This window comes from Sesamum indicum, linkage group LG8, assembly GCF_026168435.1.
Source record: "Sesamum indicum cultivar Baizhima isolate 11 linkage group LG8, ASM2616843v1, whole genome shotgun sequence".
NCBI classification, from domain to species: Eukaryota; Viridiplantae; Streptophyta; class Magnoliopsida; order Lamiales; family Pedaliaceae; genus Sesamum; species Sesamum indicum.
This window is the reverse complement of record NC_142664.1, coordinates 24,545,948-24,605,280: the sequence shown is the minus strand read 5'-3', so window position 1 is coordinate 24,605,280 and position 59,333 is coordinate 24,545,948. Positions and strand designations below refer to the sequence as shown.

Below are 59,333 nucleotides of genomic sequence, written 5' to 3'. Positions count from 1 at the left end.
TTGTTATGCACATTTTTTGTCGTACCATGCTTTTAGGCCAGGCCTTGTGACATGATGAAGTAGGATGAACTCCTCTTACTTTCTGTTTACTTGGGTGCTTGTTTCATGTTCTCGCCATAATATGCTTGTCTTCTTCCTGCTTGGTAGGGTATTGATACTTTTGTTTGAAAAGGTTTTCCAACTCATATGTTCCTCGTCAAATCACTCCCGTAACTTTATAGAGTCCTTCCCAAGTGGGGGTCTAGTTTCCCACCGGTTTTAAGGTATCCACCCTTCGTAACTAGATCTCCAACTTGGAAATTTAGCATTTTCACTCTTCGATTGTGAGCATTAATTATAGTGCTTTTGTATCTTTGGATACGAATGAAAGCCTTTTTCTCACAATTCTTCAATGAGATTCAGGTTTTCTTTTAACAACTCAGTATTGTTTTCTCCAGAAAAATGTAGGACTTTTATGAGAGGGTACCCCCAATTCTGTAGGGATGATTGCTTCAGTCCCATAAAACAACATAAATGGGCTTTTTCCCATAGTTCCTTGGGGGTTGTTCTGTATGCCCACAAGATACTAGATAATTTCTCTGTCCAATTTCCATCCACTCGTTCCAACCTTATTTTAATTCCTTGTACTAAATTTCGGTTGGTGACCTCCACTTGTCCATTGAACTGGGGATGTGCTATTGATGTGAATCTTTGTTTGATATGCAAACTTTTACACCAATCTTACTCTAAAACTTTGGAATTATCGGGCATTGTTCGAAATTATTTCTCAGGAGAGTCCAAAATGGCATATAATATTTCTCCGTATAAATTTCTTTCTTTTATATATAGAAAAGTGACAATTTCATAATTTTTACATAAAAGGTATTCATCAATCATTTTTTCTACACAGTTGTCCATATCCTATAAAATTATATAAATACAAAAATTTCAAATTAACTTGACGTACCACCAAGAGAATGAAAATTTATTAATTTTATCCAATCAAGTATGAATGTGACAATTTTACTCATGTACAAATTCATTTTAATAATTTTATATTATATTTTAAGAATTTCGACACTGACCAGAAAAATGGTCAGGATAAAGTTCACTTTTTGAGTTATTTAAGCAAATTTTGGTTATTTCTGTTTTGAATATGCAAAAATTTTAAATTATAACGCAAAATTCTCGAAATAATTCTTAGAGGACTAAAATTGTTACATCCTGTATTTAGATCAAAACAAAAATATTTGTTCTCCACTAGAAATGATTAAACACTATCATTGTAATGATGCAATATCATTTTCATGCATAGCAGGAGTTATACGTTAGTATGTAATTAAACATTTGAATCACGTAAATTTTTATTTGAAATTTTACGGTTTTTAACCTTTCAACGCATAAATTCTCTAATGATATTAATTTTTAGATTAAGATCTACTGAGTTGTTGTACTTTAACTGTAATAGATTGATATTGTTAAGATTGAAAAAATTATTTGTTATAAATATTATTCACCACTAATTAATTACAAATATTTCGATTGAGTTCTAATCAATAAAAAGTTTAGGGGAACTTGAATTCTATATGTATAGTTTTTAAATTATTCTTTATTATATGTATAATTATTTGTTGCCATGATTTGTTGATTTTCTCAACAAATTGAGAATATAAAAATAAAGAGTGAAGAAAAAAATGTATACGCATATGTCAGAGTATCACATTTTATACAAAAGACGTATCTGAACGAATAAGAAATTACGCATCAATTTCATTAAGTAATCAAAATATAATCACACAAAATGTCAAACAACTAATCAAACTATGTATTGCAACTGTGCAATGCGTGCGATTTTGTGAGTTTTAGCTCAAAATATGTTCATTAGATCTGGATGTGGTCCGAATCCAAATATATTAACTTACTCGTGTATATGAGATTTTACGAGTGGAATCACAGTAAATCAAATACTATTTATCACAGTGAATCAAAACTGATGCGAAAATTGGAGTTTTGATAACAATTAATCGACAATCGCTATACTTTTTACCAATGATCAAAATATTTTTCAATAATATTTAGCTATATCAAGTATTTTAGTTTCGTTTGCAGAAATAATGGTTAATAGCTATTACACCAGCCGTAATTAATTAATATTCAACATAATTTTTTACTTTTAACCATGATAACTATTGATAATAAAAAATTATATTTCTTCTAAAATGACCGTGGGTTCAAATTCACCAATATTCAGACATTATTCTAATTTAATATAGTAGTTATTGACTAATTATTAAAATTTAATAATCAGTCTATATATCAATGCTATAATTATCAGTAATTGAGATCACAACTGTATAATTGCAATCAATCTATTTAAAAAAAATAAAAAAAAAATAGAAGGATTGCATCATACGAAGAAAATTCATAGAAACATGAGCCCTACGTGCAATTCCTACCTTACTCCCAATCAATACAGCAGTTGGAGGATGTGTGTGCGCAATCAATCACATTACAGTGGAGCAAATAGCTTTCTACCAAATAATTTTCCCATTGGACGAGAAAACCTCGGAGTTGTATTTTTCTCTTCTTTTGACCAAAAAAGATTGAAAAAATAATATAAGAAATTTCAAAGAGGCTCTCAACTTGGACACTTTACTTAGTGAGGCACATACCAACCATCACTGCAAGAAAAATGAATTATTTTTTATATATATTATAATAATTAATTAATATTCGTAATAATTTTTAGTTATAATTAATAATTTGATTTTTAAATGAGGTTAGATGAGAATCTGCCCAACCAATTAATTAATATATAATTAAGTGTCACCAAAATTGAACGTTGGATAAACAAAACTTGATTAATCATACGTCCATGTTATACATCATAATTGTTTTTTCTTTCGTCTGAATGAGATATCGTCCATCAATTATTTTATCTTACCCATTCTTGACCTCTACCTTTATATGTATAAACTATTTTCACTTGACAGTAGCAGCAATTATTTTTTTATTTTTTTTTTCTGAAATATTTTATGTGCTTAAAACAACTATTATCATTTAAACAATGAAACTGCGACAAAAATAATGATTGAGGAGGGGCAGCTTATAATTAATGTCAAATGGCAATTTTTTTACTTCTTTTTTTGTTTATTTTATAGTACGGTAGTTTATTATATTATTCAATATTTTTAAATTAAAAAAATTGATCGGTAACTTAAGAATTCAAATGAAAGAATACGTTTAATTGAAGGAAAAAAATAATAAACCGTAGTAAAAATAGACATATATCTATATTCGTGGAATACGGACCTAATTTTTTTTTTATTGTGAGGCAGTAAGACATCGACAACCTTTTCAAATGCTTTTTATGTTTGGGTCTAAAAATATTTCTTTTAGCAATTTTAGAAGTAAAAATCGATTTCTCGAACACCTCTAAAGTACTTCTTTAGAATCAGAAGTTGAAAAGTATTTTTCAAAAGCTCCCGCAAACACTCCCAAAGTCTTTTCCATCCATCAAAAAGGAGTAACATGTAAAACTATAAATTTAACTCTACTTACCATATTAGAAATTTTTTATAAATACATAAGTCCCTCATTTTATCACAAAAATACATAATTGTTTTTCTTCCACAGCAAGATTCTCTTAGAAAATATGGAATTAGTGACAAAATATCAAATAATAATTTTAAATTTATTATAAAAAATATATTAATTGATAATTATTTTTATCTTGTTATTATGTAATCATTAGAGACAAGAGTCATGTATAAATTTATCATTATAAATAATTAGTGACACATTTTATAGCGACAACTTAGTGACGATAAATAATATGATCGACATCGCTACTGTGACAAATTTATGTAAATTTTTATTGGCATTAACAACTTTTATAAAATAATAGTAATCATTAAAATGATGAAATTCATTATTGTGACAATGTACAAATTCTTGTCACTAAATCACTAGAAAAGTATGTTTTCCTTTTTCATTCTTAATTAGCATGACCAAAATAACTGTACTAAACGCTAATTAATCACAAACAAACAACGTAGTTGTTATTTTTACAGGCGAAGTCAAATTATTTAAGTTGTAAGTAAAGACGATGATTATTTTGATAATTGTCATAATATAATTATTAGTAACAAAAATTGTAGCTGAAATTGATACTACATATAATTAATGAGACCCACGTTGATGACAACTACTCACTACAATGTCGCTAAACATATATTATTAATTTTTATTATTAATTATAGCCAGTGACAATATTTTATTTAAATATTGTCATTGTTAAAATGAAAATTATTGCAGTGACAATAAAATATTTGTCACATGATACATCATATTTAGTGACACTATCAATCTTGATACTTAAAATTTTGTTGCTAATAAATTAGCATTGCACACAGTCCAAAAAAATCAATTAAAAATTCCTCTTATTATTTGAAGTTGTTACGTATTAAAATCATTTGTGGTTGCATAATTATAACGATTCCATTCATTTTACACTTTGTTTATAACCCATGCTTATCACGCAACTTCAAAAAATAAAAATTAAAATTCAGAAATATAATATTTTGTTCACAGCTAATTATTATAACTAAAAATTAGAAAAAATAGGAGATATTAATTAACAATAATTGTACAATGGCTAGCAACTATGACTATTTTAAATAGGTGAAAGGCCCAAATATTACCCACAGTTAAAATTAAAATAATAATAAATATTTTGATTATATATAATTTTAAAAATCATGACAAATATTTTGATTGTAGTTAGGGATCATGGTTAACCATGATAAAAAATTTAAATTTTTGCATTAATTTATTTAACTGTATTTAGATTTATCATAAATTTTAAGTCGCACTCAATCATAGTACAAAAAATAATTATTTTATTTTTCGGGTAGAAAAGATATTTCCTAATATTTAGGCATAGCAGGTGTTTGGGAACACTTCAATAAAGTGTTTTTTTTTTTTTAGATTATATATAGTTTAAATTAAGCTAAATAAAGGTATTCGAAAAATACAATTTTTGCTCCTATTTCTCTAAATTGAGCTAAAATAAGCTAAAGTTGTATGCTGGTGAGGAGGTGCTTATTGCAACTTAAGGCATTTTATAAAAAGTTGATTTTTTTAATGATAATTTTGCCCTTGCTATCTTTTGTATATTTTGAAAATATCTCAACCCAACTAAATTCTCCCTACATATACTCCAGTAATTAGGTAACTTTACAAATAAGTTAATATACACCAATTTTTTTACCAAATACTTGTTGAGGTTTTTCAAAAGTTGTTTTGAAATTCAAAGATTTGAATGAGTTTCATTTCATTACTGATGCAGCTGTTTCAAATTTTTTTTTAATTAGGTTTGATTGCAATTCTGCCGTTAGTGGAGGTTTAATATGTTGTAACCTTCAAAATTGATTTGAAGGTCATTAAGGCCATGAATTTCAGCATTCATTTTTGGAGGAATCAGCCTCTATATAAAGCTGAATTTTCTGCATTTGAAAATACAACAAACAATCCTCAATTTCCCCTCTATTCACTCTCGTGTGCCCTCTTTTTGCTTAGGCATTCATATACTCAAATTTTGGTATTTGAGTCTCTTGTTTCGATAAGTTTCTGAGTGTTGTTCGAGGTGTTCTTCGGTATAGTGCTAAAACCGAACAACTGTAACCATCTTATCCTGGGAGAAATTACGTTGCACCCGGTGCACTGCTGATACGGGGCGTATATTTTCTTCAAGGCAAGCAGCTATTCTGCGATTTGGTTAAGTTAATGACTTTAATTGGATTGAGAATTGTTACGATACAATTCTCGTTGTAAGTTTTCTATTTAAATTTCTTGTCGTAAATAGCGTTTCTGATTGCTTTATATTATCTGTTCCAACGTGGCTTTACTGCTTTTGATTTCTTAAATCCGATTGTACTATTTCAAAACGTCGTTTCGATTACTTGAAACCAAATAATTTTCCAACAATCTTGAAGAAAATATACAGGTTTTGAAAAATCGGATTTTGTCGTTGGAACTATTTTTGGAAAACGCTATTTTGAAAATCTTTTATTTGAAACATCACTTTTAGTTTCCTAAAATACTAAAAGATGGCCGAGCCGATTTCTGTTGCAATTCCGATCACACAAAAGGTCGACTTGACCGGTTTACCGGACAAGTTTTCGGGCCAATTTTTCAAACGCTGGCAACAGCGAATGAAAATTTGGTTGACGATGAAAGGACTTTTGTCAGTGATTCAGGTGATCAGACCTGAACCTACTGATACCGATCCCAAAACTGTTGAGATAGCGCAGTGGACAGAAAGGGATCAAATAGGCAGAGGAGCGATTTTGTCAGCCCTGTCAAATACGCTCTTCGATGTCTATTGTTCTGATTCTTACACTGCTAAGTCTCTGTGGGATGAGTTGGACCGGAAATATAATACTGAAGAGCAAGGGCTCGAAAAGTATTCTGTTTCTAAGTTCATGAGGTATCAAATGGTTGAGGACCGGTCTGTGGCTGAACAGACTCATGAGATTATCAACCTTGAGCATGCTCTGGCTGATGCTGAGATGAAGCTTCCCGAGAAGTTTCTGGTCATGTCTATAGTGGACAAATTTCCCAAATCTTGGGAAAATTTTGGCATGACACTCAAGCATCAAAAAGGGAGATTGTCTCTGGATGATCTTATGATTGCTATCAGCATTGAGGAAGAACATAGAAATCAAACGCACAAGATGCCTGTTGAACATCAACCAAGGGCCAATTTCATAGTGGGGAAACCAAAAGTGAATAAGATTAACACGAACTCGAAAGCCATCACTAAAAGCAAGGCCTCCAAAAATAAGAAACCAAAAGCAAACAAACCATGCTGGAACTGTGGGCAGGTTGGACACTGGGCTAAGCTTTGTCCTAATAAAAAGGCCAAGACTGGGCAGGCAGTTGTCAACATGGTTGTGGGAGGTCCTAGCGGAGCTAGCACCTCAGGAGCAACTGATGGGTATGTATCTATACAACCTGAACTCTTGACTATTTACGAACCATATGATTGGTTGATTGACACTGGAGCGAATGTGCACGTTTGTGCTGATAAATCTCTCTTTGTGTCTTATCAGGCCATCAGTGGAAGGACAGTAAGCATGGGGAACTCCAGTACAGCTGAAGTACTTGGGATAGGAAGCGTGGACTTGAAGTTTCCTTCAGGGCGCATTCTGTCGCTGAAAAGAGTTCATCATGTACCCACTGTCAGAAGAAACATTATTAGTGGTTCTGTAATAGTTAGGGAAGGGTATGAATTGGTTTTCAAGTTTAATAAAGTTGTTATTCAGCAATTTGGTATTTTTGTTGGTAAAGGCTACTTAGATGATGGCTTGTTCAAAGTTCGAGTTGATAATAATAAAATTGATGTTTCTGATTCTATTATATTGAATGTTGAATCTTCTACTCTGTGGCATAGTAGGTTAGGTCATTTAAATTTCAATTCGATCAAACGAATGATGAATTTGAATTTAATTCCTAGTCAAAATATTGAACGAAATCACAAATGCCAAGTTTGTGTAGAAGCTAAACAAGTTAGGAAACCCTATCAGTCAATTGAAAGGGATTCGGAAATACTTGATTTAGTTCACACTGATATTTGTGAGTTCAATGGAGTTTTGACCAGGGACCACAAACGATATTTTATCACTTTTATAGATGATTGCAGTAGATACTGTTATGTGTTTCTCATGAAAAATAAGGATGAAGCCTTAGACAAATTTATTTTGTTTAAAAATGAAGCAGAAACCCAAACTGGTAAGAAACTTAAAAGACTAAGGTCCGATAGAGGAGGAGAATATGAGTCGAGTAAGTTCAATGAATATTGTCAAACATTTGGCATTATTCATGAAGAGACTCCTCCTTATTCCCCTTCGTCTAATGGGATGGCTGAACGAAAGAATAGAACATTCAAAGACATGATTAACAGTCTCCTACTAACCTCTGGGTTACCAAAGTATTTGTGGGGAGAGGCTTTGAATACGGCTTGTCATATTCTGAATAGAGTCCCTCTGAAACACAATACGAGTACTCCTTTCGAGTTGTGGAAAGGTAGGAAACCAAGCCTGAAATACTTTCGAGTGTGGGGGTGCCTAGCAAAAGTGCTAGTCCCAGAACACAAACGAAAGAAATTGGGTCCTAAGACTGTCGATGCTGTGTTCTTGGGCTATGTGGAGACAAGTTATGCCTTAAGATTTCTGGTTATTAAATCAGAAATTCCAGGCATTGAGGTCAACACAATAGTCGAATTTCGTGATGCTGTATTCCTAGAAGATGTATTTCCTTTAAAAACAGGAATACCTTCTAATGTTTCGCTTGATGATTCACTTACCTCCACATCTATTCCTGAACATGTGGAAAAGATGTCAAATGTGGGGGTTGGTCCTAGTAGTTCTAATCAGACTCATGAGGAGTCAGATGAACCTAGACGGAGTAAGAGAGCTAGGATCGTCAAGGATTTTGGAAGTGACTTTGTCACTTACAACATCGAGGATGATCCGATAACTTTCAAAGATGCTATGGCCTCTTCAGAAGCCAAGCAGTGGAAAGAAGCTGTCAAAAGTGAGATGGACTCCATTGTTTCCAATGGAACATGGGTACTAGTCGATCTCCCTCCGGGGTGTACTACTATTGGATGTAAGTGGATTTTTAAAAGGAAACTGAAACCTGATGGGACCATAGATAAGTTTAAAGCCAGATTGGTGGCCAAAGGGTTTAAACAAAAGGAGGGAATAGACTATTTCGATACCTATTCCCCGGTAGCTCGATTGACTACAATCCGGGTGCTTATAGCACTTGCTTCGGTGTATAATCTCCCGATTCACCAGATGGATGTGAAAACAGCCTTCTTGTATGGTGAACTCGAGGAAGAAATTTACATGGATCAGCCTGAGGGGTTTGTAGCTCATGGTAACGAGCATAAAGTCTGTAAACTTGTTAAGTCTCTATATGGACTTAAACAAGCACCCAAACAGTGGCATGAAAAGTTTGATAAAACTATTCTTGCATTTGGCTTCACTGTAAATGAGAATGATAAATGTATATACTGCAAGGTTGAAGGAGATAAAATGATAATTTTATGCCTGTATGTGGATGATATTCTGTTAATAGGATCATGTCTAGATATTATTACCGAAACCAAGTCATTTTTGAAACACAAGTTTGAAATGAAGGATATGGGTGAGGCAAATGTGATTCTTGGTATCAAGTTGACTCGGTCAACTGATGGGATAACCATTTCTCAATCTCATTATGTTGAGAAGATAATTGAGAAATTTGGTTATCAAAACAGTAGAATTGCTAAAACACCATATGATCCTTCTGTAGCTTTATTCAAAAATGAAAGTGGTGTTCCGGTTGCACAGCTAAGGTATTCCCAAATTATTGGGAGCTTACAGTATCTGGCAAATGGCACGAGACCAGATATATCATTTTCTGTCTCTAAGTTGGCTAGATACACTAGTTGTCCTGACAAAACTCATTGGGGTGCTTTGGATAGAGTACTAAGGTACTTAAAGGGCTCGGTATCACTGGCCATACATTATGGCAGATTCCCTGCTGTTCTTGAGGGATATAGTGATGCTAGCTGGATAGCCAAAAACTCCGGGAGTAATGGGTGCTCAGGATATGTTTTTACCTTAGGTGGGGGAGCAGTCTCCTGGAAGTCTGCAAAACAGACTTTGATAACCCGGTCTACGTTTGAAGCCGAGTTATGTGCGTTAGATACGACTGGTACCGAGGCAGAATGGCTATTTGGGTTGTTATCACAACTTCCCATTGTAAGTCAGCCTCTTTCACCGATTGCTGTACATTGTGATAGTCAAACCACAATAGCAAAGGTGAGGAGTCGTAAATACAATCAAAAGACTAAACGACACATCCAAGTTAGACTGAAGTCTATAAGGGCATTAGTGTCAGACAGAGTAATAGGCATTGACTTTGTGGGAACAAAGGACAATGTGGCTGATCCTTTGACGAAAGGATTGAATCTGTCACAAGTTCATAAGTCCAGATTGGGGATGGGACTGAAAACCCATGAGTGACATATCTACGACGGCAACCCAACCTTTTGAGTGGAGATCCCACAAAGAAGGTTCAATGTGGTATCAACAAGTCGTAAGGGTATGTCGGAGCACCAAATAGACTGATACTTTGTATCTGGAGTCTGTCCCCTGAAATTCTGGAAGGTGCTGCTACTGCTAGTATAGTAAGAGTCTAACTCTGAATGGGGTCAAGTCTTATGAGACGAGATGCTAGCAGTGCATCCCTGGAGACGCCCAACTAAATGAATGTCGTTGTTTGGCCGCAACTAAGGAATTGGGTTATTCCTGAAAGCATTCATGAACAGGATCAGGACACATGGCCTAAGTGTCAACCCTAAAGATCAACACAAAGCTGGTGGCTTGTTGTTACTGACATACGTTGTCACACTTACAGGCTTAAATTCAAGGCTTAGTTCCATTTGACCTGGTGATAACTGATGTCAGATAACTTAGACAGTGGTTCAAACCGGAAGGTACCATTGTTGAAAGCAAGTCATGGAAACTTGAGATCAAATCCATGAATTTGTGGGGGATTGTTGAGGTTTTTCAAAAGTTGTTTTGAAATTCAAAGATTTGAATGAGTTTCATTTCATTACTGATGCAGCTGTTTCAAATTTTTTTTTAATTAGGTTTGATTGCAATTCTGCCGTTAGTGGAGGTTTAATATGTTGTAACCTTCAAAATTGATTTGAAGGTCATTAAGGCCATGAATTTCAGCATTCATTTTTGGAGGAATCAGCCTCTATATAAAGCTGAATTTTCTGCATTTGAAAATACAACAAACAATCCTCAATTTCCCCTCTATTCACTCTCGTGTGCCCTCTTTTTGCTTAGGCATTCATATACTCAAATTTTGGTATTTGAGTCTCTTGTTTCGATAAGTTTCTGAGTGTTGTTCGAGGTGTTCTTCGGTATAGTGCTAAAACCGAACAACTGTAACCATCTTATCCTGGGAGAAATTACGTTGCACCCGGTGCACTGCTGATACGGGGCGTATATTTTCTTCAAGGCAAGCAGCTATTCTGCGATTTGGTTAAGTTAATGACTTTAATTGGATTGAGAATTGTTACGATACAATTCTCGTTGTAAGTTTTCTATTTAAATTTCTTGTCGTAAATAGCGTTTCTGATTGCTTTATATTATCTGTTCCAACGTGGCTTTACTGCTTTTGATTTCTTAAATCCGATTGTACTATTTCAAAACGTCGTTTCGATTACTTGAAACCAAATAATTTTCCAACAATACTTTCGCATCATTTTTTCTACTTATAACTATTACTTCCAAACGCTTCTAACGGTAAGAAGAAAATTTATTATTGCTTATGAATTAAAAATTTTGTAAATAATTATTATTAATTATAGTTAAAGAAAATCCAACGCAAAACTTATGTTATCCACCAAAAAAACTACTTTTGCAATGGATCAATATTTTTGTTATAGCTTTTTAACCATGACAAATGCTTCAGACATACTCGCAAAAACGAAAAATTGCAATTTATGTCCTATCACATGCCCTTCCGTTAACAATTTAATGAAAATAGGTAATGAGACCTAAATTGCAACTTTTTTAGACTTGTGAGACTTAATCTGTGTCGTAGTTCAATTGGACCAAAATCGCAAATGAGTAAGTTATGGGATGTAATCAACTCGTTAAATTGACGTTAAAATTAGAAGCGTATTTATAATTTTTTAAACAATCAAAAGATATTTGTGAATTACAAATTTTAAGAAATTTGATTGTATTTTACCATTTTTAATTGGCTAAAACAACTAACACCATATTTAATTTAGAATAAATAACTTTCTTTATGGGTTAAACCAACTAATGCATTGCAAATACTTTAAAAAAAATAATGATATAAAAATATACACACACAAAAAATAATTATTTTGTTGAAATCAAAATTTTATTTAGAGAGGGAAGAATAGAGACGGAGAAATCATTTTGGTATAAATTAGGCGGACATGTATATTACTTGAAAATAACCCAACTTTTAAAATATTAATAAATCCTATAACTAGCATGTGAAATTGGGCCAATTGGACATGAGCCATATAAATATTTTTTATAGAAGGTCACAACTCCATTTCCTATTTCTCATTTGCCAACTCCGGGAAAAATTGCAATTTTACATCTAATAATTTACTCATTTGTAATTTTGGTTCCATTGTTTTACGACTTAGCAAATTTAGTCCCACAAGTCAAAAAAATTACAATTTACATCCCATTATCCATTTCTGTTAAATTGTTAACGGAAGGAGCATTGCACACGCTTCTTCCATTAACAATTGGTAATGAGAGATAAATTGCAAATTTTTTGGACTTATGAAAATAAATTTGCTGAGTCGTAAAATAATGAAATCAAAATTCAAAAAAGAATAAATTATGAGATGTAAATTATAATTTTCTCCTCGTAAAAATCATGATCAACGATCGTTATATAGTCGTGATAAATAATTATTTATTATAAATATTTGTATTTATTATGATAATTAAATATTAAATTATTTCTAGTATAATTTCTTATAGTTTAATAATTTATCCATCCTTTTAAATAAAATATTTAAAAAAGTATAAACTTTTACCAAACACGCGTAGAGGAGTATCTCCAACATGGATGATATATTTTTCTGGACGGCATCTCAATCAACATTTCGTTGCAGCCTGTCCAAGAGGCCCGCTGTCCATACACGTGATCATGTGGAATCATTATCAGCTCATTAACATTTATACGTCACATTATTTTTCTTTTAATTTCAGATTCTTATATTTATATGTATTTTTATTTATTTATTTACACACGCCCTATAGCAATGGCTGCTCCAATTTTAAGCCCCAACTGCAGGAAAAATCTGCCACTCGAGTTGAATTCTTTATATAGTAGTCATGTGATGCATCCGTTTACTAACATAATAATGTCAGATAGTAATAATTAATTTAAGGGTTAATTATATTTAAATATAATATTACAATAAAAATTTGATTATTCTCTACACTATAAATCACTATGATTAAAAATTATAATAAATCAATAATATATCTACTTGGGTAAGACCAAACTGATGTGAAAACTTAAACTTTGACCACGCTTAATCAATGTTTGCTATGATTTTATCTATGACCAAAATATTCGCTACAGTTTTTAGTTGTAACAAATGTTTTTGGCCTCTCTTGCAAAAACAACAGTTAATAGCGGGCAACCGTGGTTAGTTAGTCCTTGTAATGATTTTTTAGCTTTAACCAAGGTAATTAACCATAGTAAAAAAATTATATTTCTTCTAATGTATATATAAATTCAAAAGGATGTAATTGTAGTAAGGTATTGTTCCACAATTATTCTCATTGGATTAAAAGTAGCATTTGATGAATGAAAAAACTAACCATATTGTCAATAATTTATACAGAACGCTGATCAATGAGGCGTAATATTAGAAGTTAATGTATTTTTTTTTTAATATGGTTAATATTTTCCCTCAAAATTCTAATAAAATGTACAGATGTAAATAGAGGGTGCAAATGTAATTTCAAAAGCATCATAGGAGAAAGTACAATTTTATATTTTCAAAGCGGGTCTAAGTGTAATTAACTCACTCTTAATTTAAACAAAAAAATTATGACTCAATAATGTATAATTCTTATTCAGTGAGCCCTCAATCATGAAACTTAAATATTTGTTGAATGATGGACTTGACCGGAGGCTGATTTGTGTATAAATACACCAAGCTCCTTGCTTAATAATTGCCCACAACTTTGCAAAAAAGCACACACACAATTGAGTATAACATGGCTGCTGCGGGCATTGTTTCTAAGTGCTGCACAGGCCGTTTCATGGACATGGAGTCCATGAGATGTTCTTTCTCATCATCATCCCCAACTGCAATTGCAAAACAATCACTTAGTTTCTCGAATCATGTAAGAAACTGATGATGATATTCGTATGTTTCTCGTAATTATAAATGTAGAAATTGTGTAAGGCCTACTGATCTATATATGCTGATCTACATACTGCATTTTATGGCGTAGAAATATCAAGAACTCAGTTCTCTGTCCATGAATGGATGTGGAGGTGACCCTAGAGCTCCTCTTGGCACCATAGAAACACGAACGTTTCCCGTCGCTCCGACGCCCGCGTCAGCTGCCGACCGTCTCAACTCCGCCATCTTTGACTTGAAGGACAATCCTCCTCCGTTCGACTCCGGGATTATCCGTCTTCAGGTATGTGTGTTTTGACTTGATGACGTTGCGATGGTGTTATGTCAACAGGTTCATGAATTCCTAGGAACTAGGCAGTTTGAATCTTCTATTTTAAAATTATGAGTTGCCCGCTGTCTCTAGTGGTTCTTCCGAGCATTTACAAAAGAATAGTAACGTGAGATGAACAGTAAAAGAAAAAAAATTGTGAAAAGAAACAAAGGTAAAGCCAAAGATAGAAGCTATCGAGGAAGTGATTGAGAAAAAATTAATTGTAATTGGTGGTTTAATAAAAATATTAAAATTTCTATTATGTACAAATTTTTTTTTTAAGAGAATGAATGAATTAAAGAAAAATTTGAATTTTCAAAAGTTGGCATGACAAATATTTTATAATAGTATAGATTTTTTATTTTATCACTATAAAAAAATAAATTACTTTTTACTTTATAAATTACGACGGTTTAAAAATTATGGCAATCAATATTATCTACCACAAAATTATAAAATGAAAACTTAAATTTTGACCATTGATAATTAACATTTACTGTGATTTCAACTATGACCAAAATATTTGGCATGATTTTTAGTTGTGGCTAATGTTTTGACATCACTTGCAGAAATAATATCTAGTAGTCATTGCACATTAATAGTTAATTGATACTGTTTTTTTACCTTTTAATTATGACAATTAACCATGAGAAAATATATTATATTTTATACAAACAAGTTATATGCATTTTAAAATTCCTTGCATATGTACATACATATGTATATATATAACACAATTATATACATGACGTAATATAATTAACAAACATCCAAAATATGCATATTTTGGAGAAACGACAAGCCGTAGCAAGGGACAGGAGTTTAGTTTTTTTCTTTCTATTTTATAAATAAAAGAAGCAATAATTATATCTTAATATATCTAATATAACAAAATTAAAATAAGGATGGACTTAAATAATATTGCCAAAATAATGATCATTAGACATAAATTTCATTATTCAGAGTCGCGATAATTAATTGCCGTTCTAATAAAATGTGTATTATATAGTCCGAAACTTTGGAAAAGAATATTTCATAATCTTGTCTCATGAGTAGTTGGAGTGTCGGGCAAGGGGATATAATTAACTAATTATTATATTATTTTAAATTTGAAGACAACAATTATGTTCCTTTGATTAATTGAAATTTCACAGCGAAGAGAACAACCCATTTCGGATGACAACTCACCATTTTAATTTTTTGCCCAGTTGGAGTCGTTATTGCGACTCAAGTTTTGTTTTTGTTTTTTGTCTTTTTATTAATTATTATTTAATAATATGAATGAAATATTATTTAATATTTAATAATTATTTTAAAATTTTAAATTATAATTTTGTAATTATTGTTTAGTAATATATTAAAAAATTATAATAAGTAAGTATTGAATGAATGTTTGATTAATTTTTTAGTAGTTAATACGTATATATTATTGTGGAATTGAAACACGTAGAATAAAATAAAATAGTATTTATAAAAATCTTGAAAATAGATAAAAGTTAATTGGATAGTGTTTGGGAGAAAAAAATATTTATAATATAAGCTTAATTTTCTTTAAAAAAATATATAAACTTAATTAATTAAAAACCATTTTATCACTTTGCTGATTTTCGTTGTTGGAGTTAGCTATGAACGAAGTACATACTAAAGGGAATGGGTATGGGTTTGTAAATTAGGTGCCCATCCAGCAGCACATAGAGGCACTTGACTGGCTAAGTTCCCAGACCCAAAACCTTCTTCCCCGTTGCTATTTCTCCGGCCGCGATTCCAGCTTTGTTCCACGCATTGATCATCCCAACGGCAACGGCAATGGCCACGCTTCTTCTCATCATCAGCAAGATAAACTTATCAGTGTTGCTGGATTGGGTTCTGCAGTCTTCTTTCGCGATCTCAATCCCTTTTCTTTGGACGATTGGCGTTCCATCAGAAGGTAAATGCATGCACCCCCCCAAGCAACTTCTTCTTAGGATATAAATTACTCTCACACATACATATCAAATGCACGTATGTTTCTGATCTTATGTTTATGAGTCCTAACTGTGCTTATGTAATTTTCTTGGAAAGGTTCTTATCTAAAAGGTGTCCGTTGATTCGTGCATACGGTGCAATCCGGTTTGACGCAAGGGCTGATATTGCCCCTGAGTGGAGGGGTTTCGGTTCTTTTTATTTCATGGTTCCTCAGGTGGAGTTCAATGAGTTTGAAGGAAGTTCAATGATCTCTGCAACTGTTGCGTGGGACAATCGCCTGTCGATGACGTATGAAGAAGCAATGGCCGCGCTTGAGGCCACAATGTGGAAGGTCTAACTTTCATTTTCCTCTTCATTGTTTAGGGTTGATTATCAAAACTTCATCTCTTTGTCTTGCTGTCTCAATCCCTACACATTATGTTTCAGATTTCATCTGATATCCGGGGATCAACTGACAACGCCCATCGTGCAGTTGTACTCCACCAAGCTCATGTTCCCGATCAACCTTCTTGGCATTCATCTATTAAGCAAGCTTTAGACTTGATAAGGCGAAAAAATTCACCACTAGTTAAGGTCGAACATTAAACATGTCAAACTTTTTTAGCATGTACCATAAAGCTTCTTTCTTTCGTCTCACATTTCTCTATTTCACTCTGTTTTGGATGCATGTATTTTTCTTGAAAAACAGGTTGTTCTTGCACGTAGCAGCCGAATGGCAACAGTAGAGATTGATCCTTTAGAATGGCTGGGATGTTTACAGGTGTTCTTTTTGGTTCAGAATTGGCTTTTTACACATCATGTATAAGAATTATATATATACAGAATAAGGTGATTGATTTGTATGCAATGCTTAATCCTTGTAGGCTGAAGGGGATAAAGCTTATCAATTTTGTCTTCAACCTTCTGACTCACCTGCATTCATTGGGAACACTGTGAGTAATATTTACTATCTTATTTGTTCTGAAAGTTAGCCACAATAGTTAGTCATATACAAGGACATATTACATTCAAAATCTGAACATTTCAGAAAGGTTTCAACCTATTCAACCAAAATTTCATTTTTTCTTAGACTTTTACTAAATATTGTGATGCCAAGGTTTAATAATCCTTCTCTTTCATGTACCCATTGATGCTTGAGTAGCCAGAGCGACTATTTTACCGAAACTGGCTCAAGGTTTCCAGCGAGGCTTTGGCTGCAACACGAGCTAGAGGTGCAACGGAGTCTCTAGATCTACAGATAGGAAATGATTTACTTTCCAGGTTAACTGTCGCTCTCTTCTGGACTGAACTAAGTTTTTAACGTTCTTTTGGTGATCATTTGAATGTGTTGAACTTAACTTTAATCCGAGGTATTATTTTCAAATTCTTCTGCAGCCCCAAAGATGACCACGAATTTTCCGTAGTGAGGGAGACTGTTAGAACAAAACTCGAGGCAAGCCAAACTTATATGCTCTGCAGTGCAGATCAACAACATATCTAAGTGAATGATCACTTATTGTTCTATTTCATTTGTGAAATTTAAATAACAAGATTGTTTGTTTGCCGATCATGTATTTAGGCTGTTTGCTCAAGCACATTAGTCGAACCATACAAAGCTCTACGCAAACTTCCACGGGTTCAACATCTCTATTCACAACTGACAGGCACACTGCGGAAAGAAGATGATGAGGTATATATACTTGCTAACTCGAGGCCTAATCATGTACTGCTATCGCATAAGATCGTTATTTAAGATCTTGCATATTCAAAGAAAATTACATTTTCCACATCTAAAATATGAACTTCTGATTATTTGCCTATTTTCAGTTCAAGATTTTGTCTTGTCTTCATCCCACTCCAGCTGTTTGTGGGTATCCTATGGAAGAGGCACGGACATTAATATCAGAAATCGGTATGCATATTGCTAAGTACATTTGCATTCGAAGCAATAGCTTGGTTCTTGTTAAGATATTAATATTAAATCATCCTCCTCTCTAACATTTAAACTTTTATGCAGAAACGTTTGACCGAGGAATGTATGCTGGTCCTGTGGGATGGTTTGGTGGTGCTGAGAGTGAATTTGCTGTGGGAATAAGATCAGCACTGGTTGGTAAGGTAAGTATAGCTGATAAGCCTCTATTTATTGACTATACATCCATGTACGAGGGGCAGATATAGACACATCAACAAAAAAAATAATTATACGATGTAGATACAGCGGATACAACAACAACAAAAATGCATGTATCTAGGGAAATTAAGTGAATTTATTTTTCCTAATTTTTCATAAAATAGTAGAAGAGACATCTTATTATTTCAGCCTGAAAGTGCATGATTATCTTGTTAATAATATTTCAGTACATTATTCTGGAGAACTACATTGATGAAATGAGTACATATTGACGTTTATTATATGTCTACAGGGTGTTGGAGCATTGCTCTATGCTGGAACAGGCATAGTGGAAGGCAGTGATCCGGCACTGGAATGGAAGGAATTGGAGCTAAAGACCTCACAGGTTTCTGTTTGATTGCTTTTACTGTATCTAATAAATCAATGGAAAATTGTAATTTTGGTTTCATAATTACAAAGGATGGTAGTTCTTTGTCTTGCTGGAATCCAATTTGGCCATTACAAGACCTGCAAATTGTTTTTCGAAAAAGAATTAGAACATTAAAGACAAGATATGCTGAAAATTGCAAATATAGCCGGAATGTGGCATGTGAGTCTCCCGTGAGCTCTAAAATTGGGGATTCTAGCCACGCTCTATGAGGTGCACATGCCACTTTCCAGAGTATTTATAATTTTTGGCAGGTCTTTTGTCCTTAATGTATTAATTCTTTTAAATTACAAGGCTAATCGCCAACAGATTCCCACAGGACAAAATCTGCCATTAGTTAAATAAGCAAAACTAAAAAATTTTCCGCAAATTATTACACCATACATGTTTTATCATTCATGATACAGCGGGCATTTTTCTTTTTTCTCGTAAACTGTAAACTGTAAACTGATCCTATACGCCGCCTCTGAACTTTTTCCTTTGTGGCATTCTGTAGTTCACAAAATTGATGAAATTTGAGGCGCCTCGTTTGCCGATGATGGAAAGAATTGAACAGTAAATCAACAGGTGAGTGGCTTTGAGCATCTCAAGGGAAAATAACAATTTTCGCCTCATATCTTAGTGTCATTATACTTTTCAACCCCTTATTAGAATTATCATTAATATTTCATAAATTATAAAAATTAATTTAGTCCCAATTTGTCATATTCCGTTAGTGTTTTGATGGAAAAGAGCACATGGTCCTTAACTCTTTGGTCTTCTGAATAAAGACACGGCGTTCTCTACCAAAATACTAACGGAATCTGATGCATTGATAAGAATCCTGTAATTAACGGGACGTAAAGTATACTTGCCCTATAAAATGGGACGAAAAATACAATTTTCCCAGCATCGATGCCTCCACTATTTTTTATTTATATGGAAATCATTATTTATTTTTTCTTTGTTTACTTATTATTTTCCCTTTGATGCCATAACAATGATGAATTTTGCTTCTAGCATCTGATATATTGGTTGCGTCAAAGGGAAAGATGTTAGTGCTGAATGAATTGAATTTATTTTCTGCAACTTGTTTTTGATGACAGATTATCAAAGTAATATTAAAGAGACGATCATGGTGGCGACGAATTATTGACTTGCAATGAAATTAAATCAGCTGCATCCCTTCTTTCTTTATACGTTGATTATGCTTGAAAAGTTGTACATAAACGCATATGTAGAGAAGACTATCGCAGGAGAAAGGTGTCCTAAGAGCCAATGCTCTGTATAGTCTTCCTTTGTATCAAACACAGTAATTTATGGTATGGCAATAAAGGAGCAAATTTAATGAATATACCAATTATTATTATTATTGTGATTATAATTATTGTATTATATATTCAGCCAGCTTTTTTCTATTTTGCATTTTATGTTGATGTGCAAAGCAATCTATAAATGACGGCAAGTTAAAAATCATGATAAAATCAATACTATTAGCCGTAGTTAAACAAAATCAAAGTATAAACTTAAATTTTTAACACAATTGATCAATATTCACTATGATTTTTAGTCATAGTCGAAACACCCATGTCTCTACACTTGCAGAAGCAACGACTAGCTGTTGTAAAGTCGTAATTGATTTGTATGTCTTGAATTTTTTTATTATATTAATTAATTGTAGTTGAAAATTATATTTTTTTCTAGTGAGCAGTTGAGAATACAGAATCCAGACATATAATCATTATATTAATAAATTTGAGGTTGGAGTACATATCTCTTTGTTCTTGTTGAAATCAGAGTCAGCTCCTTCCTCCACACCAGCTTCTTCTTCTTCTTCTTCTTCTTCGGACTCTGTTTCTGCAACCTGAATGTTCTCGCACTTGTGTATATAATAAAGTCGCACTTTGTATGTTTACGTGTCTTCCTACTGGAGCTTAGTTAGCAGCTGACGTGGCTATTAGTTCGTTAATCTGTCAGATTAGTTAAACAGTTTTCTTCTTCCTCTTGCCGCCTTCTGTATCAGTATTTAACAAGAATTCTGTAACAGTTCATTCTTGATATGCGAAGAATCATTTTTTATTTCTCTCATTTTGCATTGCACCAGCACTTCCTTTCTCTATACAGTTGTGAACATGGATTTTATATCAGAATTTATCAGTTGTCATACCCAACATTCAACTAAGAAACTAAATTGAGGGGAGTACTGTAGGAGCAGAACGAATTTCCCGACTATTTCCACCAATTTCTACTTGGAAAAACTAAGGTATCTCGAACACCAGTTCATATATAGTTCTGCTGCTAACAGGGCTTTCCCGGAATGCAATTTAGGGGGCCTGCAAATTGAGAGAGTTTACTTGCAAACCCGCCTGGTTTCGGGGTTACCATGTCAGGGCCTTTTGCAAACTTGTGATGAGCAACATCTCCTGATTGCACGAAAAATGCTCCATTGTTCATAACATCTCCCTCTGATTTCCATACCCAATTCTTCCATACGCTCTCCGTTGCATAATCTCTCTTGGTCACCTACAACACCACGAAGTAGACAACTAATTAATGAAAATACAATTCTTGAATGGAAACAGGCTCGATATCTAGATCACACACACAAATGATGCATATATATATACCTCTTTGGCAAATGGATTGTCGGGAGCAACGAAGCGGTTGCCCTGGCTAAGTATGGTCGGTTGCTGGCTTCCGCCGATGGCATACATCTGCCAACGAGTGTAGTCGTTGTTGACAATGTGCACGAAACCCCATCTCACCCGGGGCATCCTTTGGATTAGACCCTTGCCAAAGTGATTGAAAGCTACTGTTATTTGCATTATGTGGTCCTCTGATCTGCTATCACTTGCTCCAAACAACAATACCTGCACTTGCATCTAGCATTTGTCAATGCCTGGTCAACACAAACGTCGTAGTTAACGACTGTTTATGAAAAGAAACAATATTTGGAAAGTTTATAAGGGAAATCCACTTTTTTGTACTTTCAGTTTCAATTTTCAGTATTTTCAAGATTTCTTTTTTCTTTTCTAGATTCATTCTTTGTATGTTAGTGTTAAACAGGATAATAATTTAATATTTAGTATCTAACATATGTTAAATGTTTATTTTCCTAAATTGCATTGATATTTTAGTGTGAATGATATTTATTAGTATATATGTCATACTAAAAAAAATGAAAATGAAAGCAAGCAAATGTCTATTTACTTCACTTAATTAGCAAAAAGATGAAATTATTACGTCATTATGGTGCGCGAAATGGCAGTTGGAGATGGTGATGGCTGTGGAAGCTTCAATAGCGTCAATGAGGCCATCGTCACATCTAGAAAGAGAAACATGATCAATCCAAATATTCGTGGAGCCAAAGAGTGAAATTCCATCTCCATCGCTTCTCGTACGAAAACCGTAGTGTGTAGCCGAATCCCTAATCATACCTCCATTTCCGGTCTTAATGTCATGGACCCGAATATTGTGAATGATGACGTTGTGTATATATTGTAGGGTTATGCCAGCACCGTTAGCAATGTGCACCTGCGCTCCACGCCCATCTATTGTCTTATTGCTTGTCATTATAAGCTCTTCAGATAATCTAATGTTCATATTATTTTTAAATATGATCCAAAGTGGCTCCGGCTGGATCACAGCATGCCGTAAAGTTCCCTTCTTAGGGCTAACTAGATCACTGTCCGAGGGGTCGGTCACCACGTACATCTTCCCAGCCTTGCCTCCAGTCGTGTGGCGGCCAAACCCTAGAGCACAATCCACCAATTTCTTCCGATTATTAGCCCAATTCGGTTGGCACCTCCAACACTGATCAATAGGGTTTGTAGCTAGGCATGAACCCTTGTACTTACTTAAGCCTCTCCTTTGGTTATTGCTACCTTCCACTGATCTTCATATATTGATCAAAATTGACGTTTTTAGAAGTGATAATATACGAAAAATTCGAGGGATTTCAACTCATAAACATGTTGGACAATATGTAAATACACAATAAAGAAATCAACTTACTTATGAACATTCTCGTTAAGATGATCTAGGACTTCTCCAGGATTAGGTTGATAGGCCTGGCGAGCGGCTTTCTTTGCTGCTTCTCTGCGCTCCTGCCAGACGGCATCGTGAACACCGATATTACCCGCCACTGTGGTGAAAACCACAAAAAGAGAAATCAAGAAAACTAAGCTATGCCTAATGGAATCCATTCTTTATTAAAGGAATGGAATTGTTTTTTTTTTTTTCTGGTTTTTTTATATATATATATTTTTTATTTTTCACCTACTATGTACAAACTAGCTAGGTGTATGTAATAACATGGTGTGAACTGTTAACACTGGAGACTTACCAACTTATAAATACATGAATCCGGTAAATAAAAAGAGCGAAATACCACAAGATTAATGCAATATCTAGACAATGAGAAGGAGAGAAGGTAGGAGGAAAAAAGGTGGGGAATGATTATAGTTTTCTTGTTTTATGTCTTAGGAGGGAAATGTGGAGAATGCATGGTTTGAAGTCTATATACATATATACTGTTCTACCACTTGGGCATTACCTATACTAATATAGAAAAAAAAAAAAAAAAACATTCACTTACAAATGATGGTTTGTGTTACTGCGATGCCAATATTTTTACAGTGTCGATAATGCGTCTAAGTTGTTTTTTTTTTCTTTCTGTTTTTTTAATTTGATGTGTTAGTTTATATATTTTCTTATTATGGTGTACCCCAAAATATTTTGTGACACTGATATTTTTGTAAACAAAGTACTTAGATGCCAAGTTAATTTTGTTTGATATTTGCAAACTTCTCAATTGAAGAAGAAGAATAGTGCCTCCATTCTCAAATCAATATGGAGAAAAACTAGTATTCATTCAATATCAAGAAGAAAAATACAATGGAGAAGGGATGGGGACGTCGAAAAGCCTCCCCACCTTCGGGTGTTTATTTAAAAAAAAAAAAAAAGAAGAAGAAAAATACAATGGAAGCTAGTGTATAAATACGAGAGAAAGGGTCTAGCTAACAAACTAATAACTAACCAAATCTAGGAATAACAGAAAAATCCTAACAAATAGATTAATAATACAGAAAAGGACAAAAGAGCAAAACTGTATAAAAAAGACAAAAAGGAGGTAGCTAGTGACCTACTGGACGAGGTCATAAGCGACCTAAAGAACAGCGATGCGACCTAGCGACCTACTGTCCGAGGACGTAAGCAACCTGAAGAGCAGCGACGCGACCTCGAGATCGAACTAGCAACCTCAAGGACTTGCACAATCTTTACAATATTAATAAAAATGTGATCAACTATCATCTACCTTGCGTTTACGGAATGATCTTACAAAATTGTATTAAAAAATATAAAAATGTAATAAGTTGTCTGGAAAAATTGTAATTTGGCCCATAATTATAAGGGGTGGCATTAATTTTAGTCCTCCATAAATTTAATTTGATAATTAAGCCCTGTAACTTAAAGAATTGCCACATTGAGGACAAACTTCATTAGAACTTGCGGTTTGGCTTGAACTTAGGGCTCACATGAGGGGCAAATGTCAAATTCTAACCAAATTCTGATGGATTTCGTCTTCTAGTTGTCCTCACAATTTTCTTAATAACTTGCCAATTTTTTTTCCTTTTAAGAAAATTTTTCATTATATTGTTTCTCAAATATAATCAATGTGGGAAAAAAAAATGATTTTTGAAAACTAATGCCACGCAGTTAATTTTCTGCTAGTTTTTAACTTTTTGTCAAAAATTGTAAAGAACCTCTAATTCAGACTATTTCTTATCAATTTTAAAACTTAAAAAATTTAATTAAAAAAAACATAATTACGAGATTAAAACTCATAGCGGCTAAAATTAAAGGACTGAAAAAATAATTTTTTCTATAAACAACCCATGACCAAACCAAGTAAATCTTATTTCTAAATGGGCACTGCATGTTAATTATATGGATCAACTCAACAAAATTTAATGTTAGCAAATTGCATGTACCTTAAGTAGGGAATATTTCAATGCTTGAAACCTAGCAGCCCCCAGAAGAGGGTCATTCAAATATACAAATCTGACAAATTAACAAAGTAAAGAACATTTTTCTTACAGTATGATCTCTCTCTTCCATGAAAAGCAATGTGCAAAGTCCTTCATTTACTACTCTTCAACTATAAATAGCATGCATATATATGCAGCTTAATTATTCATAATATTGACAACAATAATTTCTCTCATATTCTTTTTAGTTTATTCATAGTAATTAATAAGATCAATGGCGACGACAGTTGGAGGTAGACGACGTCTGGATAGGCAGAACTCGAGCTTGATGTTTAGACAGATTACGCCACCTCATGGATGGAAGGAGGATTCCGATTTTCATTACTTGCGCTTAACTCTTCCTGGTAATATGTTATGTTAATTTGCTATGTAATTGTTTATTTGGCCGAACTTCATCTGGATACGTAAAAGTTTAACATATATCAAGAAACTATGCACGTTTTTACACTTTAGCATCTAAATCTTTTTGTGTCAGTTGATTTTTCTACCCAAAATTTATCACATATTGTGCATATGGATAACCTTTAAATATCACATGTGCACTGCATGTAATATTTTTTCGACAAAAACTTGATGAAAAATAGTTATAAATGACAAAATGAAAAATTTCATAAAGTTGAGATGATAAGTGGACACAAAAAAAAATTTAAGTGCCAAACGATTATAGTTTAGATGACAAAATATAATTAATCTAAGAAAATTTTTCTTTTATGACCAATGTTTTATTTTCAATTTAAGTTCTTCCGTTTTGGTGGATTTGCATGGTGTAGCTTCGTTTGGATTAATTAGGACCTGTACTTAATGAAGGAAAGGATAAAGGAAATTATTTCTCATGCTTAGTTGGGTAATTAATTATATTTTTTAAATTTATCCTAATTACAAACACATTCTCATCACATTAAAATTTTTGTGAAGGTATTTTGCACTTGGATCCCTTGAGTTATTCATAATATCGAACACAACCTTTAATGAAATAGTATTTAAATCTTGGTCCAAATTTTTTTTGTCCAAACTGGTGTCCGTAAAATAGGGATTGGATTTCCCTTTTTGTTTTATATATATTTGGAATAGGGATTGGAATTCAATACAGATTTATGCCAAAAAAACAAGTAGAATGAAGGAAATTTGTATTATGAAGCGTCGTGACGAGGTGTTTGACTGTAATTATACAAACAATAAGGGTAGTTTTTATAATTTACTAAAATTGAAGTTTTCATAGTTACCACACAAATATATAAAAACATATATATCTTTTCACAATGATAGCCAAGTTTGTTTCGTTCTACATTGAAGGATTTGAAGCTAAGGATATCACGATACACATGAACAAATATGGGCATCTGGTGGTCCGTGGAGACAAGCAGGTAACCGAGCACAAGTACATAACCTTCGAGGAGACATTTGAAGTTCCAAAGGACGCAGATCTTGAGGAGGCCAGTGGGATGTTCGAAGATAACCAGATTTACTGCATAACTATACCTAAGAAACAACAAGTACTAACAAACGTCGACCACGCAATAACTATAGCTAACGAGGACAATAATACTAAGCCACGGGATAATAAAGATGTTTCATTTCATAAGTACGAGAGCACCAAAAAACCAGACGGATTATTACCACAGCAGCATGGCCGGATTAGTGCAAGTAATTCATTGAAAATTGTTACAGGAAACAAGTCGAAGCAGAAATTATATTTTGTTTTTTCTGTAGCAACCGCGATTATTTTACTCGTCCTCGCTGTCGTTTTAATAGTTAAATTGCGTCGTCATGGTTGATATTGCATGTAACATATTGTGCGTATGTCTGTGCATGTAGAAGAGACATAAATCTGTCATTAATGAATTGAATGATTTGTAAGTTTATTTTTATTTCTCCACACTAATATAGTGTTCTTTTGTCAAATTTGATATTATGATAAATGTTTGAAATAAACTGCAAAGCCTCCCACATCTATGAACACTAAAATAATGTGCTAATTGCAGATGAAACCACTTGAATTTTAAGAAACTACGTGTTAATACTTAAGATCACTACAAAATAAGGGAAGATTAACCATACAAAGGGAAAAAAAATCAAATGATAATTTTAACACCCTCATACCAAAATTATATGAATTTAGTGCCAAGAAGTTTTATTTTTTCACAATAATGAGTTTCATAGTTTCTAAAGTTTATAAAAATTTTCAATAGCAAGATCAAGGACAAAATTATTGTGCATTATTTTGCATTAATTGATCACTTCACAAATGCCGTAGACCATTCACCCTCGGTGGAGGACTAAGGCTATAAAAGCAAGCCTTCTTCGCTCGGTTTAACCGCAATGTAATTTTGCATAAATCTTTACATAAAATCACTCTATCAATATTATTTGCTCGTTATTTTCATCGCTCATTGCTATTTTTATTTTGCATAATTTTATCTTTTTTCGACTATTTACTGATTTCGGTGTCAAAGTGCTAACATCTGTTCTGTAAGTCCTCTATTCTAGACTTGTGAAGACTTTGGCATAAAGAATCCAGGTCCAAAGACATATTCAACGAGCTAATTTTGCTTGTATCAAGTATCCATCATCATTGTTACTTTTAATCACGATAAATAATTATAATGAAAAGTTGTATTTCTTCTAGTGTAAGAATATGATGGAATACCAAACAATCAAGATGATGTCAAGATATTAGAATTAAATGTTTTATAACGATGAGAATTACACTGACTAAAACTCAAACTAGAATGTGTAATTATATACATATGGGTAAATCTCGATTTTAAACTTTATCATCAAAATTTTTTTTTTGTGTCAACGTACCATCTCAACTTTGTAAAATTTGCACGTTGTCATATATAAACATTTTTTAGATTTTTCTGTTAGAAAAACATCACATGTTGTGCATATGTGAAAATTATCACATTACATAACTTTTAAATATCACATACATGTGATTTTTTTTGACAAATTCATTTTTGTAGTGATATATGGCGACATAATCAACACTCCTGATTGTAGTAGATACTTATAATAGGTGCTTTTAATTATTTTTAACAAATAAAAAATCTACTTATCTCTATATTAAGCATGCTATAAAACTTTTACCTCATAATTTATTGTTAAGATAATTATTTTTCAAAAATATCATTTCACGTAAAAACTTATGCGTCACTATTAGTTGGCAACTACTATACTAGTTTGTTATGTTTTTTTTTTTTTGGTCTTGTTTGAATATATTTATTGATTTAAATTATAAATTGACGTATTAAATCAATTTTTGATTTGAACGTATTAAATAATGTAATAAGTTGTAAAATATTAAAAATAAATAAATTTTTATACTCCTAAAAGCCCAAAACATTTAAAGACAAATAAAATATATGATTTCAAGGGTAGAATTGGGGTTTCGTTTCTCGTGGAGGGTTATTTATTTGCCAATGAAGTATCCACCTTCAATGTTCCTGATAGGATAAGCAGCGCTCTGATTGGTCGACCTAAAGATTTTCTTTGCCATAGCAATTTTCCTTCCACGGCGGAAAACAAGTCACTGGCAAACCAAACACACCCCAAGGAACAACCATTTCCACCGATCCAACGGAATTGCGACGGAATTAGCGACGCTTGAGTAAATTCAGATGGCAGTGGCTACAAGTGCCAGCAATTACCTAAAAACCTCAGGAGACGGTTTGTTTCCCTCCAGGCCACGGATCCGTCGCTTATTTCCTGGCAATTCGCCGCGGTTCTTGGCCATGGCGCCCAAACAGAAGGTATTTTCTTTCTTTTTTTATTGGTCAAGAGGAAGGTATTATTTGCACTATTTTCTACTGAAATTTTTATTAAATGTTTTGCTCTAATTGGGAATTATTAATTCCTTTGTAGTGAAAATTAGAGACAAAAAACTAAACGATAATATTAACATTGCGACTAATTACATGTATTAATTGATAAGAATTTTCTTTTTATTATAATATTTTCCGTAGTTCTAATAGTGATAATATTTAAGTAAAAGTTCTCACTAATTAGGTATGACTAATGATAAAAAAAAATTATATATAAATTATAAATAAAAACAATTAGTGACACATGCATACTAATAATGCAGTACAAAAAATATAATTGCTGCTTTAATTTATTTTCTCACTAAATTATTATTATAAATATGTCATTAATTATATATACCGATAATTTAGTGTGTAATTTCTTGTGAATATTAATTTATCATAATTTTAAGTAATGATCATTAATATTAATATAGGGAATGGTGTATTTTTGGGTAAGGAATGATATGCTCAAATGTGACACATCGCGTTGCTCTTACTCTTTTCTCTGTGCTTTGAAGGTGAATAAGTACGACGCAGATTGGAAAAAACAATGGTTTGGGGCCGGAATATTCTACGAGGGGAGCGAAGAGCTGGACGTCGACGTTTTCAAGAAGTTGGAGAAGCGAAAAGTTCTGAGCACGGTGGAGAAAGCCGGCCTACTCTCCAAGGCGGAGGAGTTGGGAGTCACATTGTCATCCATTGAGAAGTTGGGGCTTTTGTCCAAGGCGGAGGAGCTCGGACTGCTTAGTCTACTGGAAAAGGCCGCAGGCGTCTCGCCTTCCGCCTTGGCCTCGGCTGCGCTGCCGATTCTGGTGGCGGCAGTCGTGGCCGTGGTGGTGATCCCGGATGACTCGGCGCCGCTGGTGGTTGCCCAGGCCGTGATTGCGGGGTTGCTTGGGGTTGGGGGTGTGGGCTTGTTTGTTGGTTCACTTGTTTTAGGCGGGTTGCAAGAGGCTGATTAAGACTATATTATGCTGCCATAATCAAATATATAATTTAACTATTATTGTATTATTCACTTTTTTAAAATAATTGCTATTATTAATTCTTTAATATTTCTTTATTGGATTACAATTGAGTTGATTAGTATTATCTCATGCTATACATAAGAGGTCTCGAGGGGTAATCTTATAATGTTAATAATATTAATAGTAAAATATTTATGATATATTATCATTTAATAAAATATATAAGAAAACAATAAATTAATATTAAATCTCTAAGGGAGTGGTGACCGGAAATTAAAAAAAAAAGATAATGATATAATAATCGAAATAAGAAAGATGTATGAAAATTTCCAAAAAAAATTACCTATCAAAAAATAAATAAATTTTCAATGAATACTTTATCATAGTTAAACAAGACAAGATTTCTTGATACCAACAATATCCTTAGATCATGTTTACTTTTTCATATGAGATTAAGTGGAAAAATATTAATGTATGATTGTGTGTATGAATGGTTTCAAATTGACTATTTAGTAGTTTGTTTACTAACTTAAAATATTGTCGATGATCAAATTTTTTTGTGTTTACTTGACTTGTATTGTTTAAGTGATTGTGTACTAAAATTATATTTTTAACTCAAATAGGACAAAATGATTTGTCAAATAAGTGAAAGAGCTTATGTCTTCTTCACCTTCTCTCTCCCTTTTTTCATTTGTTTTACGTTACCTTGTGGGCTTTATTCGAGCCACTTTATTCTTCCTTCTATCTCGTGTGCTGAAATTGTATACCGAATTAATGTAAGTACAAACTGTTCATTATAACGAGTTTTTCAGTTATAGATGTCACTAACTCTATCTATGTTTATTATGCTGTCACTTGCACCAAATAAACAAAAGGAAATTTTCATTCATCAAAATGAATGGGTAGGACGAGTACTAGCGACGACTTTAAAAGAAAAAATAAAGCCATTAGTAGAAAAAAAAATAAAGATGCGAAGGAATATGGTGGAGATGCCATTTTCACCTGTTCTTTAAGTTTGCCTTCTTTTGTGAGGGAATAGTTAGGGAAGGTGAAGTTATGTAGAATAGTTTAGCATACTTGTGTCAGGCGCAACTCACAAGACACTAGTGTAACAAGAATAAAAAATAAGGGCAATTGCGACATTATATCCTAAAACCGAGGATGAAAATGGAAGTTAAAAATGTGAAAAAATGGCCTTAACTGTTGATTACATAATCAGCAGAAACTTTGAGTAATTGAAATCACCCAATAATTGTCTTTAATACTGGGCCAAGCCAAGTTGTAACAAGCTAGCTAAAAAGCAAGTAAACAAAATACTACTAGACACTATAAAGAATATCACCCTTTATAACCCAATATAAACATGGCCTTACGGAATAGTTGGTATAATAGTTTGGGTTTCAAGATTTCTTCTTAGAAGGGGTTTAAATTCAAATTTTAAGTAGGTGTTGTGCGCATGATCGAAAAAAAAGAGAAAACGAATCCCATTTGATGATTATAGAGAGTGGACATAGTTTTATAACAGATTGATGGATGCATACGGGTTCCTTTATTATTTAAAGAATTAGTATTATACACTTGTAAAGTCATTCTACAAAAGTATTAGGGTTTATAAGTCTCATAAGCTTGTTTTTTTAGAACAACTGTGGGAAGCAACCTGTATCACAAGGTAATCCACTTCAAGATGAGTGCTCTCCCCTATCCAAGGCACAATTGAGACAGTATGACATATTCAAAATAGGGATAAAAATAATTAGAAAAGAAATTTTTTAACCAAAATGAATTCAGTATGATATATTCAAGACACCAATCAAGAAATCATCTTTTTTTTTTTTCAAATTTATTAAAATATTGGTCAATTTATTTAATAGAATAAAATAAGACAGCAAAGTGAGAGGAGGGCAAAAGAAGAAAAAACCTTAAGTGTTATTAAACTAACCAAGACATTTTAGAATGAATAGCATAACTATTGAATAATCAATTCTTCGATACGTCTGGAATACTAAGTTTAGAAAAGAAGACAATAGTTTATCATCATATGGGAAATTAGAGAACAACTAAAAGTAGCCCAGCTCTGGTTTGGGAATTGAAGGCCTACAACTTGAGGGCCCAAAATGAAAAGAAAGGATAAAAATCATGGAGATGCGGGGTATCGATCCCCGTACCTCTCGCATGCTAAGCGAGCGCTCTACCATCTGAGCTACATCCCCATTACAGTTCCAAGGCTTTCAAAACATTGAATCAACATCGGCTGTAACCCGTCTAAACTCTAAAGGATAAGATTTTGAACCTTTTTTTTTTATGTTTTATAATTTATGTAGATTAATATGTCAAAAAAGTATTTCAAAAAATCGTATAATAATCAGACAAACGAATGCTTGAAGCAAGAAGTAAATGGAAGTTAAAAGTTAAAAAAAATAAAATTTGAGTTATTGGGAAGATAGTTCAATATTTAATTTTACTGTTTTATCAATACGTTGCAAAATTTGGTAAGAAGTTGCTTATAGTTTTTTTATTTCGTTCAATTTAATTTAAGCAATATAATAGCAATAATGGCAAAATAAAAAGAACATTTAAGGGGTGTTTGCAATAGCTTCTACTTTTAAGGGGTGATTGTAAAAAAAAAAAAATTGAAGTCTGAATGTTTAAAAAACAGCTTAATGTTTACAATTCTATCAAAAAGATGATGAAGTTGGTGTGAAATTTTTTACAATTTTTTATTTAAATCGACTTAATTTAAGTAGTCCAAAAATAAAATTTGTAAAATAAAAGCACTCTTTTCAATAATAAGCAGGTAAATATTTATTTTAAACCCTTGCAAACACCAATTTACTTTTAACAATAAGTTAAAAGCACTTATTTTAAACCCTTTCAAGCACCCATTAAATTTAGCAAAGCTTAAGACCCATCCCAACCTACCTTTGCTCAAAAAACAATATGAATAAAACTTACACTAAATATTTGAAAATACAAAATGACAGACAAAAAATGTGAGACATCAAAAGACTCATCTCTTTTAATTATATACAGTATAAATTAATTTTCATGATGGATCACCAATGATGAGCCCAAAGAATACAAGCCCGACCTATTCAAACTATTATAGAGAATCGTAGGTTATGAAAATCCTTTAATGTTACCAACCAATGTTACCGAAATATCAGAGGAAATATTAACAAATATAATTACAAAACAATATCAACAATAAATGAGGAACAAGAACAGAAAGGAGATAAATGGCTCAGGGCCAGATCTGGTAGGGATAACCCACAACCACCAAGGGCAGCAACCACTACACCGGTTGCTTTTACACCCAAAATACGCCACCAAAGCTCACTCACTCAAATAGCCACAAAGTTCAGTCACATAGACCCAACTCAAGACCACTTAGGACTTTTTACTAAGGAATTAAGTTCATAAAGAACTTTTAATCGAAGTAAGAGAAAAAGAAGATTTTTTGTTTTGTTCTCATACTAAGAAAACCACCATAAGTAATTTATATAAAGTGAGGACATTGATATCGAAATAGGGGCATTGAAATCGAAGAGAGAGGAAAACGACGGTGGAAAGACCCAGGAGAGAAGGAGGGAGAGACGAAGAGACAAGAAAGATAGAAATAGGATTAGGATTTCTGCAAAAAGGGTGGAGATAAAAAAAAAATAAGAGAGTCGGGTCGGGTCAAGTAGGCCGGGTGGAGAGATGGGTTGAGCCAACACATGAACGGGCCAAGGTAGTGGAATGGACTTGGCCATCCAAGTGTGTGGATTGGAGTGGTGTGGGTTGAGCCTTTCTAATTTGGGTCATGGGCCATAATTTTTCAACATTCTCCACTATGGATCAGAATAAAAAAAAAAAAAAAAAAAGGACAAACTCCAGAAGACTAGATCTAGCAATCATTATTGTTCACCGAAAAATAGTACTTGCAAAACAAAAAAAGGTAATTGAACATATATGGGTTAGAAAGGGCAAAGAATACTTGAAAAGAATTAACAAACCACATATACTTCTTCCAAAAATATCTTTTGTAATTACATTTGCATCTTATTTATTTTTTTCATCTCTTTTTGCCTTTCTAAAGTCTTTAATAAACTGTTCTTTTTCTCCACAATTATATCATTTCCTACCCTTAGTTTTTTCATTCCTAGTTCTAGATTTTGACCTGTTATGACTTTTATGTTTATATTCAGAATTTCTATTTTTTATTTTTCCCCTAACATGGTTTACTTCATTTTGGACCTGATTAGGCCTATTAGTCTTAAGGTCTATTTCTTTACTTTTTAAACCATTAATAACAGTATCTAAATTTACATTGTTCCTACCATTTTTATAACAGCTTTTATATCACTGTAAGCTTCAAGAATAATATTTAATAAAACAATAGGAGAATAATCATCTATGTTTTTATCTCTAGTTAGTTTAATATCCTGAATTAGTTTTGTAAAATCATCCAAATTTTCTCAATGTTTCAGATAAATCTAGTTTGTATCTGAAAAGTTTTTCAAATAAAAATAATTTATTAGGTAAGGAAGTTTCAGTATATAATTTCTCTAACTTATTCCACAAATCTTTTGATGAACCTGCTTTCCAACTTTTCTTAAAATGGTATCAGAAAGATTTAAAATTATTGAAGAATAAGCATTCTCATGATTTTCTATCCTTTTTTCTTCAGAAATATTTTCAAAGTATTTTTCATCAATAGTTTTGAAAACCTATTGTTGTATTAAAATACCTTTTATTTTTTATTGACAAATAGAGAAATCTGATTTTCTATCAAAAGATTACAAGTTATAACCACCCATCTTAATAGCAGCAACAAATGCAAACCGAAAAATTAATGAGGCAGAATAGCAACTGATACAGAAAAAATTTCGACAGAATAGTATCAACAAATTTTGAATAATATTTTCAGGGGGCCTTAGCATCCTCAACCAGATACCCGACAACCTCAGGGGCTTGACCAAGTGAGGGATAAACAAAGGGTTTGGTCTTGGTTGGGAAAAATAAGCATATCAACAGATGAGGATTAGATCAATAAGCACTAAGTAGATTAATAGAAAAGCAACAACACTTAGCAGTTTAAAAGAAAAACAAATTCACTAAGCATAAATATTTCAACCCAAAGAGCAGTATTTTTGTGCACTAAGCAATATCAAAGAAATATTCTCACACAGTAGTTAAAAAAATTCGCACTCAGCGAGGAAAAATACAGAACTAAATTTTTTTTCAAATATTTCAAAAAGAATATCCAACACTAAATTGTATTTTCCGCACGAAGATAAGCACTAAGCAATAATCGCAGAAATTGCATAAAGAGAAGAAATCAAGAATAAAATTCAAATGAAAACGATCTTACCGGTCACTAGAGAAAAAAAAAACCTGATGACTTTGATACCATTGTTGGGTATATATAACCAACGATGAGTCCAAAGAATACAAGCTCTAATCAAACTATTACAGAGAATCGTGGGTTATGAAAATCCTTTAATAACCAATATTATAGAAATATTAAAAAGTATAATTACACAACAATATCAACAGTAAATGAGGAACAAGAACAGAAAAGAGACAAATGGCTTCGAGTCTAGATTCGGTAGAGTAGCCCACAACCACCAAGGCCAGTAACTACTACATCGGTTGCTTTCACACCCAAAATATGCCACCAAGGCCGGTAACTATTACATTGGTTGCTTTCACACCCAAAATACACCACCAAGGCTCAGTCACTCAAACAACCACCAAGGCTCCGTCACATAGACCCAAGTCAAGACCACTCAAGACTTTTCACTAAGGAACTAAGTTCACAGAGAACTTTTAATCGGAGTAAGAGAAGAAAAAGATTTCTTGTTCTGTTATCATACTTAGAAAGCCACCGGAAGTGGTTTATATAGAGGGAAGACATTGATATCGGAGAAGGGGGCGTTGATATCGGAGAGAGAGAAAAATGGCGATGGAGAAACCCAGAAGAGAGGAGGGAGAGACGAAGAGACGAAGAGACGAAGAGACGAAGAGACGAGAAAGAAGAAATAGGATTAGGGTTTCTGTAGAAGGAGTGGAGATAAAAAAAAAACAAGAGATCGAGTGGGGTCAAGTAGACCTTGTGGAGAGAGTGGGTTGAGCCAACATACGAATGAGCCAGGGCAGTTGAACGGGCTTAGCTATCCAGGTGTGTGGGTTTAGGTGGTGTAGGTTGGGCCTTTCCAATTCGGGTCATGGCCATAATTTTTCAACAGATACAATAGGTGTAGCATATCTAAATTCAAAACTAAAGAAAACTTTGTGTATTGTGTGTACCACCTTTATATTATGAGTGCATAAGAGTAATTTTGTAAGCTAAATACAGACATGTGTTTAAGATTTCTTCCCTACAACACCAACAATATCATCCAGGAACAGTTTAACAGTTTGAACTTCAAGATCTCTTCTTAAAAGAGGCCTTAAGTTTAAATTATAAGTGCTTGACAATTCAATGATTCAAACACAAGACATTTTTGTGAAAAGTTTTATATTCAAACCTTAAGTATATGTGTATTACTATTAAACCCTTCGAGGCATTATCTCCCTATCTGGTGCTGCCCTTTAAAAGTGTGGTAGCCTAGGTGGTGGCATTACGTGGCTTCTTGAGGCACATCCTCACAATGATGAATGATCCACATATGATTCCTTTCTCATTTTGATGCCCATGGAACATGGGACTTGATCAGCTCACTGTTTATCTCAAATTTCTCATAGATGACGCACAGTCAGGATAATGTAGCACGTAATGCACTCGTGAGTATACATGTGTTGTCATGTATAATTTTTCTAAACTTACCCTTAATTTAAAGAATTGCATAAGTAGTGATTAATGAACTCTCCGATTGTTATGGAATAGTAAGTTTAGCTCAACTCAGGTGAGAAAAAAGAATAAAGTTTACATCAATAAAAGAATTCAAACAATAAAATTTTATTATCATGTTGTGAATTAGAGAACTAAAAATAGTCTAGATTTTATTTGGACATGAAAGGCCCAAAATAATAAGAAAAAGGAAACAACAATGGAGATGCGGGGTATCGATCCCCGTACCTCTCGCATGCTAAGCGAGCGCTCTACCATCTGAGCTACATCCCCGAGCCGATAAATACATTTTAGAAAAAGTTATGGTAAGATTTCTCCTTTTCTGCAGCTGAAGCGCCAAATTCTGAGAAATGGTGATCCTCCAATGCCGGACTTCTCTAACCCAATACCTCCATTTAAGGTCCCGTTTGGTTATCTTTCTCGCCTCATATTTTTGGATTATGCGTTAGTGTTGTTGAGGTTTTTGTTCTTCTATCATCGACTGGAGGGAGTGTCGCATGTTCTTTGAGTGGGTCGTCTTTGTTTTTTCTTTTTTCTGAAAGTGAGCTGTTATCATCGAACTGGGAATGAAACTCAGAGAAACCCCAGAAGAATCCAATGCGGGTTTCGAAGTACTAGTGATTGGGGTGAATTTTAGCTACTTTCGTTTTTACTTTCGCGTCGAATATCTGTCGCCAAACTGTTACTTTTAGATGCTCTTAAGCTACCATGGTATATGGATGATTGTACAGAGTTTGGAATTCGGTGGTTGGATCCCTAATTCTAATGGGTTTGTTTTTTTGCTTAAGTTCATCATCTAGCTGACAAGACACATATATACACATACGATGTGTCGCGTGGGTCTGTGTAGTTTTCACGAGGATGCTGGTTCACTGGCCATGGTTTTCAACTATGTGGGCAGTGGTGGAACCATTGTAGACGTGTGGAAACTCTACGTACCAAACATAATTGGAAGAGCATTAAGGGAGGATAATGTGATTTATGGATATCTTATACATGGTATTCCCACTTATTTTCTGGTGATTTTTTTGGCTGGGGAAGGGGTGGCGGCGGCAGCGGTGTTGCCTCCCTCACCACCTTACATGCTCTGTTGGTTCATTTCTAGGTTTAATATGCATGCATTTCAATGTTGTCAATGATGTCATCATCCATTTTTCACTGACAGTTCATGATCTTTTCTCGCTAAGTTACAGAATTTTGCCTTTATTTTGGTATGATTTCTCATTTGGAGAATTGTCGCTCTGTTTTTTGGATCTTGAGTCAGAGAACTATAGTTTTCTCGTCAAAAAATTAGTTTGGTAAACTTCTACTCCAGATAAAGTGTTCGGTATACTTGTTAAGAGATTTCAGTTTCTGTCATCATAACTGATCAAGACCACTAACTACCAGTTGCTACAAGTTTAGTGCTAGTCTAGAGACTATCCAGGAATTGAGTTTACTTTGAAGAATATGTACTGAACTTTAATGGCTTAATATTTGATAAATTAAAACATAATATAGTTTGCTTGCTGAAAATACAATACGAATTATGTTATAATTATTGACACTCATGGAAAGCACTCTAGAGTGCTTGAGGTAAATGATTTTATTTGTATGTAACGATAATGGATATATTCAGAGATCATGACATGGCTCACTTGCTATACCATATTCTAGCTTTGCTAGCTCATGGAAGGTGCTTTCCGTTTCAATAGAAGAACATTCAAACCTCTGGTGACTCATTTGTGATTCCCGTTTCCTTCTGGTGGTTGTCAGGTCCCAACGTTTTGTAGCTGTAGCGTCGTGCCCAGAAGAGATAATGCAAGAAGTTCAAGCCACTCAATATGCACATGAACCAATAAAATCTTTCCAAGTGATAGTGGTTCAAATTACTGCCGTAGAGCCATGGTGTATGACGAAAAGTGCCTGTGATACAGTTCACTAGTTCTACGAGCACTGAACTAAGATAATAACCCATTGCTAATGAGGCCCAGGATAGAGATGTTGCCAATGACCTCATGCTAAATGGGGCCTCTGTGAAGAAGAAATCCATCATGCCAGCCAAGCTGAAAAGGTCAGCTGAACCAAGGAAGAGATATTGCAAAGCCACCCAAAGGAATGTGATAGGAAGAGGTTCAGTTGAATTTATGAGGCCTGATTGTAGAGCCACCTTCTTCCTTTTTATCTCCACCAAAGCCGCTGTAGCCATTGCTATGATTGAGAGAACTAGGCCTGTCCCAATTCGTTGTAGATGGGTGATTCCCATTTCAGTATTAGTTAACTTTCTTGAAACCGGGATCACAATGTGATTATAGACTGGTGCAAGTATCATAATGAAGAGAACGGGAAATACTGGAAGAGAGGCTGGTGGAATTCTTAAAGATCCAATTTTAGTGTTCATGGTGGCTGCTTGTTGTATGGAGAAAGTGGAAAGCTGCGCGAGGCAGCAGTGAAGCATAATGGTTGACATGAAAATTGGAAGGATCTTAATGACTGATTTCACTTCTTCGACTTGTTTTACATTGCAATGAAGCCATCGTGGGGCTGGCATGGTCTCTAATGCTCTGTTAAGGAACTTGAGGTCTTGCGCAGCCGTCTGAATTTCTACATTGCCGTTAGCATGTTCTTCATCCTCACTGGCTTCAGTTGTAGTTGTTGGGGTTGTGCTCATGTTCTCAATAGCGGTTTTTCTTTTCCTTGAAATCCAACACTTGTATATTGCAGCTACCAGAACCTATTGAAACAAAATGGAATGGTTAAATTTCCCACCTTACCTAGTCTAAGGCTATAGAGGTTCTGAAAGCATGCTTTATTACACCTTGACTATGGTTGTAATTGGGCTTCCTGTGGGAATTTTTATCCTGTAAGTAGCTGAGCCGAGGAGGAAAATTGGTATCGAGATCAATATTGCTGCAGTTGCAATTCCGAAGCCCCATTGCCACCCCTTGTTATCTTCAATCCACACCACAAATGTTACTGCAATTAATGCTCCACAGGAGAGGCAGAAGACAAAGTAATTGAAGAATGTCGATCTCTGCTTTCTTCCATGTCGGGTCCGCTCGTCAAATTGTTCGGCTCCATGTGGAGGAAGTGAACCTTTTATTCCTCCAACACCTAATGCTACCAAGTAGAGACCCATAAATAACAGTACTGCCTTTCCCCTCTCAGCTACCTGACATGAAGCATTTCTGTTGACTGAAGTGCAGAAGGGAGGTTTCAGCGATGGAATGTGAGCTTGCATGGTGAGCATCAGTAGACCCTGTTGCACGTCTGCTATCAGGCAAATGTGCTTTTTTTCCGTATGTAACTGAAGTCTCTAATAACTTAGGTAATGCCATAAAAACTTGTTCCTCCTAGAAACCAAGTTCAGACAAAGGGGTTACAATATGCTTGATGTCATTGTTTGTGGACTTCTTGACCATTCGAACTCCCTGAAACTTGTTCATTAGCGAACGACATTAACCATATCTGTTTCGACATATTAATTTTATTCTCTTCATTGCATAAGCTTTTTGTTATTCAAATTCTGTGTGCCCCCAAACTGAGGCAACAATGGGAATAACATCTGTTATAATCATAGATGTTAGAGTCGAAAATGAGATCTAGTTTAATGTCACCTCTCAACTAGTAAGAATTGGTAGCACCACTCTATTGGGTCATAGCTTCGAAATCCACAAATTTGATTGGACGAAAATTAGCAAGGCACACTATTATATGTTCTATTATGAAGTTTATGTTTTAGTGGTCCACGAGTTATCAAGGCATCATTTTCACATTAACTTACTCTTCTAATTTTGTCTTGATCCACTTGTGCATTATTTTTCATTGGCATTAAACGCAGAAAATTGTAATATGCCTCAGCATGTCAACCAATCATTCCAGAGAACTCTCTGGAGAAAGTGGAGCCACCTATATGCACATATTTGTATTCCATATTTAGCAAGCAGGCTGGAGAGTTGGGGGTTCACAACTTTTACGCTTTGCCTAGATATTGTCTTTTAGTAGGTTGGCTTATGGTGGCATTTTTTATGTATTTTCTCTTCCTATCTGCAAAAATCAGTACTTGTTTTCACCTTGTCATTTGGGTTATAGGCTAATGGTTTCAGCTTTGGAGGTTTTATTTGGTTAATTTTTAGCTAATCAGTTACCTGTGCTAGTGATCTTATAGAAAATTATAGTTATAAGGGTTTAAAATCACGTTTAGTTTGTGAAGGTGCGCAGAAACCTTACCAGAAATTCTGTTATTGCGCTTATTAGATAGATGCAATAGGTAGTGAAGTAGGAGTCAGATAAGAAGCCACCAAGAAGAGCAAGGAGAAAAGCAGTGCCCATGAAGTTGGTAACGTTGTTGGCTGAAGCAGATGGAGAAAAATTCATGAACTTTGAGAGATAAAGAACCAAGTTGCTTGCATTGGCGAGGTATGCTAGGTTCTCCAAGACTTCGACAACTGAAAATTTGAAAAAGGAATTAGTCCGTCGAAGAACTTTGTGTGTTTACAACTAGTACAATGGAGTGCCTTGTGGGTACTGAGTGAAAAGATTGAAACTGTTGGCTTGGCTTGAAGATATACTAACCAAGGACAAAAGAAGCTGCAAACATGCCACCATGACGACCTCTCAGGGCTGGTCTATTTCTCCAATCTGCATAGCCTTCCCACCTGTTCCAGTTTTGCCCCTTGTCCTACAAAACAATAACAAAAGAATATAAAGAACAAGAAAGTAAACTTCTTAAGATCATGGAGAAAAGAGAAACGGCATAGAAGATAAGCACTCAGAGCTGTGAATTGACCATGTCTTCTTCAATGTAGCAAATATGCGCTGAATGAAAACCTTATCTAGGGTAGGCAGTCTAAGCAGCATTTACACAGAAGTGGCATTTAAATAGTGGAGATGTTGGGTTGTCCAACCTGAATGGAAATATCTGGAATTCATTGATGCTGACTGTACATTCTCACATGCCCTTTTCCTACACTGTCACGTAGTTGGTTTTAGTCTTAATAGTGGTATTGAAGTGCATGTGTCTTTACCTGTGATTTAACCTTTTACTATATGAATTTCCTTTTAAAAAGAAATTTAATGCACATTTTCTTTTGTTTAGAATTCCTAGAACTGTGGAGAAGCAGATGTCATAATGTCTGGAAATTACACTTATGCATGTCTAAAATGTGAGGCGTCAACAGGAAAAGTATGGGAAAATTTTTTGAAGCATTCTATACTGGTATAAAGAAAATAGTTGATGGTTCCTGGGCGATCATCTTGATTGTCATGTTTATTTTGCTCCAAGAGAACTTGTTGCTCTGCTTTTTTCAGATAGTTGCTGTATAAGTGAGTATGGATTTAGATTCAAAATGCTTCAACATAGTGGTGAGGGTGCTGTATTTTTTAACCAATCTTAGAGCGACCGGAGCTTTGTCTTATTGCAATCTGTATAAACGTAGTCAGATTTTTTCTGGTAATATAAAGAAAAACATTGTAACTGTACTATGATTGGGAGAGATTCTCCTAATATTGTGGTATCGGTGCATTGGCAGTCACTTCTTTCTTAAAAAGGAGACTCTGAAGAGCTTGTGTCCTTGTCTAATTCACCTGGTTTTTTTGTCCATTACAGTCTTCTCATATACCTTTCAGTTGCCACTCTTCTTCTGCTACTAGATTCATCTGACGAAGAGCTGTTCATTTTCTTCTGTAAATTGATATTTTCTCATCTTCCATTCTGGGCCACTGGGTTTTGCATTTTCTCATTATGAAAGAGTGGAAGCGACAAGTATGTAAAATTGAAGTTCTTCATTTGAGTCTGTTATACAAGTCTGGAGTGGACTATAAACTTCATGGTAGATGAGCTGAAGATTAGGAAAACTGGAGATCTTATAAACGTAAAACTATAGAGAAACTTGTGAAGGCAGGCTTGCTATCTTTCTCAAATACATGATGGCAGGGATATCATCCTTCAGTACACTAAGGTAAATAAAAACAAATTAAATAGATGCTAGAATGATTGAATGCATTGGATCAAACAACTGTGGCACGGATCACAGGTGTGGGACTTTTTTTTTTTTAATAAAAAAAAAAGGAAACCAGGCTTATTGCGTTTGCCTGGATCAGTTCACTAGTTGCTACGAAATGCATAGAACCTGCATGGAATCTTAGATAGGCAAGTATATAGACCTGGATGTCATTTTGATTCTTATTCTCTGAACTTTGAATTTTATGAGTTCCCAGTCTTTACATGGACCTATGACATATGCACTGATTTTCTTTAGGGCCTTCTATGGTATTTCACCTCGTGTTCATTTCTTGAAGCTAACTCTACTCCATGTATTTTTAACTTTTATCTGAAAATTGTCTGAGGCATAAGAACTTATTTAGTTCTTTAATAATTGAACTTTCCGTATGATTCTGGCACCGAAAAGCACACCTTGTATTTATTCTTGAAACCACCTCCGTCAACAGGTAATGTGGGACCATTCTCTGTTTTCATAGTAAACACCTTCATTTCTCAAAAAAAATTTAATCATTTAAATGTCAAATAAATGTATAGAGGATTTCTGCATTATCTGAAACTGGTTTTGAACTGCATATGACGAGTATAAGTTTCAACATATAAAAACCTCTATGGCTTCATCACCCTAATGACTGTCCTACTAAGATTTTTAGTTGGTGTTTAATGACCTCCACAGAAACTGTGCAGATATAATACTTATGATTATAAATTTTTTGATAGCTATGGAATTGATGAAAAGTTGTTTGAATGTTCTTGCTCATCCTAAGATAGGTGCATATCACATGGAACTTAGCAACACATCTCCATCACCACTGCTTCTGTCGCTGTTTTTCATTTATGAATCAGGCGAGCCATGATGATAGGTCTAGAAGGTATCTGTTCAAACGAGATTGGTTGGGCCAAGTTGAACAATGTGCCTCCATACATTTAGGGAGCTGCAGTTCTTATCTTGAGGACATGGTATGGTTATCTTCTTACACCCCACTTTCATGAACTAACTAGACCACTTTCACTGGAATTGCTGGTCAGTTGTGAATGGATGCTTGTACGAGAAACTCTGATGGCCTATCTTAGTGGAAGTTCGTTGGAATGTGCTGAATTCAACTTTGTCATAATTGACCTATTCTTCTTTTCTGTTCCTTCTCAATTGGAGACTTATCATGATTGTTTGCTTGTGGACATTTAGAAAGGTGAAAGAACATAGTTTTGCAGCATTTCCTAAGTTTATGTTTCGTTTCTTCGATTTTGAAGGCGTTAATTATTTGTGATTGACTCTTGCATAATTTCATTTCACTTGATTTTGTGGTGGAAATAGACAAAGCATGAGGTTTGGCTCCACAAAAAGGACTCCAACCCTGGCCCCAGGTACCTTCCACCCTCTTACTTCAGACATGGGGCATCGTTGTAGTCATTTTCTCAACTATTATTGGTCGTATTATGATGGGCCAAGATTGGCTGGAAGTGCCATTCCTACATGTTTGCAACTTACAACATTGTGTGGTTAGTGTAATAATCTAATTGAAACAACATAGTAAATCTTATCCAATGAATTATTTGAACTGTTTTGCAGATTTACTCAGCTTATAGGCTTGATAGGACCTCATTCACACCACGTCAGTATCCACGCATTCGTGCAGAGAAACAGTGGAGCCTCCAGGCCGACCAAAGACAAATGACGCCAACATAATCAATGGGTGTTTGTACATAGATGATAATTTTCCTCCAATCAATCTGTTTATGACTCAATATTTCACTCCAGGTACTTGAAATGTTCCCCTAAGAATGACATCTTTAAACAAATAAATGCTATATTCTACAACAAAATACTTCCTGTTTGATTGCTTTTGCAGTAAAAATCTGCTGAGTCATTAGTCCAAGAACAGATAGGGAGACCTAAAAGCATGTTCTCCATTGTGTATGGTCAGGATTCAACTTTGTTGGATCACTTTTATGGCTGCAGAAACCTCTAATGACACGTCTTCACATCGTTTTCACATGAACAATAATAGTGGCCCACACATGAAATTTCCGGCCCCTTGTCTGCCCGAGTGCCTGACTGTAATCAGCCGGCCAGAACTGGTTGCTTTGGACCACAGACCACCCTTGAAACGAGGGTCACCACAAAGTCTTGCATGTTGTGGTGTGGTTTGGACCCAGTGATCCAAATGCGCCGAGGACGAGAGTTAGGCCGGTTGTGGTGAAATTTCTACCTTTCCATAAACGAATGTTTGTTCTCTCACTGTAGAACTTTTCATCACCATGTCCTTGCTAAGGCCTTTTTGATAGTCTGTTGTAGCCATTAAATGAGCCATTTTCACTTTTACAATGGTGATTTTGAATAAAAATGTGTTTGATAATCCATATGTATATTTATGTGTACTATTTGTTCATGGCAGAGTGACGCGCATGCTTACGTCTGAGTACGTCAGTACAGATTTTTTTTATAAACGTTTGTCGAATATATTAGTTTAATATTTTTATTGTAAATATTTACATTTTGTATTTTATGTAAATTAGTTATAATTAAATAATTTAACTAGCTGCATTAATATCAAATACGTATAAATAGCTATTTTTCTTTTTTTTTCCGCTAAAAATAGATGTATAAGTAAAAATAAAATCCTTGTCGTGTCTTGAAAAATAATTGTATGAAGAGTATAAATCAAGTAGTAAAGTTTAAATATTTCAAAATTATGAAGAATTGAGTCTGAATCTCAATAAAATGTGGGCGTTCGTTTATTTCAAAAGTAATTGATAGATAATTATAAATTCTTATCGATAGACACTTCAATCAATCAATCAACTGAATTGAATAAAATATAAGTAAATAGACACTTCAATTGAAAGGTATACGACTACTGGGCCGGATTGATTGGGCAGTCCGGTCCACTCAGCCATGGGCCATACATTATTACTTAAACAATTTGCCAATGTCACTAGTTGGCCAAGGCCCACATAATTTGGGCTTCATCCAAGTTAGCATCTTTGTCCTGTGTTCTATCAAATTTGATTCTCCAAAACATTTCCAAATTCCAAGTAATACTTGATCAAATTTACATAATGATCCTTTTATTTTCTATATTTACAATGTAAGTGCGGTTGTCATATCAATAAATATCATAACTGGCCCTTAAATTTTCAGATCTCTCATATTTTAATTCTCAATATTTACTAATACATAGGTCGCTGTATTATAGACGAGTATATACTTCTTATAGTATATTAATACTATTAATCGATTAAATATATTAACATAAAAATTTTGAGTTTTAACCATAATTAATTAATATATGTTTCATATAATCTGAATTATAATTAAAGTATTTATCATGGTTTTTAACTCTGTTCAAAGTATTTGTCATGATTTCAATTATGTCTGGCCTGCTTCATTTTTTGAAATAACAGTGAAAAATCATTGTATAATTGTAGTTAATTTGTTATTACCACTAATTATTCTAATTATAATTTAAAAAGATCATATTCTTGTAGCGTTATGTAAGAGTATAATTCAACATTATTTTTTTTCTACTGTTAGTCGTGTTGATGTATTGGTTGGACCGATACATTATTTAAAAAAATAGCATACATTTTCCAAAAAAAAAATGTAAGAGAATTATTTTGGTAAAAGAAATATTATATATATATATATATATATCACAAATTTAAGGAAAATAGAGATTTTTGTGAACATTCAACTAAAAGAAGAAAAATTTTATTTTTCATTGTTATAATTTGTTTAGTTCAGACAGTAGTAGCGTAGCAGATATATGTACCTAGACTAAGCCAATAGGATGGAATGTGGTTGGCTAGATTACCTGAAGCTTGTCTGAAAGTCAACTTTTCCATTCCATTTCATTTATTGAGATGGGATCTCAAGTGGGGAATAATGTTTTCCTCACTTGCTTAATTTTATACTAATTCTTTCTTAAATATATGATCAACTTAATTTGGGTGGAGATAAGATTCCTCTTTGAATAGGACCTCAATCTATATGAATTTGGGATCTACCCCTCAAAATTCAAATTGCTAAATTTTGTTAGGGTTAATAAGCCCTTAATTTGAGCTACGAATTGCGATTAAGTTTTAATTATTTTTTTCTCTCTTATCTCAGGTCGAAGGATTATTTCAATTCAAATGTGCTCACAAAGTTTGATAAGAGTAACATAAAAAAATACGTTGGTTATCATCTTCGAATGTCTAAATAAAAACGTTCGGGAACCAGACGAAACTTAAGAGTAAAATTAAATCAATAAAAGATAACCCAACATTCAAAAATTGTGTATTTTCAGAATTTTTCGAGCTGTATAATTCACCATGAACTGTTGATCCGATCGTACTTGGATGATTATGAAAATCAAATATATTATTAAATTTAATTTGAGTAAGATTTATCCGAACGCAGAATGTGCAGACAACCATTAAGCCATTAAAATGATGTTTGGGGTACTTATTATTAATTTTAGGAGCCCAAAAGTGATGCCCACATTAGGCCTATACTTGAATTAATTAATTAAAACCCTTTAATTATGTTTGAGATTGACTAAGAAAATTGAGTTGAAGATCTAAGTCTCAAAGTGAATTCCAAATGTGGGTTTAATTTGGCTTGTCTCACGTCCTATTCTCATTGTTGCGGTCTTCGGATCAAGGGCTGAAATTTGAATTGGATTTTTTAATTCAAATATTATTGAATTTTATAGTATAATTAATCTATATGTGTTATATAGTTTTTTAATTAAAATAAATGATATAATATTTATATATGCTATATATTAAATAGAATAAAAATTCAATCTGCAGAAATTAAATTCGAAATCATTCTTAAGCCCTAATTATTTTTGGACTGAAATTAATGAGTAGAGTAATCCAACAAAACAATGTTGGCTGTTGTGTGTATCTAGTGGGGAAAAACAGTTTGATTATCAAATTATTAAAAGCTCTGTTTAGCATCCACTTTTATGCTTTTAAATATTTTTTGAAAATTACATTAAAAAAGGGGTTTAATATAATTTACTCGTGATATTGCAAATTAATAAATTACCCTTTATATAAAAAAAAATTCTTATTATATTTATATATTTTTTAAAATAGAGCAATTTATCTTTATATTTAAAAAGATACATTATTTTATTTTAAAAGATATAATGACATATTTTATTATTTTTTTAATAAAAAAATAATTTACTCATCACAATATAAAAATAATTTACTTGCAATTTTCTCTTAAAAAAAGTGGGAGTGTGAAGCCCATAATCAGCCAGTAGTTGTTGTTTGCAATAAAAAATAAAAATAAAAGCAAGAAATTAATGGGAATTGTGGTTGTGATCCCCCCCACTCCACTGCACTCAAGATGGAGATTGATTGGAAGTTGGTTCCTTGTCTCTTCCTCCCCTTTCATTGTCAAATTTCAACATCCCAACTATCATCCTATATATATTCAAAGTGGAGTTCTTTGTATATAACTAATCGTTGTTGTTTCACATTGTTTTTGCCAGTATATAATAAATAATTTTTTATACTTTAAAATATAATATAAATAAAAATAAAATATACAAATTAATACATTACATTAAAAAGAAAGAAATAAAAGAGAAAAAAAATTCATTTATCAGTTATTTTAAAATTTGAAAAGTTCAATAAGTTGGTTATTTTATTAATTGAAGGGCATTTTTAACTTTATAAAAAATTTGTGGGGATAGTGTCATTAACCGCTATTTATGAGTATCGAAGCCCTTCCGTTTTTATATTAGTATAGATGTATAAGTTCCATCGTCCTATATTCATAGTGGATTTATTTGGGGATGAAATAAGTTGGAACTAGAGTAGGATGTGGACTTTGAAATATAATCGAGTTTTGGAATCGGTCTCCAATTTTGATGTTTCTAAATACAATCCGAATTCGATCTTTTAATATTTCTAAGATTGATGAAGGGTCAATTTCCAGTAGTTGCACAGGACCCTCTACAAATAAACTTTGCACAAGGAGAGGATTTTGCAGGTATAGGTGCCTCTCAAGGTTCTTCTATTAAAAGGCTTTAGTTTCTGGATTGTTGATACAGGTGCCACTAACCACATATGTGCAGATACTTCACATCTTACACAAAAACATTCACCCACTTATACATACTTCCTACACTTGCCAAATGGTTCTTCACAACCAGTTTCTTTTATTGGCTATATTCATATACATAAGCATATTACACTAACAGATGTTTTGTGTATTCCCATCTTCAAATACAATCAACTTTCAGTTCAGAAACTTTGCTCTTCAAATTCTATTTCTGTGATTTTCTCATCATCCAAATGGTGGTTACAGGATCTGAAGACTAAGAAGATCCTGACTATGGGTAGAGTTCTAGAAGGGCTATACATCATTGACAAGTCTTCTTTTGCTCCTGCTTTTGTTGAGCAGAATCCTATTTGATTACTTTCCTGTAATCTTTCTGTTGGGTCTAGTATTACTTGGTTATGGCACAAAATACTTGGCCATCCATCCAACTTATACACGATTAGTATGTCAGCAATATTCATGATTTGATGCGGATCTGGATGACAGTAAATATTAGATTTATCAGGAAAAAAAAATGTATGTAAAAGTTTTTAGTCAAAAATTAAAGAGTGCTTTCGAATATCAACCACTAATCTTTAGTATTTAAGTGTGTGAGTGTAGCAAGAGTTGGTAATGCGTGTCATGTTAATTAATTAAAGAATTAGCAGTCTACATCTCTTTTTTTCTTTTCTTAATTTTTTTTTGTCCTTTTCAATTAAAATAATGGCTAAGGCTTGTTTGGTAGGAGCAAAAAATGTGACATCATTGGCAAAAGTCAGAAGTTCATGCCTATTTTTCTTAATGCAATTACAAATAATTAAGTTAATTAGTTTTTCAAAAAGAGGGAATGAATGATATTAAAGTATGTAAGAAAATGATATAATAATTTGGTAATAAAATTTTGAAAAAATTGATCAAACTATTGATGCATAACTTAAGATCTGATATTAATTCGTTAATCAATAACTTAGTTATACTCAAAATCTATTTTATCCAATACATAGTTATTGAATCAACACATTAATTAATAAAACATATTTGTTTATATTCTTTAAGTTCAACTAAAAATTTTCAACACAAATTGATATCAACTAATTATTTATTTATATACTAAAATATAAATATAAATACGACTCAAGTAAGCTTCATATATACCTAAATTTCGATAGTCATATTAAAACTCTAATTTTGTCGTATCAAAATAAAAATTGTATCGTTTAATTAATTGATATAGAAAATATAAACTCTGCATTATCCATAGAGATTAATTTTTAAATTATTCACCAATTACTTACTTCTATATTTACATTATTTATAACTTTGTATTTTTATTTGTTAAAAATACAATTATCCTGTTAATTTAACACAGGGTGCTAACTAGTATGATTTACAATGTATTTAATGATGTGAATCAAATAAATAATAATAATTATTATTATTATTTTGTTGATGAAATGATATTTGCTAAACCTTATGAAACTTTTTAACTTCTGGATCATCTTTTATTTCATATTATATACATGTTATATGTATAATATTTTTTTAAATAAAATTAATAATATAATTTTTTATATTCGTAACATATATAAAATTAAATCTGTTGCCAAACGCACCCCAAGAATTGTCCTTGTTAGCTCAGCTATTTTGGAATTTCGGCTATTTTAAAACATATCAACTCGTAGGGAATAAAAGTCTGCCCCAAAGTTCTCTGCTTTCCCATTCAGAAATCTCACGCAATTTCCCTGAGATTTTTCTTCCTTCAAAACCACCGGCGACCTCTCCTTCTCCAAGATTGTTTCTTCTTAATCTGGCCAACTATCCACCTCAAATTACACGCACAACACACACTAGTTCGCCTGTAACTTTTAATTTTGGGTTTGAGTAAGTTTAGAGAAGTGATGGGTGTGATGAGCAGCCGGTGCTCCCACACTTCGCATATCACTGAAATCATCATCACCAGCTTCTTTCGCCACAAAATTTGAAGGTTTACTTCTTTAGATAGCTCTTTAAGGAGATTCAGGTAAAGGGTTTAGTGGGAAAAGGAATTCTGCCACAAATTCAAGAATCAGTTCCAGAAATGGCGGATTCTTGAAAATTACCGGTAGTTAATTGTTCTGCTCCGAGTGAAACTATTCAGATATGGCGGTTCGCCGGGTGGTCTACGGGGGCGGTGATTCTCTGGATCCAACGCAGAAACTTAAGATTTCTTCCCATGATCAGCAGCCTCTTGATTCTGTGTTTGCATCTGCTCCTTCAAAGCCTTTTCTTGGTATGTGATTTCCCACCCACAAATTATCTGCGTTGACTTTTCGTCGTGGTATGTGGATTGGTGCTTGTGTTTTTAATATTCGTATTTTATTATCAGTTTTGCGAATTAGATTCAGAGCTTGAGTTTTACATGGTTTTGTTTCTTGGAAAAAGTGGGATTCTGTAAGAACATGGAAATACGTGATGGGAGAATCATACTTTAAATTACCATCGAAGTTCAACGAATGCTGGTAAGTGAAGTTACATCTAACATATGTCTATAGAATCTCCATATTCGTGTTGGATCGAGTGCAGAAGCGTAAGAATTTAGGATACTTGCCTTCCGTCCTTGATTCAAATGATTAATTTACAAAGAAAATGAAAAGATTGCAGAAGAAATGGTGTTGAATTCTTCGAAAACCTTATGTAATTGAACTTGATGGTCTGTTTTTTATTACTAAAAGATTTTAGAGGACCCAAGCCTCAATCATGTCTTCAATAATAAAAGTTCCAGCAAAACCAACATTTTTTCTGCATTTTTTCCATAAAAAATGCCTCTTATTTGTATTCATGATGGGTATCCGAAAATTATCTCAAGTTGAATAGTGGACCACGTGCAAAAACCCGTCGTGCAGAAATAAGTCGTGGCCACGGCTTATGTCACGCACCTCGTGTAGTGAGGGCCAAAAATGTTCTTGTGGTAAGACATCGGCCATGGCTTATCTCATACTCGTTCTGATTGTTAGACAAAAACACTCTCATGATAATCTGTGCTATTAAGCTTGTTGCAGTTTTTAATACTTTATCTACTGAAGCCCTCTGAGTTAAGGCATGCCCATGGCTTATCAATCAATTAAAAATTTTAGCCAAAGCCACTTATCCAACATTTAAATCATTCAGGCATAATTGGTAGTGAAATTTCAGTTAAGCAATTGGTTGAAGATTGAAGTTTTCTGCATAGCAAACACCTCCTTTCACCTCTCAGAAAATTGCTTGTCCTTCTGTTTTTCCTTTTCTTATGTTGTTCTGGGGATGCTGTTGATAGTGTATTTGGGGGTTGGACGGGTGGGGTTGGGGTTGAGAAAATTTGGGGAGTCTACCTCAGAAATGGACTATTCCCTTGCTTTGGGACTCTGTTACTCATTAACTACTACTCATTAACTTTATTGGCTCATTGGTATCAGTTTCAGGCTCAAGGGCAATGCTCAGTTTTGGATCTGTTGGTGGAGCAAACAGATCAGGGAACTTGTTTTTTTCATCATCTGACCAAGAAGAGAGTGGAGATGAATACTTGGAGGAGTACTTCAGTCAACCAGGAAAAAAGAGGCGTCTTTCAGCCGACCAAATCCAGTTTCTTGAGAAGAGTTTTGAGGCCGAGAATAAGCTTGAACCAGAAAGGAAGATCCAGCTTGCAAAGGAGCTAGGATTGCCGCCCCGACAAATCGCAATATGGTTCCAAAACCGCAGGGCTCGCTGGAAGACGAGGCAGCTGGAAACAGATTACGACACGTTACATGCAAGCTATATGAGCCTGAAAACCAACTACGATAACCTTCTTAAGGAGAACGAGAAACTGAAAGCGGAGGTGACGATCAATCACATAATTCATTTTCTGATTTGTTGATCCAGTATTCTCATGTGACGTTGCTATTTTCAACCAGGTTCTTCGTCTAAAAGACAACGGACTTGCCAGAGATACAGACAAAGCACTGTTCCAGGAAATGCTTAAAGAAACAATTGCTGATATGATTTCTCAAGACGAAGAATCCAAAGTGTCAGCAGTGGCTTTTAAGAATGAAGATCAAAGCTTAGAATCAGGCGACTCATCTCATGTTGTTGAGCCTGACCGCTCGGATTTATCGCAGAATGGAGAAGACGACTTGAACGAGGAATTGTTGCAGCCTGATTATATGTTTCATAAGATCGAAGATGCTCATCGTCATCATCCAGCTAGTTCCTTTTACTGTGGATTTCCAGCTGAAGACCACATCTTCAGTTTCTGGTCATATTGAGCTCTACTCGTATATCACCACAACCCCTATAATTTCTTCTTGCTTCAAGCATGTTCAAATCAGTATACTGAATAACACTTTCCAATCTTGTGGTCCGGTCATGTTTCTATGACTTGTATGTACTCTTCAACACTTTTTTCTGAAACATGTCTAAGCCTCTGCTGTGTCTGTGAGTTTAAGTTGCTTTCTTTGTTTCTAAATGACAGACAAAGACAGAGATAAGTGTGCATCTCTGAAAGTATTAGTGTTTGGCTTTTGTACTTTTTGTATCAGCATAAGACAAATAATGACGATAACTTAGGACAGAATTGTGAGTTATGCAAACATTTTGGCTGCTTTGAGGATTTCACCAAAACAGCTTGGTATCTTTCTCTCTGTCTCACCGTTTTTAGAGAAAAGAAAATCTTATTGTTTTTTTGCACGAGAGGTTTGAATGCCGATATATAGAATAAAAACAAAACTTCGACCAAATAGCTCAAAGAAGATTATTAGCGTAATTATAAATCTCCTTTCATGGTTGAAAAATTATAAAATCCCTTCTAATTTTAACGTCTGTCTAACAACAAGCCCATTCTGTTAGGTTTTCATTTAATTTTTGTGGTGAACTAATCAAAATACTCTTTTAAATTTTCAATTTTCTTTTAATTTTTTAGAAAATTCAATAAAGATAAAATAGTCATGTCTACTTCACCGTTTAGAGGTTACATAATTATTTATCGTTTGAGGGGGGGGGGGATTTGTAATTTTTCTAGCAATAAGAGGATATTCGTCATTATGCCAAGCATCAGAGGATGTAGTTATAACCTACCCTTTATTTATAAATACAAGGAAAAATTCAATTTTTTAACTTGCACCTAGCTGCAATTGTTACATTGTAATTTTATTGATCATTTCTTTTATACTGTATAATCAATCACATGACAAATACAATATACTTATCAAACAATTTGCTTGAATTTGGCGAAATTGATCTGATTGGAGCTAAATTTTCCACTGATCTTCATATGTAACATTGCCAACTCTGGATACAAAACTTACACTTATCAACAACTTGATGCACAAATGATGGCAATATTTATTTACAGAGATTAAAAAATAAAAATTACAGCATTCTGCGTAAATACAAACTCAGATTAATTCACAGTGATCTTCCCTTCACCATTGCAGTTTGTGGGCCATATTCCAAGAATTGTTTCAATCAACTCAAAATTTCAAATTGTCCTTCAAATAACATACCATCTCTTGCTGCATCACACCGAAGAAACAACCTTAGAAATGGGCACAATTGGTAAAAGATGTAAAGTTTTATGTAACACTGCATTTAACATATCTGATACAAAATGGTCCTTTTTCACTTCAATGTCACGAATTCGATCGAGGAGTGTTTGCCATAAATTTTATTTTTATGGTAGAAATAAGTTGTGGAGAAAGTTGCTTGTTAATTATATATAGTAAAAGTTGAGAATGTTTAAAAATAAAAATTAAAAATAGAAAGTTGGACGTGTTTGAAAAAATAATTTAGTATTTATAATTTTAAGTATAAGTTGCAGAAGTTGATAGAGTGTTGTTTATAACTTTTGACTTAAATCAACTTAATTTAAACAGTTCTAGAAATAAAACACTTATTTTAAGCCATTGTAAACACCACCTAAATTCAAATCTCATAGAGACCATAGAGGTCGTTCAGATTTTGGTATCTTATGGGCAATGTCAATGAATTATGACGAAAGAAACATCCCACGACGGTTAAGTTCCTCTTAATTGAGATACATAGTAGATTTAACATAACTTACGTGGATGTACGAATATCCTAACAAATTTGGAAAAATATGCTTCATCCAAGAAAAAAGTATTTGGGAACTATGACAAAGAAATACTATCAATCATCATGTGTACATACAAATACACACACACATAAGGGGTGAAGAACTTACAATGAGACAGAGGAGAATACATCCAGCAGCACCAGGGAAGAAAGCATACCAAAAATTCAAATGATGCAGCTTAACTCCATCGATAAACAGCAATGGTAAACTGGCAGCTGCAAGTCAATAAAAGAATCAGCCTAATGTTTATTAAATAATCAAACAAGTCAATTTGTTTTGGTAGATAACATATTGTAATTGCCTGGTGGATGTACGGCACGGGTGAAAATCATGAACGCCAAGGCGGCAGCGAGGGCCGTGCTCCTCGCTAGCCATCCGGGCCCGAATATTGAGAATGCCAAGACACCTATTGCTGCACAACCAATTTGCGCCACAAACATGTTGTACTTCTGCAAGTCGGAGCAAAACTCGTGCTTCAATAGTTAGTTTATAGCATGAAGATAGACCAAATTTCAAGAATTTACGAGATTTCTGACGTCTTAATTTTAGAAAGGTGAGTCGTTAATGACTACATAATCTAAAACTCTAAACTATTATTGAATATGTATCTCTAAGATGTTCCATCACATGCGGACAACTTTTTTTTTTTTCTCTAAAGCATCGAACATGGAACTTTTTTCTTTTTTCTTCTAATAAGTTGCGATGAGATTTGAAGCTAGGACTTCTACTTGGCCAATCTGCCATATCATAACTAATCAGTTCGGTAAAAAGTTTAAATTATTAAAGAAGATGCACTACAAAAAAATAGTTCAATAGCAATAAAAATTTTGATACTAAAATCAGCGTCGAGCTAACTATCTACTAAAGTTTTTACTAATTAGCAACGAATTTTACTATTTTGCAAGAAATATATGATGTTTCTATTAGCATTATTAACTGATAAATTCAGGATATTCCAAGCGCATATCACTCCTAATATCTAATCATGGGAAGGTAAAACACGAACGTACAACACATAGTGCTATAATTCAAAATAAACCTTTTAGTTTGCAAATGCTAGAACAAGAAGATCCTCTGTGAAACAAAACTTATTTTATTTAATACTGATTGTACGTTAGGGTATAAAAGAATGGAGAGAAATAAACTATTAAAAGATTTTAAACATTTATGTTTTGATTGTCACGTTTTTGCTACGTGGGAAGAGCTTTTGAGATCAATATTTTATTTTATTTTTATTTTGGAAATGGAAAAATCAAATACGTTTGGTTTCATTTTTGGCTGCAAAATAACTCCTAGATTAATTCAGGCTGTTCCATGGAGATATCACATGTTTTGCCACATATAATTTTTAGGAGTTTAATGCAATTTACCTCTTTGTAATATTGTAAATGAGCAAATTAATCTTCTATAAAAAAATAATAGTAATTTGTTGTCTATATTTTTTAAAATGAAGCAATTCATTTTGAAGAACTTTGGGATAACTTGCTATTTTTTCACAGAAGGATAATTTGCTCATTTATAATATTACAAGGGGGTTAATTGCATTTTCTCCTAATTTCTAGGAATAATTGCACTGCCTTTTCCTGAACTTTGGTATCATTACACCCAAACTTCTAGTTTAGAAAATCACATCTAGTATTCTTGATGTTTGTTTTTGTCTAACAAATAGATCCCACCGTTAGTTAAGCTTCAACTAAATTTGCTAATATTAGCAAAAAAATTTAATGAAGAATCTATATTTATTCCCAATTGACTTATTATTGACTTATCGTAAGTCAAATAAATTTATTCTAACCAAATTACTCTTATAAAGATGAAGATAAACCTCCTCACATACATTAGCATGTGAAAATGTATAACAATAGTTTGATCAAAAAAATATTTGTTTGGCCTGCAATAAGTCAATCGGAGTTAAAGATGGATTTTCATTAATTTTTATTGTTAATATCAACAAATTTGATGGTTTTTACAAATGGAGTAATCCATTTATTAGACTTGAAATAAAATCAGGAATAATTGATGTAATTTCTCAAATTATAAAAAGTCTATGTATAATTACACCTAATCTCAGAGGAGGGCTGTGTAATTATCCTAAATTTCTAATATCAAATTGCAAGAAGGCAAAACAAGAATGTAAGAAAGATTATACCATAAGGCAAAATAACACTTTTCCCTCAAAACTCTTGGATGCTTAAAATATCACATTACAATTTTACATTTCAATTGATGGATTTGAGATCATGAATTTTAAAATTCTCGTAACAAATTATTTGAATTTATTCGGACAATTCTAAATTGAAAGTACTTCAAATCCTACAATTTTAAATTTGAAATATATTTTATTAGACATTGATAAATTTCAAATTATTCTAATATAGAGCAGTTTAAAATTATTTTTTCAAATTATTTCCTCAAATTCAAATATCAGCTTTTTTTTCCATGAATGCATAACAACATGTCATTCGTCCGACATTTTAATTTGGACTTGTCCAATCAAACTCAAGCTAATCATACAGTAAATGCATTGCACCAATCCAACATTTAATCGAACAAAAGCTAATGATATTGGCATATGAAACAATTAAACTAGACTTCTTTGAACACACACAACGGTCCAGCTATTATTCAAAGTTAAGGTGTTAAATTAAACATAAGTACTCAATGCATTGTATTTCTCGAAAAGAACACAAATGTCAAACATTTGAGTACATAAAACAGGGTAATAAGAAGGCACATACCCTAGCGCCGGGCGTCGTTGGCGTGGCGAAGAGAACGGCACAAACAGCTCCCAACGGTGCAATTGTCATAGAAATGCCTTTTGGTGCCAAAATTTGATCAATCTTACCCAGTATAGCCATTGCAGCAAAAGCACCTGTTACATTTTCAATTAAATGTAAAATTTCATACCACTCACTTAAGTGTCTGTTCTACGACCGAGCCGTTGGATACTCTGCATAACATTATGTATAATCTAACAGTTCACAATTTACTCGAGGTTATATATTATTCATAAGGTAATGTCATAAAAAAGGAAAAAAAAAACATGAAATGTACTTATAATAATCTAACAATTCACAATTCACTTGTCGTCAGATTTATGCAAAAGATAATGTCGTAAAAGAAAATGCCTCGGTAATCTAACGATTCAGAATGCACTTACTTTTTGGTTATTGAGTACGAAATAATGTTATGAAAAAACAAAAATTGTGCTGTGATCCAACGATTCACAATCCATTCATCATCATTAAAGAAAAACAAATGTGGTAATAATCTAACAATTCATAATCATTTATTCTGCGCAAAAAAATAATATTGTCAAAAAACAAATGTGCATAATCTAACATTCACAATTCACTTATCGTCATTGAAAAATGAAAACAAAAAAAAATAACAACAAATACCATCGTTTCCGTGCATAAGATAACATTATTGGAAACAAAAAGATTATGAAATGATGATCTCACGATTTACAATCCACTTGACTAAAGTCTAACAATGAAACAGACAACATTGTACTAACCAGCAGAAGGCCAAAGAACATCACTGAGGGAAGGAGATTTCGAGCTTTTCTCAGGAACCCAATTCTCCCAAAACGTCACGCCCGCATTACTTGATGATCTCACATAAAGCTCCTTTCTTCTCAGCCCGTTTGCCTTCCACGATCCGGGAACCCGGTTCAACTTCCTCAACCCACATTTCCCAGTGATTGAACTGTGAGAAGACAATGTAAAAAGCGGCGGCAAAGAGGGCTGCTGCAAGAAAACATGATTCAAACGGGCGTGAATTTGCGTGCCCATTTTCGGGTATTTTCGGGTTCTTGATTTTAGGACAGGAAATCAATAAAACCTAAATAAATATCTGGGATCTTTTGTGGGGTTCGGACAAAAGAGGTGTAGGAGAGAGACCGTTGGGGGAAGTTGAAAGCCCCATGGGAGGGTAGGTTGTCCCTTAAAGAGGTCGAAAGGGCATTGGATAAAAAAGGGTGGGCGCGCGGAGAATCCATCAAGCAAAGCGGCGACTGTCAACCTTTCCCGTTTCCCTATGTTGGTTTTTAGTGATTTATTTTTATGCACGAGATAACGATAATCGTATGCTTTTTGTCTCCTCCTTGTATGGGTTTTCTCTACATGGAGCGTTTCTTGCTCAATTTTTCTAACTTCAAGATTTTTAAATTGAACAAAAAATTAAGAGTTTATATGTTTTTTTTTTTTTTTGCATTTTTCTTATTAGAAAGTGGTGAGTACTTGAGTTTTAATATTTTTATTTTAATTAAGTTCTGGAAAAAAAAAATCTTGACCAGAAAATAGAGTTTTATTTTAGAACGTTTTGAAAAAAAAAATTGGAGTTTTCATTTAGCAACATAATGTAGAGATTAGTCAACTGTATATAAACATATTTGCATATCTTTGAAAATGTGTGTGATACCTTGCCCTATATTGGACAAAAACTGATAAACTAAGTTGCATATAAGTTTTGGTCGAAAAATCCAAGTGCATTCATTAAATATCCCTTTTCGACGGGCTATTCATAGTCCAATTTTAAGATGCACGTGATGGTTTTTGGAGGTAATTCTTACATGCAACAATCTTGTTACAGTGAATTCATATAAAACATATGAACACGAACATCAAATACAACAATAATTTATAATAAAACTATTTTATCAAATATATAATAACGTCAAATAACATAAATACAATTCTTTAAAAAAGCACAATTACAATCATATTAATATTGAAAACTTGCAATAACATATTCATGGGGACAATGGGAAGATGAGCA

The 59,333-nt window shown here is 33.5% G+C and overlaps 6 protein-coding genes, 1 long non-coding RNA gene and 2 other non-coding genes across 9 annotated transcripts; 4 read left to right on the top strand and 5 right to left on the bottom strand.

Moving 5' to 3' along the window:
- The first annotated feature begins 13,665 nt into the window (after window positions 1-13,665).
- LOC105168770 (isochorismate synthase, chloroplastic) lies at window positions 13,666-20,135 on the top strand. Its single transcript, XM_011088916.3, has 15 exons — window positions 13,666-13,970; window positions 14,082-14,273; window positions 15,974-16,227; window positions 16,362-16,596; window positions 16,692-16,838; window positions 16,954-17,025; window positions 17,129-17,197; window positions 17,407-17,525; window positions 17,640-17,697; window positions 17,824-17,934; window positions 18,072-18,156; window positions 18,262-18,359; window positions 18,668-18,760; window positions 19,299-19,369; window positions 19,888-20,135. The coding sequence occupies exons 1-14, from the start codon at window positions 13,842-13,844 to the stop codon at window positions 19,359-19,361; spliced, it is 1,725 nt and encodes a 574-aa protein (XP_011087218.1). The 5' UTR covers window positions 13,666-13,841; the 3' UTR covers window positions 19,362-19,369; window positions 19,888-20,135.
- A 714-nt stretch (window positions 20,136-20,849) lies between these two features.
- LOC105168769 (pectate lyase) lies at window positions 20,850-22,992 on the bottom strand. The gene is made up of 4 exons (XM_011088915.3): window positions 22,796-22,992; window positions 22,025-22,676; window positions 21,409-21,651; window positions 20,850-21,304 (listed from the first exon to the last, which is right to left on the bottom strand). Exons 1-4 carry the CDS (start codon window positions 22,984-22,986, stop codon window positions 21,080-21,082), a joined length of 1,311 nt encoding a protein of 436 aa, XP_011087217.1. The 5' UTR covers window positions 22,987-22,992; the 3' UTR covers window positions 20,850-21,079.
- A 5,282-nt stretch (window positions 22,993-28,274) lies between these two features.
- Window positions 28,275-29,690, top strand: LOC105168768 (transmembrane protein, putative (DUF1118)). Its single transcript, XM_011088914.3, has 2 exons — window positions 28,275-28,583; window positions 29,156-29,690. Exons 1-2 carry the CDS (start codon window positions 28,452-28,454, stop codon window positions 29,597-29,599), a joined length of 576 nt encoding a protein of 191 aa, XP_011087216.1. The 5' UTR covers window positions 28,275-28,451; the 3' UTR covers window positions 29,600-29,690.
- Window positions 29,691-31,742: 2,052 nt separating this feature from the next.
- Window positions 31,743-31,815, bottom strand: TRNAA-AGC (transfer RNA alanine (anticodon AGC)). Its single transcript has one exon. It is a non-coding gene; the product is annotated as a tRNA-Ala (tRNA).
- A 4,825-nt stretch (window positions 31,816-36,640) lies between these two features.
- Window positions 36,641-36,713, bottom strand: TRNAA-AGC (transfer RNA alanine (anticodon AGC)). The gene has a single exon. It is a non-coding gene; the product is annotated as a tRNA-Ala (tRNA).
- A 114-nt stretch (window positions 36,714-36,827) lies between these two features.
- LOC105168766 (uncharacterized) lies at window positions 36,828-44,762 on the top strand. Its single transcript, XR_848351.3, has 4 exons — window positions 36,828-37,439; window positions 38,196-43,785; window positions 43,991-44,179; window positions 44,271-44,762. It is a non-coding gene; the product is annotated as an uncharacterized LOC105168766 (long non-coding RNA).
- LOC105168767 (protein NRT1/ PTR FAMILY 4.6) lies at window positions 37,896-41,294 on the bottom strand. The gene is made up of 5 exons (XM_011088913.3): window positions 41,209-41,294; window positions 40,995-41,100; window positions 40,650-40,867; window positions 39,238-39,678; window positions 37,896-39,153 (listed from the first exon to the last, which is right to left on the bottom strand). The coding sequence occupies exons 1-5, from the start codon at window positions 41,209-41,211 to the stop codon at window positions 38,143-38,145; spliced, it is 1,779 nt and encodes a 592-aa protein (XP_011087215.1). The 5' UTR covers window positions 41,212-41,294; the 3' UTR covers window positions 37,896-38,142.
- Window positions 44,763-50,131: 5,369 nt separating the features above from the next.
- On the top strand, window positions 50,132-53,033 carry LOC105168765 (uncharacterized). The gene is made up of 3 exons (XM_011088912.3): window positions 50,132-50,735; window positions 51,898-52,298; window positions 52,375-53,033. Exons 1-3 carry the CDS (start codon window positions 50,606-50,608, stop codon window positions 52,723-52,725), a joined length of 882 nt encoding a protein of 293 aa, XP_011087214.1. The 5' UTR covers window positions 50,132-50,605; the 3' UTR covers window positions 52,726-53,033.
- A 664-nt stretch (window positions 53,034-53,697) lies between these two features.
- Window positions 53,698-58,461, bottom strand: LOC105168764 (uncharacterized). The gene is made up of 5 exons (XM_011088910.3): window positions 58,072-58,461; window positions 57,290-57,423; window positions 54,853-55,000; window positions 54,660-54,766; window positions 53,698-53,970 (listed from the first exon to the last, which is right to left on the bottom strand). The coding sequence occupies exons 1-5, from the start codon at window positions 58,346-58,348 to the stop codon at window positions 53,929-53,931; spliced, it is 708 nt and encodes a 235-aa protein (XP_011087212.1). The 5' UTR covers window positions 58,349-58,461; the 3' UTR covers window positions 53,698-53,928.
- Window positions 58,462-59,333: the final 872 nt, after the last annotated feature.

Coding starts and splice junctions, on each gene's coding strand:
- LOC105168769 (XM_011088915.3), bottom strand. CDS start 22,986: ATGGATTCCATTAGGCATAGCTTAGTTTTCTTGATTTCTCTTTTTGTG. Junction 21,652..22,024: donor ATTTCGCGCACCATAATGAC/GTAATAATTTCA, acceptor ATGCAAGTGCAG/GTATTGTTGTTTGGAGCAAG. Junction 21,305..21,408: donor ACAATCCATTTGCCAAAGAG/GTATATATATAT, acceptor GTGGTGTTGTAG/GTGACCAAGAGAGATTATGC.
- LOC105168768 (XM_011088914.3), top strand. CDS start 28,452: ATGGCAGTGGCTACAAGTGCCAGCAATTACCTAAAAACCTCAGGAGAC. Junction 28,584..29,155: donor CCATGGCGCCCAAACAGAAG/GTATTTTCTTTC, acceptor TGTGCTTTGAAG/GTGAATAAGTACGACGCAGA.
- LOC105168767 (XM_011088913.3), bottom strand. Junction 40,868..40,994: donor TGCAGCTTCTTTTGTCCTTG/GTTAGTATATCT, acceptor TCAAATTTTCAG/TTGTCGAAGTCTTGGAGAAC. Junction 39,679..40,649: donor GCGCAATAACAGAATTTCTG/GTAAGGTTTCTG, acceptor GACGTGCAACAG/GGTCTACTGATGCTCACCAT.
- LOC105168770 (XM_011088916.3), top strand. CDS start 13,842: ATGGCTGCTGCGGGCATTGTTTCTAAGTGCTGCACAGGCCGTTTCATG. Junction 16,839..16,953: donor AAAATTCACCACTAGTTAAG/GTCGAACATTAA, acceptor CTTGAAAAACAG/GTTGTTCTTGCACGTAGCAG. Junction 17,526..17,639: donor GGAAATGATTTACTTTCCAG/GTTAACTGTCGC, acceptor ATTCTTCTGCAG/CCCCAAAGATGACCACGAAT.
- LOC105168764 (XM_011088910.3), bottom strand. CDS start 58,348: ATGGGCACGCAAATTCACGCCCGTTTGAATCATGTTTTCTTGCAGCAG. Junction 57,424..58,071: donor TGTTCTTTGGCCTTCTGCTG/GTTAGTACAATG, acceptor AAAATGTAACAG/GTGCTTTTGCTGCAATGGCT. Junction 55,001..57,289: donor CAACGACGCCCGGCGCTAGG/GTATGTGCCTTC, acceptor TCCGACTTGCAG/AAGTACAACATGTTTGTGGC.
- LOC105168765 (XM_011088912.3), top strand. CDS start 50,606: ATGGCGGTTCGCCGGGTGGTCTACGGGGGCGGTGATTCTCTGGATCCA. Junction 50,736..51,897: donor TCCTTCAAAGCCTTTTCTTG/GTATGTGATTTC, acceptor CATTGGTATCAG/TTTCAGGCTCAAGGGCAATG. Junction 52,299..52,374: donor ACGAGAAACTGAAAGCGGAG/GTGACGATCAAT, acceptor ATTTTCAACCAG/GTTCTTCGTCTAAAAGACAA.